Genomic DNA, 72,089 nt, shown 5'->3' with positions numbered 1-72,089 from the left:
TTTGGGACTGTCATGTTTTCATTTTCATTTGTTTCTATGTATTTTTTTATTTATTAATTTCCTGGTTCACCCACTCATTCTTCAGTAGGATGTTCTTGAATCTCCATTTATTTGTGGTATTTCCAAATTTTTTCTTATGGTTGACTTCAAGTTTCATAGCGTTTTGGCCTGAAAATATGCATAGTATGATCTCAATTTTTTTTTAAATTTTCTTTATTCATTTGAAAGAGAGAGAGACAGAAAGAGAGCAAGAAAGAGAGCATGAGCGAGGGGGGGAGGAGAGATAGAGGGAGAAGCAGACTCCCTGCTGAGTGGGGAACCCAACATGAAGCTCGATCGTAAGACCCAGAGACCCCGACCTGAACCAAAGGCAGACCTTAACCACCTGAGCCACCCAGGCACCCCAATCTCAATCTTTTTGTACCATTTGAGGCCTGATTTGTGACACAATATGAGGTCTATTCTGAAGAATGTTCCACGTGCACTCAAAAAGAATGTTTATTCTGCTGACTTAGGATGATATGCTCTGAATATGTCTATTAAGTCCATCTGGTCCAGAGTGTAATTCAAAGCCATTGTTTCCTTGTTGATCTTCTGCTTAGCTGATCTGTCTGTCCATTGCTGGGAGTGGGGTGTTAAAGTTCCCTACTATTATTGTATTACTATCAATGAGTTCCTTTAAGTTTGCTATTAATTGATTTATATATATGGCTGCTCCCTAGTTGGAGGCATAAATATTTATAGTTGTTAGATTTTTCTTGTGGTTAGACCCTTTTATTATAATATAGTGTCCTTCTTCATCTCTTACTACAGTATTTGGCTTAAAATCTCGTCTGTCTGATACAAGTACAGTTACTCAAGCTTTCTTTTAATGTCCATTAACATGATAAATGGTTCTCCACCCCCTCACTTTCAATCTGCAGGTGTCTTTGGATCTAAAACAAGACTCTTGTAAGCACCATATCAATAGATCTTGTTTTTTTTTAATCCATTCTGATACCCTATATCTTTTGATTAGAGCATTTAGTCCATTTACGTTCAGAGTAATTACTGATAGATATGAATTTAGTGCCACTGTATTAACTGTAAAGTCATTGTTCTTGTAGATTGTCTCTTCCTTTCTAGTCTTTGTAGCTTTTGGTCTCTTTTTCCCACTCAGAGGGTCTCCTTTAATATTTCTTGCAGAGCTGGTTTAGTGTTCACAAACTCCTTTAGTTTTTGCTTGTCTTGGAAACTCTTTTATCTCTTCTTATATTCTGAATGATAGCCTTGCTGGATAAAGTATTCTTGGTTGCATATTTTTCCCATTTAGCATATTGAATATATCATGCCACTTTCTTCTGGCCTGCCAAGCTTCTATGGATAGGTATACTGCGAGCCGTATGTGTCTACCCTTGTGGGTTAAAGATCTTTTGTCCCTAGCTGCTTTCAGAATTTTCTCTTTATCTTTGTATTTTGCAAGTTTCATTATGATATGCCTTGGTGTTGACCTGTTTTTGTTGATTTTTCTGGGGAGTTCTCTGTGCCTCTTGGACTTGAATGCCTGTTTCCTTCCCCAGATTAGGAAAGTTCTTAGCTATAATTTGTTCTGCCCCCTTTTCCTCCTCTTCTTCTGAGACTCTTATGATATGGATATTATTGCACTTTATGGAATCACTGAGTTTCCTAAGTCTATATTCATGATCTAATAGTTTTCTTTCCCTTTTTTCCCAGCTTCATTATTTTCCATAATTTTGTCTTCTATATCACCTATTCATTCCTCGCTTCTTCCATCTTTGCTGTGATTACATCCAGTCAGCTTTGCATCTCAGTTATAGCATTTTTTATCTCAGCCTGACTAGTTTTTAGGTCTTTTTTTTTTTTTTTTTTTAATCTATAGCAAGGGTTTCTCTGGTGTCCTTTATGCTTTTTTCAACCCCAGCTAGTATTCTTATGACTGTTCTAAATTCTTGTTCAGAGATATTGCTTACATCTGTTTTTAAGCAAGTCTGTGATTTCTTCTCAATCTTTCTTTTGGGGAGAATTCTTACATCTTGTCATTTTGGCTAAGTTTCTGCCTTTTGCATGTTATGAAAGCTTGTTATATTTCTTGCTCCTGAGAGTAATGCGATATCGAAAAAGGGTCATATACTGTCCAGGGCCTTATGCTTCAAGAAGTGTTTCTGGTGTATGCTGTGTACACTCTACTGTTGTGTTTTGGCTCCTCTTTCCCACAGGTCAGTCCCCGACAGAGTTCCTCCTTGCTTTCAGTGAGGAGTGTTTGGGCCTTTAACAAGTGTGTTTTGATATGTTTGTTAAGATAAGCCTGATTAAAACAAAAAAACAGGGCGCCTGAGTAGCGCAGTCGTTAAAGCGTCTGCCTTCGGCTCAGGGCGTGATCCCGGCGTTCCGGGATCGAGTCCCACATCGGGCTCCTCCGCTGGGAGCCTGCTTCTTCCTCTCTCACTCGCCTGCTGTGTTCCCTCTCTCGCTGGCTGTCTCTCTGTCACATAAATAAATAAAATCTTAAAAAAAAAAAAAAAACAGAAACAGAAAAAACCTGGTCCAAAAAAAGAGAAGAGGACAAGGAAAAACAACAACAACAAAAAACAAACAAACAAGCAGATAAACAAAAAACTATAAGCCTGATTCCAAAGGAAAGGAAAGAAAGAAAGAAAAAAGAAGACTGATTCAAAAAACAAGAAAAGGAAACAAACAAACAAACAAAACTATAAGCCTGATTCCAAAGGAAAGAAAATGTGTCCCAGAACGAAAACTGACATTTTGGAGCACTCTATGATCAGTAGACTTGGTACATGTGGGGGGCTTGTGTTGGTCCTCTGAGAAAGAGACCCACTGCGCAGGCTCAGTCAGACCTGCCCTAGTAAAGATGCCCCTGCAGGGCGCAGGGAGGTGAGGTCTGGTGTAAGCAGCTCCAGATTCCACTGGAGGCACTGTGTTTCTCTCTGAAGCCCAACCACACTGGGCCCGGGGCGGGGGGGGGGGGGGGGGGGCGGGGGGGGGTTAGGTGTTGGAAGATGGCACCATTCCACCCTCTCAGCCCCAGGGATGGGAACTCAAGGCTGCCGCTGTTAGAAGGCACTCACAGAAAAACGAACAATATCCCCTCCTGTGTCCCAGACCTCAGTCAGATCCCTGCCCTCAACGTGTCCATGTCCAGCCAATGGCATGCCGATAGCCCCAGTTCTCCTGTGTTTTATCTCTGGCTGGTGACTGGGATTCAAAACTCCAAATCTTAAAGGACCAAGCAAGGCATGGTCCTGCTCCCTTCCCCTGCAGGAGAGCCTCACAGTGCTGCACCCAGCACTATTCTGTCCCAGAAAAGCAGTCGCATGGTCACGAGGGTACCTGGAGTCTATGGTAAAGCACAACAAAAAGCTGCGACCAGATTATCTGCCTTCTGCACATGACTCTGTCCCCTGCTGTTGAATGGCTACTCAATGGTGCCCCCCAACCCCCAGGTCCCTTGTCCTAGAGAAGCAATATACTGCCTTCCAAATGTACTCCAAGAAGGGGAATGTTCTCTCCCAGTGTGACCCAGGGAGGAGCCACACACCATACTGTCCACCTTCCACTCCTGGGCCTCCGTCTTCCCTCTCCCCAGGAGCACTGCTGCCTGTCTGGTTGGATTCCTCAGATCAATATCCTAGTTGTTCAAAATGTTTTAATGCTGATCTAGCTGTGTTCAAGGGATTGAGGCAAGCCCAAGGCCTCCCAACTACTTTGCTATCTTAATTCCTCCCCTATAGGTTTGTTTTTACTTGAAGTTTCAAGTGCTACCCCAAGGTTACCCATATAACCCCACCATATGTCATGGGATGGTAGTTGGGGACCTGTCTCTGTTCTCCTTCCCACATTAGTAAAATGTGCCCATTACATAGATGATATAATATCAACATGTAAAGATTTGCCTCTACTGCAGGCTTTGCTGGAACATCTGCAAGGGAAAGGATGAGCAATGAACCCACAGAAAATTTGAGGCACAGACACCACAGTAAGGTTTGGGTGCTGTTTGGTCCAGTAAGACTCATGTTGTCCCAAAAGTTATGATTGATAATATGCAAGTTTTTCCAACACTTAAAATGTTAAAGAGGTATGAGTCTTTGTAAAGATTTGGGTTTTAGAAGATTTTTATTTCCCACCTGGAGCAGTGCACCTCTGTCCCTTATAACAGCCCAGTAAATAAAGGGCACATGTGGGACTGGGAATCAAAGCAGCAAGCTGCTTTTAGAAAGCACAATACTGGTGAAACACATTGAAGCTCTGGCCATCTCCTAAGCAGGGCTACCATTTGAGTTAGATGTGAAGGTGACTCTGGAAGGTATGGATCGGACGTTGTGGCAGAGACAACAGAAAGGGAGAATACCCCTGTGACTTTGGCCCCAGCTCTGGAAGGGGGCACGAGCCTGATATACTCCCACAGAACTATAGCTTCTAGCTGTATACACAGGGCTCTTCCATCTAGAGCCTCTCACACAGCAGCAGATGCCGCAGCCGGCCGGCTGAGCTCGGAGCAGTCTGGCAGGTGATTAGTTGTTAACTCTTTGCGCTGACAGTTGGGCTGCTCTCAAGGGATTAGCCCTACGGCTTGGGCAATGGAAAAATCAAAGTGTGGCTGCTCATAAACAAGCCTTTGTGGGAGGAAAAATCTGTGAAAAGACATTTGGGTCTGTCTGCAAGAGCCTGAGGCGGCCCTCAGAGTGTTCCCTTCCCGCTCATAAGGCACGGACAATCGAGAGGCTGACCCCGTAGCTCAGGTGCAAGTATTAGCGGCTGGCTTGTCGGATGTGGCCAGCAAACCCCGAGGCGGTGAATGAAAAGACTACTCCAGACACCTTAGTAGGAGAAAGGAGAGGCCTGGGGGCCAGAAGCCCTAGTGACGAAAGATCCTGAGCGAGATTTGTCTCCACTTTTATTGGGGTCTTAGTAATGCATCCGGCGCAAGCACAAAGCAAGGAGGAGAGTGAAACTTTAATCGTCAGAATAATAATATCTTGGGCAGCGTGTGATAAGGATGAGGAGGCAAGGAGTCCGTGAAGTACGTGACTACCACGGGTGCCTGTTTTCCTTCAGAACTTAAATATTTACTCCCTAGGTGAGAACCTGGAACCTCAGTAAGAATCTGGCCGTTTTTAGCCAAGAAACTTCAAAGGAGGCCCAGTGTTCCGGGCACTCCTCCTTTGCTTTTCAATTAATCTCATCCAGGGAGGCATATCCAAGTCGGATTTGGTCTCTCCAGGCACTGCGAATCCCCACACTGACCCTTCCGTAGGTACAGCAGATTGGGTCATCGGAGTGCCCGAGTAGGGTGGCGCATTGCCAGGGAGGTCAGATTGGTTTTGAGGTACGATGAGAGCGAATGCGGTAGAACACGTCCTGTGGGTTGTGAACAAGAGCCAAGGCAGCTGCCAAAAGAATCTAGGCCAACCATTTTCGTTCCCGGCGGGTGCGGGTTTGGCAAATTCATCATATTGACCCTCTCCCTCGGAGTGCACGCTCTAAGTATGCCTTGGTTTGCATCTGTCCTAACCCAAGATTTTCCCTGCTGCGCAACCAGGCTGCCGCCAGGAGAAACTGACTGCCATGTATGCGTAGTGATCCGTGGTCACATTACAAAGGTGATGATTTGCAAGAGTGGGCAACAGCACATGATATTAAATGGAGGTTCCATCTCCCCCATGACCCACACTTAGCAGGGCTGATAGGAAAGGAAAATGAAATATTAAAGCAGCAAATTAAATCGTTAACAGGTAAAACCACCTCAGCTGGGTGGACTAAAATACTGTTCCAGGCTTTAACACAATTGAATGATCAACCAGTCGGGCCTGTTGCTCCAGATGCCAGACCAGGGACCCCTGCCAAAGTGCCCAATACTGTAAAGTTATGGAAAACAGACGCTGCCCCACATTGATCACTGTGGATCAATGTGGTATGCTACTTGGGAAAGGTGTTATCCACCGGAATTTACAATGGAATATCCCACCAAGATGTATGTGTTACTTTCCACTCCCGGGAGAGGGGGGAGTACTCAATCTCCACTGAGATCCAATTGTCCTGCTGCAAGATGCACCTGCTAAAATGCATGATGCCTGGAATGGAACATACACCATCAATAGAGAGAAGATGCGGGCCCTGATGGGGCATACCCACCCCAGTCCATTTTCTCACACCTGACAGTGTTGTATCCTCTGGCCAACATGTATTGTATGTATAACCAGTTCAAGTTTCTAAAGCTGCCAACTTCCCTGTCCTCAGGACCAGTAGGAAATTCTGTGTTTTCACTGCTGTGATAATTTGGCTGCTTTCTTCCCTCCATTGGTCTGGAGGACATTTCTTTTAAAGATTTTATTTATTTATTTGTCAGAGAGAGAGAGCACACAAGCAGGAGAGCAGCAAGCAGAGGGAGAAGCAGGCTCCCCGATGAACAAGGAGTCAGATGGGCTCATGACCTGAGCTGAAGGCAGACGCTTAACCGACTAAGCCACCCAGGCACCCCCGCATTTTAACACGCAGAAGCCCTTACTAAATTCATCCAGTCAGCCTTAAATGACAGCCAACAAAGCCTGTCCTTACTGAACACCAAAATGTCTCTGATGAGAAAAAGTGTCCTCCAAAATAAAACGATCTTAGACATTATCACTGTCTTACAAGGAGTCACCTGTGCCATTATCCAAAGAATGTTGTTTGCTCACCTGATGAATGAGCCTACTAATCTATCAGATTTGTTAAATCACATCAGGACACAAGTGAATGCCCTGAGTAATCTGACCTGCAGCTTAGGGGAACTGATAAATCAATGGTTCAGATCATGGACTTTTGTAGAAAAAGTTGTCACTGATTTTGGAAATTATTGTCTTAATCTGTGTCTTCTCATACATGTGCCTATATTGTTGCTGTGGCATTTGCTTCCACTGCAGCCAAACAGCTGCCAAACAAGCCACCCCCATGCTAGTGAAATCCCTGGGTGCCTCTTCAGGGCCCATTGCGGAAAAGGGGCATGTGAGATTGTAAGATCCGGTCATGAGGGGTGGAATGTTTGGAGAAGGTCATAGAAAAGACATGACCGGGACCTGGGTGGCTCGGTCAGTTAAGTGTCTGCCTTTGGCTCAGGTCATGATCCCAGGGTCCTAGGGTTGAGCCCAGCATCATGATCCCAGCCCAGCAGGGAGTCTGCTTCTCTCTCTCCCTCTGCCTCTCCCCCCTGCTCATTCTCTCTTTTTCTCTCAAATAAATAAATAAAATCTTAAAAAAAAAAAAAGAAAGAAAAGAAAAGACATGACCACCAGTTGACCTGTGAGCTGGACCCCAACACTCAGAGGCTCCTTACCCTCTCCCCTGTCCTTGGAATACGGGTTCTACTTGCTGCTCCAAAGACATTGTCTTGAGATAATTATGTTGTGTTGGGAAAACCTACAGAGTATATGTGATTGAACTCAGTTAAGACCTCTTTATAAACTTCTAGGATTTTGCAGGTGGGTGCAAGGATCCATTCATCTTGCTGCCACCCAAGAGAAGCTTCATGTATAAATTCCTTTTGCTTATTAAAACTGCCACTTGCTAACCTGGAGTGAACTGCCTTTTTCTTTGCTCTGTCCCTGCCCTCCAAATACAGGGGCCAATTTCAGATTACATCAGGGAAGCTCCTGAGAGGATTATGAACCAACATAAAGTAGTACCTTTTAAAAAAAATAAATACAAAGAGCAATAAGAACACCGGAATTTTTCTGAGATGTTTCTTCCTTATACAGAACAATTCAGTTCTGCTGTAGCTCTTACTGTGTGAATTAACATAATCTCCACTGATCATTACACAAGTCAGGAAAAAAAGAAATCAATTAAAAAATTCTTTTCATAATTAGTAGTGATAATAATAATTTTATGTTGCATGGGTGTGGGAGATATTTACTATACTTCTTAATAATAATCAATGATTATTAATTATTACCAGTCATTATTTCAGGTATAACCAGACATGATTGGCTTGGGGGGGGGGAGGTGAAGGTTTGTAGAAACCATAATAGGAAAGGCAATATTTAATGCAAGTAGTTGCCAGAAAATCAATAGAAGGGAACACCTTTAACACAAGGGTAATCTTCTTAATAATGGAAGTGGAATGCCTTAGGAGTAAACAAATCTGTACAATCTCCTCTTTATTTAAGATCATATTTCTCGCCATATTATGTTTACTCAACTAGCATCTATTTAAATTCAACTTTCAAATAGCAAATGAGTGCTTTTGAAGTTCTGGCTGAAAACTTCAGGTAAGAAATTTAAAAATCTTGTGATAAGCAACATATAAGCAATGTATGATGTATATTTGGATTTATATTTTCTTCTAAAAGAAATATCAATCGACAAGATTGTGGGTTAACTTTGAGCAGGTTTCGTTACTTTAAAAAAGTTTCCAGTTCTTTTTTTAAATAATTTGGGTTTTTTCCCCCTAGGTGTTATTCTTCAGAATAATTTGATAGGTATTGAGGGAACTGTTTTATAAAGTAGTAACGTGGAAGTTTTATCCCAGTGTGAGCTCATTGGTCTCTTTATTTTTTATTTTTTAAAGATTTTATTTATTTATGTGAAAGAGACAGAGGGAGTGCACAAGCAGGGGGAGGGACAGAGGGAAAGAGAGAAGCAGACTCCTCACTGAGCAAGGACCCTGATGCTGGGCTCAACCCCAGGACCCTGGGATCACGACCCAAGCCAAAAGTAGACACTTAACTGACTGAGCCACCCAGGCTAGCACTCATTGTCCTCTTTAAAGGTTTATCTCTTACCTCTAGTTCCTACAGTGGACAGTTCATTTGTTCCTTCACTAGGTAACACATAAAGTGAATACATAAAGGCAAAAATGATTCTCACAAGTGACTGCTACAGTCTTTAAGATAGCATGTGTATAAGAATCAAGATGTCATCCTTTGGTGGGTATTTTATTTTCTTAATGTTGTATAATAGATTTTTTATATTTATATATACATTTTTATATTAATATATTTTAAATTTATATATACCAAATAAATTTATGAAAACTCAAATTTATTTATTAAAAAAGGGATACTTAGAGTCCATAGTCTCTCATGCTTCATTCCCCCTTCTTATTACCCACCTTTCTTTATCCCTTTCTCCTCCTACCAATCATCCTAGTTCTTATGTTTCATAGATGAGAGAAACCATATGATAATTGTCTTTCTCTGCTTGATTTATTTCACTTAGCATTATCTCCTCCAGTCCCGTCCATGTTGCAGCAAATGTTGAGAAATCATTCTTTTTGATAGCTGAGTAATATTCCATTGTATATATGGACCACATCTTCTTAATCCATTCATCTGTTGAAGGGCATCTCGGCTCCTTCCACGATTTAGCTATTGTGGACAATGCTGCTATGAACATTGGGGTGCATATGGCCCTTCTCTCAACTACTTCTGTATCTTTGGGGTAAATACCCAGTAGTGCAATGGCTGGGTCATAGGGTAGCTCAATTTTTAACTTTTTAAGGGACCTCTACACTGTTTTCCAGAGTGGCTGTACCAACTTTCATTCCCACCAACAATGTAGGAGGGATCCCCTTTCTCCACATCCTCTCCAACAATTGTTTCTTGCCTTGTCAATTTTTGCCATTCTAACTGGCGCAAGGTGGTATCTTAGTGTGGTTTTGATTTGAATTTCCCTGATGGCTAATGATTTTGAACATTTTTTCATGTGTCTGTTAGCCATTTGTATGTTTTCATTGGAAAAGTGTCTGTTCATATCTTCTGCCCATTTTATGATTTGTTTATTTGTTTCTTGTGTATTGAGTTTGAGAAGTTCTTTGTAGATCTTGGATACCAGAGGGCTTCAGAGGGGAGGGGGGTGGGGGAATGGGATAGGCTGGTGATGGGTAGTAAGGAGGGCACGTATTGCATGGTGCACTGGATGTTATACTCAACTAATGAATCATCGAACTTTACATAAAAAACCAGGGATGTACTGTATGGTGACTAACATAATATAATAAAAAAATATTATTGTAAAAAAAGTAAAGTTATTTTTGTTGGTTAAAAAAAAGGGATACTTAAAGTTTCTGTAAAAAAAATCCTGTTGTAAAAGCAGTAACCAATTTCGGTAATGTAAATACTATGTGTGCTCCCTTTTTGTGCAATTAATTGAAGCACATCTTTAATTATCATGGAACATGATAAAAATATTTGTATATAGTAACTTCTTTTTAATTACATTAGCTTTTCCTTTGAACTCATACGATTTCATAAATACATTAGTCATAGTTTTAGCTATAGTTTCCAAAGATTTTTCTCGAGAGAGATTAGCTTTTCAGTGATCTTAAGGTCAGAATAAATAAAATCACATTTTTAGCTTTCAAAAAAAAACTTATTTTACAACCTCTTTAAGTCTTCATGGCCAATATAATTTCTTCATTTAGTTTTCTATTAAATTTAAGAACACAAATCTAAAATTAAACTTCAATAGTTTGAGAAGTTTCTTAATACTGTTCCATTATTGAGATGCTTTTTCAAAAATCAAAGCTTAGTTATGACATAACACTGGTTTCCTTTATGCACTTTGCTCATCACCATGTGCAGTCACTTCAAACTTCAAGACGAGCATCAAATACCACATCTCTAATGAAAACTTCCCTATCTTTACCCCCCACCTCCAAGTCCCAAACAACAGAAAGCAATCTCTATACAGAGCTCTGATGCATTTTACCTGTGTCGTTTCATCTGAAGGCACTTGTCACTTTCTCTAGTTAGGAGAAAGAGTTAAATGAGAAAGATAATAGATTTTAAATATGTCTTTTACTCCAGGCACTATGGTTGTAGCTTCATCAATGTTATTTTATTTATTTAAATACAACTTTTATCTTATATACTGTTCATATTATTACATAATTTATAAGAGTTATTGAACAGTTATGCATTTATTATATATTAATAGGCATTTTATTATTCATCTTGTATTATTTAATACTCATAAAAGCCTCTTAAATTGTTTCTAATTTCTATTTTATAGATGAGAAAAGTGGGTCTCATAAATATTAAGCAGCATAATGTTAAACCAGAATTCTTTGTTTTTGATTCTAAAATCTAAATTCTTGTTACCATGCTGACTATAATATACTATGCTGATTTTCTTTTAAAGATTTTATTTATTTATTTGACAGAGAGAGAGACAGCCAGCGAGAGAGGAACACTAGCAGGGGGAGTGGGAGAGGAAGAAGGTGGCTCCCAGGGGAGCAGGGAGCCCTATGCGGGCTCGATCCCAGGACCCTGGGATCATGACCTGAGCCAAAGGCAGACGCTTAACAACTGAGCCACCCAGGCGCCCCTATGCTGATTTTTATTATAGTTATATAAGCAACTGTGTCCACTGAGAACATAAAATGGATATGAGAATTATCTCTTTGATTCATCTTTCACTTAGCAGGGAGTTCTCTGTCTAGAAGGCATGCAATAAACACAAATAAAATGAATAAAGACCATACTTTAATTGTTTAAAACTGAATCTAATTCCCTGATAGTGAGTAAAATGAGTATAATAACAGTGAATTGTTACCAATTGTTCCTTCTAGTGAATCATGACAACTGTTTTAAATTATCCTGGCAAGTAATTATGGATCAGGTTGATACCAGCAGGCAGAAATTTTGTGCATACCATAAAATTTTAGTATTTTATGGGTCCTTGAATTGAAATCCACACCATGAACTGTATGATTAGTCTGCCAAACTCTGAACAGTACTTTGTAAAAGTTAGTAACTGTTTTAAAGAAGCAATCAGTGTTTTACTACAGATTACCTTTGGTGACAGGGGAGCTCAGAAAAGACATCACTAAAAAACATAAGATTTTTAATTTCAATAGATTTATGAAAACAAAAACTCATTTCTGCTTATTCATGGGCATATGCATATACATTTCATAGAGATTATTTTACTCCGATGATTTGTCCTACATTACCCAGTGTGGGTTACACAAATTAATATCGAGCATTTTATATTGTGTGAGCAATCTATATGGTTTATATGGATCTATATGGTTTATATGGATAGGTTCCTTACAGCTGATAAGGGGACATGATACATCTGATAGGACAATGTATCTCAGTGGTTATACAGTAGGCTCTGGGAGCCAAAGAGCCTGAATGCTACTGCCACCAGTTTTTTTCCTATTCTCCTATGTGAACTTGGCAAATTATAAAACTTCTCTGAGCAATGGTTCCTTCTTTGATGTGAGAATATAAGATTTACTTCATTTCATCTTTTTTTAGTGAGAAATAAATGAGATTAACATATGTAAAACACTTTGCACAATGTCTGACACACAGTAAGTGCTTAATTAATAGTAGCAATTATGAAAGGTTTGGTCTAAATGTATAGTAGCTGTTCCTTACACAGGCCAGCTAGCTTTTGAGCAGCACTTTCCACAGAAGCAAGGTTGAATTAGCAATTCTCTTCAAAGAACTCTTATTTACTAATAACATTACCCATCATTTTTTCCGTGTATACTTATACACAATTTAGTCATTTACTTATATTTTTTCTCAGTGATTATTAACACAACATATTTTCCTAAACATGGGGCACCTGGGTGGCTCAGTCAGTTAAGCATCACCTTCTGCTTAGTTCATGATCTCAGGGTCCTAGGATTGAGCATTGAGTGGGATTCCCTGCTCAGCAGGGAGTCTGCTTCTCCCTCTCCTTCTACCCTCCCCCAAGCTCATTCTCTTTCTCTCCCCCCCTTTTCACCCTCTCTCTCAAGTAAATAAATGAAATTTTTAAAAAATTTAAAAATATTTTCCTAAACATATTATTAAAGTAGTAATAAATGCTACATTTACTCTATTTGCTTGTACTTCACATTCTTATAAGCATTCTCTTTGTAATAGTCTTATCTATTAAGAACCAGTAACTACAGGGGTGTCTGGGTGGCTCAGTTGGTTCAACATCTGCCTTCGGCTCAGGTGATGATCCCAGGGTCCTGGGATCGAGCCCCGAATTGGAATTCCTGATCAGTGGGGAGCCTGCTACTCCCTCTCCTCCCAGCTTCCTCTCCTTCCCGCTCCTGCTTTCTCTATCTCTGTCTCTCTCTCTCTCAGATAAATAAACAAAATCTTAAAACAAAGGACCAGTTAACTACTATAATAATATTTAATTGTTGCTAATGACATTATACTAAATGTATTAAATACTGGAAAATCTATAGCCTTGGCGTCGCTACATTTCTGAATAAGTTCTGAACCAGTCTGATATTTCAGTACCTGGGCCTGAATGTAGAGTTGAGATATATAGTGGCTTAAAGGAATTTAGTAGTAAGAATTTCACAATTATGAGATGCAATGAAAGGTTTGAAGGATCAAGTTTAAGATAATGATCAGAGAGTAAAAATCATAACCCAAGCTAAAGCAAGAAGTTGAGAAGTCAGACACATGTTACCCCAAGCCTGTAATTATCATAAAATATGGTGCTACCATGAGTAATATCATTTGGTTGAGGGAAGGCTCTTAAGGGTATCAACTGTTTTGAATCAAAACTGAAAAATAATTTGCCTTTCTTTTTTGCTTGAAAAGCAGAGAAATTCGTTTATGTCACATCTCATCAAGTCTCTACATCAAGCTACATGATGTTAAACAAGAACGTTCTGCTGTGGTCTCTTACGATCAGTCTCTTAGGAATCACTCTCGGTGGTAATGTTCTGATTTGGCCAATGGAAGGGAGTCATTGGCTGAACATTAAGATAATTATAGATGAGCTGATTAAAAAAGAGCATAATGTGACTGTCTTAGTTGCCTCTGGTGCACTTTTCATCACGCCGACCTCTAACTCGTCTCTGATGTTTGAAATATATAAGGTGCCCTTTGGCAAAGAAAGAATAGAAGGAATTATCAAGAACTTTGTTTTGACATGGATGGAAAATAGGCCATCTCCTTCAACCATTTGGAGATTCTATCAGGAGATAGCCAAAGTCATCAAGGACTTTCATATGCTGTCTAGAGAAATCTGTGATGGTGTTCTCAAAAACCCAAAACTAATGGACAAGCTGAAGAAAAGCAAATTTGAGGTCCTGATATCAGATCCAGTGTTTCCTTGTGGGGACATAGTAGCTTTAAAACTGGGAATTCCATTTATGTACTCCTTGAGGTTTTCTCCAGCTTCAACAGTGGAAAAGCACTGTGGGAAGGTACCATTCCCTCCTTCCTATGTTCCTGCTATATTATCAGAACTCACCGACCAGATGTCTTTCACTGACAGAGTAAGAAATTTCATGTCCTACCATCTGCAGGACTACATGTTTGACACTCTTTGGAAATCATGGGATTCCTACTATAGTGAAGCTTTGGGTATGTAATTTTTTTATTGATATCTGAATTTGAACAGAGTTTTGTATCAGCTCTTTATTTCTCTGTAGCTGTTATTTTTCAATCTTACATATTGATAACTATCTACTAGTATCACTTGAGAACAGGAAAGAAGATAAAAAACGATATGCTTTGTAACTATAGGGTGTTGTTTTCTAATTTTATGGACTCAAAGATACCAGCTAAATTCTTTTATGGATAACATATAGCAATAGTTTAAAAACAGGACTGATTTCTCATTTAGATATTGCAATGATAATAGAAATTGCCTAGGAATTTCAGTAATGAGCAGAGAAAACTGGAAGAGATTAAGCTTCCTGTAAGTCCATTACTAATATAGGCATCTGTGGGGGGGGGGGTGCGCATGCATGTGTTTAAAAACACACATATTTATGGATAATCTCTGATCATTGTTCATATATTTCCTACTGTTTACTAGCCCCCCCCCCCCCCCCCCCGCCCAGGTAGGGAGTTTACAACAAAGACTAAGATGAAGTTCCTGGATGCAAGAATTTCAGTCAAGCAGAGAAGTCATGCAACGAAGGGAATACTTACAGTATGAACAATGTGGGTAATGAAAATATGTATGAAGAACAGAGATAGTATAAAGGAGGTGGGCAATATGTAACAGGAGAGAGTGACATTCTGAGAAACTAGATTTGAGGTGATACACAAGAAAATATTTAAACAATTAATATGAATTTTCCTGCAAAACAAGTGTGGGCAAAGAAACTGTGCCCAATGTTGTGGAATCTGAAAGTAGCATATGTGTTCTGGGTATTACTGATAATTCTTTATTTATGAAGGTCAAAGTGCAAGGTGGGGAGCCATGAGAAAGAACCACGGAGATGTCAGGATTGCAAAAATGAATTAATTCAAATAAATATTTTCAAAGTCTCTTGTAAGTCATACTAAGCATTTTGGTTTTTGTCTATAAACAACTGAGAACAGTTTAAAGGGATGTATTATGACTAGATTGCATCTTACATAAAATATCTGGACGGATGTGGACCTAGAGTGAAAAGATGTTAGCCTATAGGCTTCTGCATAACTCCAGGAAAGATGCAGTAAGAGCGTGTACTAGTGAAGTAGCTTATAAATGGAGAAAAAATAATGCAGATGAGATTACGTAGTAAGACAATTAGGAGCCCGGGCTATTGATAAACAATTTCCACTTACAAATGTGTGACGATAGAAAAGTAATTAATTCTCTTTACACCTGCACTTATTCACCCCATCTCTAACAGGGCTACTGTAAGGACTAAATTAGTTAACATATAAAAGGATTTTACAATAGTGTCTAGGAGCTAGAAACCATTCAATTTGTGTTAGCTGTTTATCATGCAAAATTAATAAAAACTAATGCCTAATTGGTAAAGGCATGTTAAGAGGCATGAGGAAGAGATTAAGATGGTTTCTTTTTTGGGGGTATAATTGATATATAACATATTAGTTTCAGGTGTAAAACATAATGATTTTGTGTGTATATATATATATATATATATATATATATATATATATATAAAAATGATCACCACAGTAAGTCTAGTTAACACTTGTGGCCATACATAGTTAAATTATTTTTTCTTGTGGTGAGAAGTTTTAGGAGCTACTCTTTCAGCAACTTTCAAACATACAATATGGTATTAACTATAGTCACCAAGCTATATATTACATCTCTAGGATTTATTTATTTTGTAAGTGGAAGTTTGTGCCTTTTGACCCTCTTCACCCATTTCGCCCACCCTGCTCCCCACCTCTAGCAACCACCAATCTGTTGTCTGTATCTATGAGTTGGGGTGGGTTTTTGTTTTTGTTTTTGTTTTTTTGCATATCCCACATATAAATGAGATTATATGGTGTTTGTCTTTCTCTGACTTATTTCACTTAGCATAATGCCCTCAGGGTCCATCCATGTTATCATAAATGGCAGGATTCTCTTTTTGTATGGCTGAATAATATTTCATTGTAGATATATATGCCACAGTTTCCTTATTCATTTATCCATCAGTGGATACCTACATGGTTTCCATGTGTCGGCTATTGTAAATACGCTGTAATGAACATGGGATGTAGCTATCTCTTAGAAATAGTGATTTTTGCTTCAGGTGTAATCTAGAAGTAGAATTACTGGATCATATGGTAGTTCTATTTGTAATTTTTTTAGGAGTCTCTATACTGTTTTCCATAGTGACTGTACCAATTTCTACTGCCATCAACAGTGCACAAGGGTTCCCTTTTCTTCACATCCTTGCCAGCACTTGCTATACCTTGTCTTTTTGATAATAACCATTCTAACAGGTATGAGGTGATTAATAACACAGGAAACAACAGGTGTTGGCAAGGATGCAGAGAAAGGGGAACTTTCTTACACTGTTGGTTGGAATGGAAACTGGTGCAGCCACTCTGGAAAATAGTATGGAGGTTCCTCAAAATGTTAAAAATAGAGCTACCCTATTACCCAGCAAATGCACTACTGGGTATTTACCCAATGGATACTAAAATACTGATTCAAAGGGTCACATGCACCCTGATGTTTTTAACAGCATTATCAACAATAGCCAAATTATGGAAAAAGCCCAAATGTCCACCGACACTATATATATATCGTGTCAGCCATCAGAAGAATGAAATCTTGCCATTTGCAGCAATGTGGATGGAACTAGAGTGTATTATGGTAAGCAAAATAAATCAGTCAGAGAAAAACAAATACCATATGATTCCACTCACGTGGAATTTAACAAACAAAACAGATGAACATAGGGGAAGGAAAAAAAGAGAGAAAGAAGCAGCCCATAAGAAACTCTTAACTACAGTGAACAAACTGAGGGTTGCTGGAGAGGAGGCAGGCAGGGGATGGGCTAAATGGGTGATAAGTATTAAAGAGGGCACTTGGGACGAGCACTGAGTGCTGTGTGTAAGTGATGAATCACTGAATTCTCCTCCTGAAACCAATATTAAACTATATGTTAACTAAATATAATTTAAATAAAAACTTAAAAACATCAGTCAATAAATAATAGGTGTGAGATGACATCTCATGGTGGTTTTGATTTGCCTTTCCCCGATGATGAGTGATGTTGAGCCCCTATTCATACACCCGTTGGCTGTTTGTATGTTTTCTTTGGGAAAATATCTATTCATGTCCTCTAGCTATTTTTAAATTTTTTTTATTTTGCTATTGAGTTACATGAGTCTTTATATATTTTGGATATTAATCTCTTATCAGATGTATGATTTGCAAATATTTTCTCCCATTAAGCACGTTGCCTTTTCACGTGTTGGTGGTTTCCTTTGCTGTGTAGAAGCTTTTTAGTTTCACGTAATTGCACTTGTTTATTTCTCTTTTGTTACCTTTGCTTTTCATGCCAAATCCAAACAATCGTCACCAAGACTGATGTCAAGGACTGACCACCTATATTTTATTCTAGAAGTCTTATGGTTTCAGGTCTTATTGATCAAATCTTCAAACTATTTTCAGTTAGTTTTTGTGCACGGTGTAAGAAAGCGATCCGGTTTCATTCTTCTGCATGCAGCTGTCCAGTTTTCCACTTTTTGAAGAGGCTGTCCTTTCCCCAATGTGTGTTCTTAGCTTCTTTGTCATGAATTAATTGACAATATAAGTGTAGGTCCTTTGGCAAGGACTGTTGAAAGAAGGGTTAATTACAAGTGGCTCACCATCTCCTCTGGGTATGTTAAATAGATGTCCCCAATTCAAAAATAGATGTTTATCTCCTGGGAGATAAATGAAGGCTGAGCTGTTTTGCTATTCAGAGAGAATAAGCATAGCTACTATGTTGATTATCAACTATCCTACAAAGATAGAAATGAATGGTCAATATTGTAGGGCTGAAACTGGATCTTTAAAAAATGAAGGAAGAGGATGAAGAAATGGCAATTTCATGAGGCAATCAAACTGTCAGGATCTGCAAAACCTCTTTAATCTGTTCACGCATGTAGTAAACAGAGACATCTGAATATGTGCAGAGTCTTAGTCAATGAAATAGAAGCCGGTGTACATAGCGCCTTAGTCACGATATAGGTTTACAGTTTTTATCTCATTACTTATGATTTTATCAACGACTTGTTTTCAATCTTGGAATAATAATTATCATGACCACAGTGCTTCTTATTCATATTGGTGAGATTACTCCCCAGATAAACCTCCCTCATGCTGGCAGTCTCGGAATCACATGTTCCGTTGTATTGTGCTTGTAAGCGAATACTGGTGATAAAACCACACAATTTTCCCAGTCATGAAACGTGAGACTAATCTTTCTTAACAATTTGTTCATGGGAATGTAATGAAGATTTCTAAAAATGTTCTTATCCTCTGAGTTTGATAATATCATGTTTCTAATCAAATTACACGCTTTTGACTTAAAATGACTATTTAAGTTTGTCTTTACGAACGATATTCTTATTGATGTTCAGGGACATGAACACTCACATTGAAAAGACCAGGTAAGAAATGGAAGTACTGAAATGACAGAGTAATTCATTCTTGTGCAAGCCTTTGTACACATCCCTGAGTAAATAAATAGGACAACTTTCTGTAAGATTACTTTTCTGCAGTGGTATGCAATAATCTCGGAGTGAGTCATTAATCTCTGCTAATTGCTAGAATCAGGTATTATAATGTCTAAATTACTTCTTTTATTTCAGCATATGGGTATTTGGTTCAAACTCATGGTTCAAAATGTTGATTTCTTCCTGTGCACTAGACACTGTAATAAGTCCTTCACATGTTATATCTCTTAATCTTTGAAGAAAAAACTACTACCACAGATGAGATTATTGAGGCTGGGAAATATCAATTGCTAAACTAAAATTATGTAGTGACTAGTAGGAGAAAACAGTTTTCAAATGCAAGCCTGACACCAAAAGTGCTAGAAAAGTTTTTCTCTCTTTTTAAAATTTCGGGTGCACATCCATCAGTTACTCAGAATATTTTAGGTTTAAACACTCTCCAGTACTTTTCCTCTTCCTTTCAGTGGATTTAGCTTTTGAAGTCTGTTGTTCTATTTCTTATTTATATTAAATTTGCTAACTGGAGTTCAATTGGCTTGTGTTATCACTAGGTAACTGTTTCTTCAGGCAAAGGTTTCCATGTGACTGTTGCCTGGGGCGAGTTGCCTGAGGATAGGTATCTGGTCCTAAGAGAACTTAAAACGCCATGTTTAACTGAAAGTAAGAAAAGCCTTCTGCAGATTTCAAATGTATTTATTTAAAGTTGAACCAGGTAAATTTTGTTTTTATCTACATATTAACAACAAAAAAACCTCACTCAAATTGGGGTAATGTTTAAGAAAAAAATAATGTAGCATTTTAATGCCAGTAAAAATGTTTATAATCCATAAACATTACCTATTGCTACCAACAGTTTTACCCTTCAGCCAGTATAGAAATAAGTAGCTTTTTTGTGTGAATAATCTTTATATGTTAGATTTATATGACTACATAATGTATTATTATACATGAATAATTAGGTGACTAATCATTAAGAACTAACGCCATCTATAGTAACAGCAGACTTTCCTGTAAATATATTAAATAGCAAAAACAACAGATTTTCAAAAAAGCTATGACTATAATATTCAGATCTTTATGTGAACTAAACACTGAGCACAGGTAATTAATGTAAAAAAAGTGCTAGAAATGAAACAAATGTGAAGGTGTATATCTCCAAAGTGCTTGATTTCCAATAGTCATTTTAAAGGAGAGAAAAATGTATTGGGGTTCTTTCCCTGAAGAGTACTACTACATGTTGGTTTGGACCTTTTTTTTTCTCTTTCTTCCCAATCTTTTTCTTGCTTCCCTCTATCCTCTGTTCCTTCCTTTCTTCCTCTGTATTTTTATGTAAATTAATTTTGGTTGGTTAGAATCTTTCAAATGACCTCTGGAAGCATCCCCTTTTTCATAATGACCCATGAGTGGGGTGACAGCCATAAGCAGGGCATACAGATGGAATTTGCTATGGGACATGCACAATTTCAAGGGCAATGTCACTCTTTGCTCCCACTCCCCATGAAAGGGAATGGAAATGATCATTTTTATGGATATAATCTTGAATTTTCTATGTGTGTATTTCTTAAAATAAGTCACTTGTGAAATTTGGTACTGACTACATTTTTAGTAACATATCATTTGGGATGTGCCTCAAGATGGAGCATGACTGACATGTGTAGAGGAACTTGTGGTGTTTGGGAATACCTGCACCAAAGCTCAGGCACCCCCGAGGACCATTATCCGAGAAGTGGAAGAAAGGAGGTGGGTCTAGGTGAAGAGATCTGGTTGAACTGGTAGTTTTTAAAGTAAGATTTCTCCCAACATTATCATATATAGCTAACATTTATTGAGCATAGATGCTGTTCTGAATAATATACATGCAGTCCTCACAACTATAATAGGCACCAGCATTCTCCACCATTTTGTAATGAGGAGGCTGACTGAGGTTACAATGAAGAAAGTGGTGAAGCATTTGATGTGAGACCCTGAGCTAAAAGAAAAGTTCTAGAAAGATACTCAGTTTATATACAATAAAACAAAGGGGAAGAGAAAGTACATCGAATTTTAAGCTTTCAAGAATGCATTAACTAAATGCATTCAAGGAACTAAAAAAAAAAAGTTGAAGCTCTAATGTGAAGCTAAAACTCTAAGGTTACTAAGGAGTTGATTACTCAGTGTTTAAAAATAGTATGAAAGATGTTTTTCAAGCTTTTATGGGCTTTGGGCCCACCTCCCAATCCAAGAGACAATGAGAAATGAATTAGCACAATTAAATTCCAGCCATTCATTGAAATGCTCACAGGAAGAGGTCAAGACCTTTACATCATGGTATGTCATTGGAGGAAAAATTGTAAGAAAGAACTTGCATGCAAAAATGTTGTTTTAAGGATTCTCAACTCAAACTAATAGCATTATGCATATTTTAAAGAACTTTAATCTTAATTTAATTTTATATAGACGAACTACACATTCTCGAACAAGTGTCATATACAGTGTTAACACAAACTCAACTGAGTAAATTTGAATATCTAATTAGCTTTATTAAATGCTTCAGAGATAGGATGCATCTCATCTAGCAAGTAGAGGGGAACTCTGTAGAGCTGTAGAAAAGGAAAGGTTTAAAGGGTGGGTTGGAGGGATTTACTAACAAAGAACGCAATGTTTTAGGCAAAGTTCCCTTCCTAAGGGGAAAAGTCCGCAGATCACCTCTGAGTGTTGACCAGGAAATTCCAGTTGGCAGGTTAAAGGTTACATGCCTCAGGGAGGATGGGTGGGGGGGGGGGGTTTGAACCTACAGTTAGATTAGGTATTAAGTCTTGGTTTACTGACTAGGACATTAACATGACTTCATTTTGGGCCTGTGCCTCTCTTTTTAACAACACAAATCTTATTAAATAGGATTCTGAGAACTTTATATTTTTTTATTACCATTTGGAGTACTTCCTTTCCAAGGAAGCAGAGTTAAGTATGAGAACTTGATTCAAAGTACAAGGACAATATTCTAATTGGTGCAAACTTTCTCTGGCTGACTTATTTTTCACTCATGCTACTCATATATTGATGTTTCGTAGACATATTTAAAAATATTATTTTTCTGGGCTCTTTAATTATGTTTAAGATGTGATATTATCAAATAGTCACAATTACAAAATGTAATGGTTTTCTGATTTTTGCTGTTATAAATCATATCTCACATTTTAAAAAGTAGAAGGAAGAATATTCGGCTGGGAACTAGAATACTTAGGCATTCATGTCACCTGCCACTTACCTGCAATACAAATTTGAGATTATTTAACACTTTCTCGAGCTGTGTTCTTGCATATAAAATGATGGAGTTGGGCAAACTGAACTCATGCTCTCTCCAGAATGCCAAACCCATTATGTTCTTACTTCTTATTCAGAACAGCTACTAGTGAATTCACGAAGCAGACAAACGTGATCGTTTTAAATCACTGAACTTCATTTTTGTCACAAAATCAGGCATATTTGGCAGGAGTTATTATTTTTCCCATTGATGAAAATTTAATTCCAAGATTAAACCTACATATGTTCCCAAACATAATTTATTTTTTAATCTTCTTAAAATGTTTGAATTTGCAATGATATGTTGCAGGCATACAGGGAACTGGAGAATAAATATAACAGACATCTACATTGACACTTGTGAAATTAAACACCGTAACATCGAACTTTGAAAACAAAAAACATATATGTTAGCTTTTAATAAATTCTATTATCTGCAATTGCTCTTCAGTAAATTAGATAATTATGTTACCGTCCTGAAAAGGCCACTTAACAGTGGCAAATGGACTCCTTGAACTCTTCTTTTTTCTTTCATTCAGGGTAAGTCATGTAATTAATTAGGGGATATATTTTGATAAGCTTTTAAATGCTAATATAACTGTTGCTAGTGAACAATCCCTAATTATTATATCCTACCTACCTCAACAATTGGACAAATGAAGTATTTTACAGATGAACTTTCAGTTATGCCTTGTATGTTGTTGTGTTTTGTCCCCTTTTTATTAGAAGGTTATGACAGCAACAGAATTATAAAGATATATCAAATTCTTTTCACCAGGCCTATTTTACTGGTCATCGGGATCACTCTTACTCTTGCTGTTGTGCTTCAAAACCTAATTAATTTTAAAAGTATAGACATTATATTCAAATTGAGGCTGATTCTTGAAAGGACACCAATACAATAATTCTAAAAGCATCACTTCTCTCTCTCTTCTTCCCTTCTTTGTCTTTCTGGTCTTTTTGTTCCTCAAAGGCCTGTAATTAGTCAGTTTAAAGGCAACAGAGCATGAAAAGAAAACAAACCACTTAATTTCCATTCTCAATTTCTGTTCTTATTTTCTCTTTTTAATGGCAACTTCTGGTGATTTTAACTTTTAAAATAGCATCAATATATGGTTGCCCTTCTGCAGTTTGGCATTTACTAAGAATCTCAATGGATAGGTATCATTATATCTATGTCTAGCTGTTCATTCTGTAGCTAGCCCATTGGTTTACTGATCAATCTTCAGGCAACTTTATTAAACTACAAACATTACCAAATTTTTGCTTTGAACCAAGAAGTTTACAGAGCAACTTTGCAAATATTATTGCTAATCCACAAAGTAATATAACAAATTAACATCACTATCTCTTATTTATGCAGGAGCACACCAAGGCTGAAAGGGTCTAGGTAATTTTCCTGGGTCACAAAGCTTGTAAAAGAACAGTTTTTGAATCTGGGGTATTGAACTCCAGTGTCCACCCGACTTAAGCTACTACACAGCACTGAGTGAAAAAGCGTGTGGCTTCTTGTGGTGCTAGGCCCTATCTTCTTGATTTGTACATGAAGATGTCACATGAAAAAAGTGAAGAACTCCCTGCAACGAGGAGATGATTATCAATATAGTTTATCAGAGAAGAAAACTCTCCTCTGACAAATGTGTAATAATTGGCTCTATAACCCAATTAATCTAAAATATCTTGAAATCTTTGAGAAAAATCTCTTCCAAGTGAAGGTTGTTTTTAGTTTTTCTTCCTAATATGAGCCATGGGGAATTAATAATAATGCCGGTCATTGTGAATTGCCAAGGTTTCTAAAACTTACAAAGATGAGGCGTAGCACTGTAGAAATCCAGCAATTTCTCAAATGATGTTATGATAATAGTCCCAGTTGCCCTACTTTGTCATAAGTTTTTGGGTATGCAACTCACCATTAATTTAATTAACTATGAAATGTAGCAAGTAATTTATCCCACACAAGACTCTGGAAAGGACTGAATTAGACAATATGTGTAAAAATGTCTTGTAATAAGATATCTAACTTGAAGTTACTATAAGTTTTGAGAAAGTGGCTTTAGCAGTAAGAACTATTATTCTTTGTTTAACCTAATTTTAGGAAAGATAAATTAAAGACACATTTTATAATTATTATCACATAGTACACAGACACCAGGCTTATAACTTGACTTCTTCTTTTACTTTCAAATAGGATTTGATTTATTTCTGTTGTTAGAATAATAATATTGCATATAATGGTTTGAATTATATCATTTTGCTTTTAATCTATAGATCAATTGACCTATGGATGAGTATACCCATCACATTAAACATTGTTTATTTGACAAAAAAATCTACCTAAGCATACTTTGAAAATTTCTTTTTATCCTAAAAGATCTACAGTAGATGGTTTTCATAATGGATATCACCATGCCTAAGAAGTTTGTGCAGCTGCTGGTTTTTAATTTGATTTTGACTGAAATTGTTCTAAGTGGAAATGTGCTAATTTGGCCAACGGATGGTAGCCATTGGTTAAATATTAAGGTCATTCTAGAAGAGCTGATTCAAAGAAATCACAATGTGACTGTACTGGCTTCATCAACAACTCTATTCATCAACTCTAACCCTGATTCTCCTGTGAATTTTGAGGTGATACCTGTCTCCTACACGAACAGCAATATAGACTCCTTCATTGAACACATGATAATGCTGTGGATAGACCACAGACCAACTCTTCTCACACTCTGGACTTTCTATAAAGAACTAGGAAAACTTCTAGATACTTTTTTTCGAATCAATGTACAAATCTGTGATGGAGTATTAAACAACCCCAAGTTAATGGCAAGACTTCAGAAAGGTGGTTTTGATGTGTTAGTAGCAGACCCAGTAACTATCTGTGGGGACCTGGTTGCTCTGAAATTAGGAATTCCATTTGTGTACACATTGAGGTTCTCTCCAGCCTCCACAGTTGAGAGACATTGTGGGAAAATCCCAGCACCTGCCTCCTATGTACCTGCGGCTTTGTCAGAGTTCACTGACCAGATGACATTTGGTGAGAGGGTTAAAAATACTATCTCTTATCCTCTGCAAGACTACATATTTCAGTCCTACTGGGGAGAATGGAATTCATACTACAGCAAAGTTCTAGGTAAGTCTCTGAAATATTCTTTTAATGTCTCCAGATACCCCATTTATTCTTGTTGGTAAAACAGCAAAAGGATTCTGTCCCACTGCACATGCCAGGCTGAAGTAAATCTACTCGTTATATAATATCCTCATACAAGATCATTCTTCTTGGATAAATTTCTTAAAAATAATGGTGGTATTAATTGTATGCTAGTGCTTCTATGCAAATAATCTTGTGCCTATTTAGGCAATGGCTTTTCAATGAGTAAATCAATTTCAAATATAAATGAAAGTGCCTTTACTAGGATGAATTGCAGCACTGCTAAAAAATATCTGGCAAATATTTTGAAGTAATACATGATTTCCTTTCCCCCTTCATTCCTCATTCTTTTCTTTGTCTGCAGAAAACTTTAAAAAGCCTAGGATTGGGCATTGGAAACCTGAGTTTATAGCCTCCCCCATCTCTCACTATCTCTTCATCCTTAGGCTCCTCTGGGTGCTTAGACTAGCACGCCTCGTCTCCAGCTTAATTTCTCCGTATCCTTCAGCAATCCTCAAGTTTCCTTGCCTCACACATTCCTATGAGGATCAAATAAAATAATGCCAACAGCTCTGGATGGTTGTTTATCTTTCTGATCCTCGTGAACCTTCCTTCATTTTTCTGTTTTCTTCTCTCCTGAAGGTTTTTTTCCCTCTAAATTTATCAGTAGCAAGTACGAGGGATATTAATTAACAGCAGAAATTAACTGTTGATACTACCAATGGTACTTTCTCACAAAGTTAATATATAAAATATTGTCTTTTTACATACCTTTCAGCCTTCCTCCCTCCCATTCTTTATTTTCCTTTCTCCTTCCCCTCCCCTCTCCCTCCTTCCCTCCCTCCCTTCCATCCTCTCTCCTCTCTTTCCTTTCTTCTACCATGCTCTCATTGTGTAAAAAAAAAAGTATTTACTGAACACCAACCCAATACCTGCCACTTTTCTAGGCACAGTTGGCAAAACAGATCAAAATCTCTACTCCCCGTGGAGCCTACATTTTAATAAGAGGATACAGACAGTAAATAAATAAAATACAGGATGTTAGACTGTGATGTATGCTATGTAGTAAAATAAGAATAGATAGTTCTGGGAAGAGGGTTACACTTTTAAATACAGTGGCCAGGGAAGGTTTCAAAGCGTGACATTCAAATGAAGACCTGAGGGCAGTGAGGGTGAGAGCCATTGGGATTCCTGGGGGAAAAGCTTTTTAGACATCCATAGGAACAAGCGGAAAGATCTTTGGCAAGCCATAGAAGCAGAAATATCCTCATTGTAACGTGACCTTAATCTTACCTTTCACAAACAGAATTTGTATATATATTTTTTTCTTTCCTGGATTTTGGAATATTCTTCACCCAATTTTCCATCACTTAAAAACTTTTAAATTTCTTCACAGAGTTGTCTAGAACATACCACACACATATGCAAGATAATAAAAATTTGTATATACATTTAAAGATACGGTAATTAGATTTTGAAAGTAAAATGTTGTGTTTTTATATTCATTATAATGTCATTTAACTATATTTTATTTTTCTGTGGATTCCCAAGTTCATATGCCTCAGTGACATATTTTGATTTAAATTTAGATGTTATTTTCCAAGACCTTTGAAATGTGTCCTATAGTAGGTACTTCTGCCCGCAGATACATCCCATAGCAACTATTGCAGGTACTGAGTGCGATAAAAGTCTCTATTCCTTAAATAAGGGGCTTACGAAAAGTAAGATGGTGAAAGTTCTTGGAAAGCACGTGAGGTTCCGGGTTCAACTTCCACTTGCTGTGTAATTTTAGGCAAGCGATTGAAACTCTGAGTCACAACATTACTACCTTTTTAAAAGGGGGTAATTATTTCACTGTACTCTTTAGGGCGATCATATGATATATGGATACGCTATGTCAATTATAAAGCATTGTTCTTGTGTTAAACGTTGTTTGCAGCAAACTGCTAAGAACCCTGCAACGACAAAAGCCCAGGGTTCTATGCTTACTAAGTAGTCAATATAGATAAGCAAAGAATAAACGGCCTCTGGGGTATATTAACTCTTCCTTCTCAGAGGGAACCATGACAGATTATATAATGTATGGAAAAACCTTTGTAAAGCAGAATGTTTTTGTCTTCTCATTGTCACAGGATCATAATCTAGTTTGAGAAATCCCCGTCCTGAGAAATTAGATATCATATTTACTTCAATTCTTTGTACTCCTCATGTTACTAAACATACTTGAACAATAAATAATGGCCTTGGATATTTTATTTCAAACTGAAGTATTGGGAGTAGTATAATCCAATTTGTCTTTTGACTGCAATTGCGGTCTTCAAGTATTAGGGACACCTGGTGGCTGTAAACTGATAGCGAAGTAGATTAGGTACCTTACATTTGGTATTATTATCAAACATAGGAGAACACAGGACATTTAACAACATCACCTTTCAGGAGAGTTTCCATCTCCGTGTTTATTCGTTAGTTCTCTGGGAAAAATCAACTAGAAGCACAGCATGTTGAAGTGTGATAAAGAAAAATCCCAAATATCTAAATGGAAGGAAACAAGTTAGAAGGAAATGTCTAACTGTACTGGTTAAAAATCCTGTTTTAGGGGCGCCTGGGTGGCACAGCGGTTAAGCGTCTGCCTTCGGCTCAGGGCATGATCCCGGCGTTATGGGATCGAGCCCCACATCAGGCTCTTCCGCTGTGAGCCTGCTTCTTCCTCTCCCACTCCCCCTGCTTGTGTTCCCTCTCTCGCTGGCTGTCTCTCTGTCACATAAATAAATAAAATCTTTAAAAAAAAAAAAATCCTGTTTTACTTATCAGTGAGATCTTAAATTTTACGGGTGAAGCAAATAAACTTTATCAATTCAATTCTAAATATGCTTCTAAATATGAATAGACCTATCTGGAAAAATGACAATCATTGCTATTCATATATGGGAGTGAATCTCCAATTAATCTTCCTCAAGCCCAGAGCTCTGCAGTCACCGTCAAGCCGCCCTGAGCTTGATCTCTCCCCGGCCTCTGAGAGATCTGCCGACTGGCGCGTGGAGAGCTCTAATGTGGATAGGATCTGGGGACTCGCCTTTGCTACAGCTAGAGGAAGCATGAGGGCCCGAATGCTGTATAAAGTAAACAGGTAAAGCAGCTGCATGTCCTTGTTTGTCTGTGTCTTTCGGCTTACCGGTCTGTTTCCAGCTTTGCAAGCACACTGCAGATCAAGAAAGCAGAAAGCCCAGTACTAATCTAGGCACCATTTGGCCAGTGGAGCCCACTTTTACACGTCAGTACCACACTGGTTCCATGTTGGTCCCTTTCTCTCCTATGGCGGAAATTTTAAATGGATTCCCTAGAGCTGGTGCTACCTTTTCCCAGCCCATGAAGAAAAAAACAAAAAACAAAACACAAAACAAAACAAAACAATTGTTTAAAGCTTCTTAACATTTCTTCCCTACCTCACTTGCCTGGAACTGGGCTGGAATAATCACATTTTTTTAAATATGTATTTGATTTTTGGTTCCTTTTCTGGACCCAGTGTTTTATTTGTCATCCATTCTAATCCCCATTGTCAACCTCCCATCCTTTTTCTGGAAAACTTGGATCTATCTCTTTGTTAATCTTCCCTTACATGAGGCTTCTAATTCCTTCTCACATGCAGTTTCCCTGGGGTCAGTGCTGTAAGGTTTTTAAAATTCTGTGTAACCTATCTTTTGAAGTAAGACATAAATCCTAATTTTACAGTTTACTGAAGTTTCACAGTGTGAACCTATCCATACAACCAGCACCCAAATCAAGAAACAAAACATTATACCCGTAACTCCCCTTTCTCCTCGTACCGGTCCCTACAACTCCTAAGGGTAACCACTTGACTTCTAACTCTACAGATTAATTTTGCCAGACTTTTAACTTTGTATAAACGAACTACACATTGTGTACTCTTTTGTATTTTGCTTCTTTTGCTAATGTTTTTTTATATTCACCCAAGTTGTTGCATAGTGGTATAATTCGTTCTTTCTCAAAGTTATATAGATTCTATTGAATTAACATACCACACTTTATTTATCCATTTTGCTGTTTATAAACATGTAGACTATCCTGGTTTTGGTTATTTATGATAAACATTGCTCTGAACATTCTTGTACGTGTCTTTTGGTAAATATGTGTGTGTCATACCTGAGTGGAAATGCTGGGTCATAGGGCATGCATTTTTTAGCTTTAGTATATACTGCTAAAATCTATTTTCTCAAGTGCTCATGCCAATCAATAATCCCACCAGCCATTTACAAGGATTCCAATTGGTCTTCATTCTAACACTCAGTATTTTCTCTTTGCCTTTTGAATAAATTATAACCATGCTGTTGATGTGTAGGATTATCTCATTTTTTAAAAAGATTAGGAGCTAATTTGTACGTGGTAAAAGGAAGTGCATAAAGTATACAGTGTGATTTGTCCTGTCAAATGGATATATCTCTGTAACCAGCACCTCAATCAATTTCTGGGATCCCTTTTCTAAAAAAGCTGCTGTCTAGACTTTTTCAGAGTAACTCCTACCACTCAGTTTTCATTCTTCATTCTGATTAATTTCCATTTTCCTTTTGTGGGCTTTTAAATGCATTCTCTAATAATTTTAACTCTAAAAGTAACACGATTACATTGTCAGTCATGTTCAGTTTGTGTTCCATCAAGCAGCTCTGGTCTAGCTCTATTCAGTGATTCTGCAGCTAACGCCCTAGCTAATTATACCATCTTTGCTGATAGCTTATTAAATAGCTACTCTGACTAAACACCAACGAAGAGCTTTGATAGGTGCAATGTAGACATTATTACTAATCCAACGCGCAAGCCAAGAATGATCATTATCTTTTACATGGGAGCCATCAAATTTCAGAAAGATTAAGCGACTTTGCTGAAATCACCAAATATGTAACTGAACCAGAGAAGACCCTATGTATATTGAATCCACTACATAAAGAAATTCACATTCCCAGGAGTAATGACCACCCTATAATCCCCAGGATTTTAATTTGAGAAGTCATAGGGAAAAGAGATAAACAAGTCTGCCCAACTCCCACTGTTTGCTTGGTGACCTGGTGTTTCCTGTGAGCCTTCACTCATCCAAGTTTCTTGAGGGCACTGCTATGACATTATTTCAACTTGATGGACTTTTGTTTGTTTCGCAAGTTAAAAATCTTTGAATATTTTTGGGCAGATTGTCTCTGTTGTCACAGAGAAGTGCGTGCTCCTGAGTCTGTAGAACTTTGCTTTGTCTTCAGGGAATGGCATGCAAGTCCTGGGTACCCTTGGCCTCTCCTGCTTCCTTATGGTGTTATAAGAATTTTGAAATAATCTTAAATAGCTTTTGAGGAGGAAAAGAACTAGTGTTATTTGCACTGGCATACAGTTAAGTGCAAATGTTTGGTTTAAACTGACATTTTAATTATAACCGTTTCAAGAATATATTATTACTTTACTTTTAAAAATCATCTTTGTGTTTTTTGGAGTGTTTTCCAATGTTTCTTATATAGGTTTCACATATTTGTTGTTAAATTTCAACCAATTGATTTGTTTCGTTGTTGGCCTTAAAAATGGGTTCCCTCTTCCTTTTCTCTTCTATTGGTCATTGTTTATATACATAAACTTAATTATCATTCATTTCAATTTCATATCCTGGTATTTGTCCATATTATCCTATGCTTTACAGTAGTTATCCAGACACATGTTCATTAAACTGATACTAGAAATAAATTACATCTCCTTTTCTAATTCTTATGTCACTAGTCACCTTTTCTTGTCTAATTTAACTTCCGATAAATTCAGACTTATTTAATAATGGTGAAGATAGTTGCCTTCATCTTTGATTTTTAAATTTAGTTGAAATGACTAAAGTTTATTCATTAATTAACTGGCTTATTTATGAGCCATGTGAAGAAAATATCAATTACTTACTTTTACATTTAGTGTTTTCTTTTGTAAGTCAGAACTGTGTCAAGTTTTGTCAACTTTTTTTCCACCTATGGCAAGAATTATTTGATTTCTAGGCAAGTTAATGGATGAATTATATGATAGATTTCCTACTATTGAATTATTTCTGAAATGATTTTACAATCATTTTTGTATAAATCATTAATATTTTGCTGGATATATTTTTATTGATAGATGAAGAGCTGGATAGAAATAGAATACAAAATAATCCACTTTTGTGTAATTTCTTTAAGATTTTAGAACATATCATAGATATTTCACAAAAATAACCTTTGTTTTCCTGCTTTTTCCATGCTTGTAACACTTTAAAAGCTTTTTTATTTTTTATATTTTAAGGTTTACTATAATTTTCTATTCTTTTTTCTCCAGATTTATTGAGATATAATTGACATATAATATTGTGCAAATTTAAGGTATAGAAAGTAATGATTTGATAGATGAATATATTGTAAAATAACTACAACAATAAAGTTAGTTAACAAGTCTTTCATCTCATATAGCTACAGTTGTGTGTGTGAGTGTGTGTGTATGGTAGAACATACTATTTTAGCAATTTTCAAATGTTTTATAGAGTATTGTTCACTATAGTCACCATGTTGTACATTACATCTCCAGAACTTATTTCTCTTGTAACTGGAAGTTTGTACCCTTTGATCACCTTCACCCATTTCCTGCACCTTTCAACTTCCACCCCTGGCAACCACCATTCTACTCTCTGATGAGTTCGGCTTTTTTTAGTTTCTATATACAGGTGAGATCAGACAGAATTTGTTTTTCTCTGTTTGACTTGTTTCACTTAGCATAACACTCTCAAGGTTCAACCATGTTGTTGAAAATGGCAGGTTTCCCTTATTTCTCATGGCTAATTTCTGTCCCATTGTGTGATATATGTATATCACAACTTCTTCATTCATCTATCAATGGACACTTTTGTTGTTTCCATATTTTGTCTGTTAGCTGCAATAAACATGGGAGTGCAAATATCTTATAGTACTTCTATGTTTAATTTTCTGAGGAATCTCCATACTGTTTTCATAGTAGCTACACCAGTTTACATTCCCACCAACAGTGCATGAGGGTTCCTTTCCTCCACAGCTTTGCCAACACTTATAGCTTGTCTTTTTGATAATAACCATTTATCAAGTGTGATATGATAACTCCTTGTGGTTTTGATTTGCATTTCCTGGTGATTAGTGATGTTGAGCACCTTTTTGTAGATCTCTTGGCCATTTTTATGTTTTCTTTGGAAAAATATCTTTTTGGGTCCTCTCCCCATTTTTAATTGGATTATTTGGGGTCTTCTGCTGTGAGTCTCTTACATATTTTGAATATTACCCCTTTATCAGATATGTGGTTTGCAGATGTTTTCTCTCAATCTGTAGGTTAACTTTTCACTTCATTTCTTTTGCTGTGCAGAAGCTCTTGAGTTTGATGTGGTACCACTTGTTTATTTTTGCCCTTGTGTTTCGTGGTTGGGGTGTCATAGCCATAAAATCATTGCCAAGACCAGTATCAAGCTACTTTGATTCTTTGTTTTCTTCTAGGAGTTTTATGGGTTCAGGTGTTATATTTGTCTTTATCATTTTGAGTTCATTTTTGTGAGTGGTGTAAGATACGGATCCAATTTCATTCCTTGGCATAAGAATATCCATTTTTCCTAGTTCATTTATTGAAGAGACTATCTTTTCTCTATTGAGTATTCTTGGTTTCCTGGTCAAATATTAGTTAACCATATATGCATGGGTTTGTTTCTGAATTCTCAATTCTGATCTATTGATCTATGTGTCTGTTTTTATGTAAGTATCATATTATTTTAATTACTGTACCTTGTAAAGATAGCTTAAAATCAGGAAGTGTGAGGCCTCCAGCTTTGATCTTTTTTCTTGGGATTGCTTTGGCTATTCATGAGCTTTTGTGGTTCCCTACAAATTTTAGGATCGTTTTTTCTATTTCTGTAAAAAAATGCCATTGGAATCTTAATAGGGATTACACTGAATCTATAGATTGCTTTGGGTAGTGTGGACATTTTAACAATATTAATTTGCATGGTCCAGAACACAAGATCTTTTTCCCTTTATTTGTGTCTACTTCAATTCCGTTCATCAATGTTTTAAAGTTTTCCATGTATGATTAAAGGTCCAAATATGAGACCTGAAACCATAAAAATCCTAGAAGAGAGCACAGGTAGTAATTTCTCTGACATTGATCATAGCAACATTTTTTCTAGATATGTCTCCTAAGGCAAGGGAAACAAAAGCAAAAATAAACTATTGGGACTACATCAAAATAAAAAGCTTCTGCACAGCGAAGGAAGCAATCGACAAAACTAAAAGACAACCTACTCAATGGGAGAAGTTATTTGCAAAGGATATATCCAATAAAGGGTTAATATCCAAAATATAGGAAGAACTTATACAACTCAACACTCCAAAAACAAATAATCCAATTAAAAAATGGGCAGAAGACATGAATAGACATTTAGAAAAAAGAGACAAAGGAAAAAAGAGAATTTTAACTATAGAGAACAAACTGATGGTTATCAGTTTGACAAATACAATTTGTCAAATGTATTTTCTTAGAGTTCTGGTAACTAACTTTTTAAGTGTCTTTCTTTAATTTTAGATTTATTTATTTATTTGAGAGAAAAAGAGAGAGAGAACACACGTGAGGGGAGGTGCTGGGGGGGATGGGTATAACAGGTAAAGGGAATTAAAAGTACACTTATAGTGATGAGCACTGAGTAATGTATAGAATTGTTCAATCACTTTATTGTACACCTGAAACTCATATAACACTATATGTTAACTATACTGGAAGTAAAATTAAAAAATAATAAAGTTTTCCATGTACAGATCTTTCACTTTATTGGCTAAATTTATTCCTAAGTATTTTATTATTTTTGGTGCAGTTTTATAAATAGGATAAAAATAATTTTAAAATTAATTTTACCACTATTTTTTTGTTAGTGTATAAAAACAACTCATTTCTGCATGTTGATTTTGTATCCTGCGTCTTTACTAAATTCATTTATTAGTTCTAACAGATTTTTGTTGGAGTCTTTAAAATTTTCTACACATAAAATGATGTCATCTTCAAGCAGAGAAAATTTTACTACTTCTCTAATTCAGATGTCTTTTATTACTTTTCTCTGTCTGCTTTTACTAGGACTGCTAATACCATGTTGGATAGGAATGCTGAGAGAGTTGGCATCCTTGTGGTTTCTGATCTTAGAGGAAAAGCTTTCAATCTTTCACCATTGTGGATGATGTTAACTATGGACTTGTTATAATTTTCGGTAAAATATCTTAAGCTGGGAATTTATGGCAGGAGAGTGTTTGGCAATATATATATACTTTCTAAAATTTAGAAGCTTTCTTTTTTGACTTCTGTCAATTTTTGGTTAATGTTAAATAGGTGATAGATGATAGATAGATAGATAGATAGATAGATAGATAGATGATAGATAGATAATATAATTTTATCCATCTTTAATTTGTCAAATATATTTTCTTAGAGTTCTGGTAACTAACTTTTTAAGTGTCTTTCTTCAATTTTAGATTTATTTATTTATTTGAGAGAAAAAGAGAGAGAGAACACACGTGAGCCAGGGGAGGGGCAGAAGGAGAGGAGGAAGGAGAGGGAAAGAATCTCAAGCAGACTCCCTTCAGAGACCTATGCGGGGTTCCATCTCATGACCCTGAGACCATGTCCTGAGCTGAAATCAAGAGTCGGTGCTCAACTGACTGAGCCACCAGGCGCTCCTTAAATGTCTTCTTTATATCTACCCTCTTTACATGTTTAAAGTTCCTTTTTATTATGATTTTTCTGCTTTCCCTGTAATGCATTGCCATATTTAGTCATCTCCCATGCTGACTCTGTTCTTGGCTATTTATTTATCTTCCTTTGGCCAATGTGACTTTGGTGAATGCAATACAAGTGGCCTTTTGCAAGGAGCTTACTCTCACTGCTCTGTGACACTTAAAAAAATATATATTAATGGAAATTTTCATTTAGAGTAAGAAACCTTTACAAAATATTGATTTTGTAAAAACTGACAAATACCATAAGTATCACAAAATCCAGAAAAATCATATTTTAAAATTTACATCCTGGCATTTCTTTATAACCTTTTTTTCATAACTTCTTTGGCTGAATATTCTTTGATTTCCTGATTCACATGACATTTTATAATTCTATTTTCTATAGAGAATAGGGATAATTCAACCTTCACTCTAGCATGGTTGATCAAAATTAATTTTTTATTATTGATAATTAAAGAAAACAATTTTTCTGCTTCACAACTTGCTTTTGGGTCATAGCAGGTAAACTTTCAGGATTATTGCCAAATTTGAGAAAACCTTTGTCAAGTTTCCTTTAAAAGAATTGTAAGGCTTGAAAGAACATTCCATAGACCAAATTCTGGCTCTGTATAATTTTTTTAAATTTTTAAAAATGTTTATGTTTATTTGTTTATTTGAGGTATAATTAATATAGAACATTATGTTAGTTTCAGGTGTATAGCATAATGATCGAATATTTGTATATGTTGCCAACTCATCACCACAATAAGTCTAGTCAACATCTATCACTATACATACTTACAGAATGTTTTTGTGTGATGAAAACTTTTAAAATTTACTTTCCTAGCAAGATTCAAGTACGCAATACAGTATTATTAACTACAGTCACCGTGCTGTACATTAGGGCATGCATGGGGCATACAGCCCCTTGACTAATTAGAACCGGAAGTTTGCAGCTTTTGACTCCCTTTACCCATTTCACCCACCCCATGCCTCCAGCAACCAGCAGTTGTTCTCTGTATCCATAAGCTTGCCTTTTTCTTTGTTGTTGTTATTAGATACTACATATAGGTGAGGTCATATGGTATTTGTCCTTCTCTAACATGTTCACTGAGCATGATGTCCTCAAGGTCCATGCATGCTGCTGTGAACTTTTTCTTTTGTGATTTAACCTTCCAGCATGCTGAATGGCAAGGGACACACAACTCAGGATATTTACCCACAAAGATATGAGCCAAACAACTGCGAAACATCCATGTGACGACCTCTAGGGTCAGCTAGCCCTTGATGACTCAGATTCACATGAGCATAAAAAAGGTCAGCCCAGAATAGCTCTGCTTACACTAGATCAGAATTGTGAGCACAGTCAGAGGTAAATAGCAAGTTGTTGTTTTAAGACTATAAGGCTTTGGATAGTTTGTCATTCGATAATAGAAAACTAACAAAAAGACTTCTAGTTTTGAGGCACTCCATTTGTTAAATCCTGGACCTCTACTTAGTTTCTACCTTACATATGTACTCTCTTTTATGCACTTCGGTTTCCAGGATTGTGTTATAAATGTTTAACAATTGGCTTTCTGTGGTGTGAAAAGAAAAAAAGAAACCCTTTTGTACAGCATTTATTAATATCTGTGGTGTAACTCCTCCCACCTTGACTAATTTCAAGCTATTGGTGATAAAACAACCAGTTTGGAAAACACATACAAATTAACAATTAACTTTCATGAGCCTCTAATAGTTGGGTCCAGATAACCTCGGGCAGATCCCTTTATGACACCAGCGTTGATTCATTAATATGCCCAAAGTCCATGGACACAACTTCCATAATGCTGAAAAACATTGTATTCTCCAATACGTGTGGCAGACTAGTATCTGGGCCTATAAATATTATACCCAGATACAAATATAAGCATATACAAATTCTTTGCTTAATAAAGCAGAAGCTTCTCTCTTTTGGGGAAATCTATTCCCCAACTAATTCTGGGCAATAAATAAATGCCCTCCTCTGTAGTTCATTTTGGCAGCTACAACACTCCCATCTCCACTTATGTATATTATCCATATATGCATTTCCAACATACATCATTTTTTACTCTTCAGGAAAATTGTTACTTTTTAAATATCTTTGAAAAGTCAAAAGGATAGAAAAGCTGTCCTTTCCCAACATCTTCCAAGATACTGCTAAAAAGTTTACCTTCTAGGAAGGATCATTTTCTAGGAAAATAATATGCCATCTAACAATCTTAAACACTGCAACAGGGTGCTTGAAATTTCAATACAGTATCTCTTATGCACTGGATACCTATATAAAAGAGAAGGAAAAGAAAATGAAAAGTAACAACCAAGTATCTCATATTATATTCATAAGTTTCTTTTATTTAAAAATTAGTAATTGCTTTTAGAATTTAGTATTTTTAGCTCTGCATGGCTCAGGCCTTTTACTGCTTATATATTTCACTGATAATGTAAATGTGCACTAGTTCTGAAATTTCAGACCATTTGGACACAATTAAAAATGGAAAACACAAAGGCCATCATGTTTTTGTTTTTGTTTTATTTTTAGAGGGAGTGGGAATTGGGGTTAGGGGCAGAGGGAGAAGGACAGAATCTTAAGCGGCTCCATGCCTAGCCCGGAGCCCGATCTCACATCCTTGAGATCGTGACCTAAACTGAAAAGAGTCAGACGCTTAACCTACTGAGCCACCCAGGTGCCCCGTTGGCAAGCTTTTTATTAACTTTTGACAATGGGGCATTGAAGGAAATACTGGATCCCTGATGTATCACAGTTTTCTGGCCGTTAGTAAAGATAACAGAGATTAGATACCTGAGTATGCTGTATATTTCATGAAGGTAATATTTCAAACAGAAATTTGAAAAGAAATTTTGATCCACATGTCAATTTAGTGGTGCAATATTAGAATGATGCTGCTTCTAGATTAGGAAGGAATTCCCTCTAGATAGGGCAAAAATTACTACATTTTAAATACAGGTGTCTCAGTAACCTGAAAAACTTAGTTCTTTTGACTTTGTAATATTATGTTATGTCTTCCCTTCTGAACAGAATTCATGAAAGAAATAAGTTTTAAACTGGACATTATTAAAATTAAAAACATCTGCTCTGTGAAAGACAATGTTGAGAGAATAAGAAAACAATCTGTAGACTGGGAGAAAATATTTGCAAAGGACAAGTTTGATAAAGAACAGTCACAAGAGTAAAAAGAACTCTTAAAACTCCACAGTAAAAAATCATATAACCCAATTAAAATATGGGTCAAAGACATTAACAGACACCTCACCAAAGAGGATAGACAGATGGCAAATAGCATATAAAATGACGCTCCACATCGTTTGTCATTAGAGAACTGTAAAGTAAAACAATAATGATATACCACTACACACTTACGAGAATGGCCAAAATCTGGAACACTGACTCCAGCAAATGCTGGTGAGAATGTGAAGTTACAGGAACTCTCGTTCACTGTTAGTGGGAGTGCAATATGGTACAGCCACTTTGGAAGCCATTTGGCATTTTCTTACAAAACTAAACCTATTCTTACTATATGATCCAGGAATTATGCTCCTTGGTATTTCCCTAGAGGAGTTTAAAACTTATGTTCACAGGAAACCCTGTACATTGGTGTGTTAACAGATTTATGCGTAATTGCCCAAATTGGAAGCACCCAACATGCCCTTCAGTAGGTGGATTGATATGCTGTGCTACATCCAGACAATGCAATATTATTCAGTACTAAAAAGAAATGAGCTATCAAGCTGTGAAAAGATATGGAGAAGCTGTAAATGTATATTAGTAAGTGAAAGAAGCCAACCTGGAAAGGCTACATACGGTATGATTCCAACTATATGATATTCAGAAGAAGGCAAAGAATGGAGACAGTAAAAAGTTTAGAGTCTGTCAACAGTTGAGGGAGGAAAGAATGAATAGAGCACAAGGGGATTTTTAAAGCAGTGAAACTATTCTGTAGGATACAATGGGAAATGAAAACAGAATGGTCCTGGCACCAAAACTGACACATAGATCGATGGAACAAAACAGAAAACCCATAAATGAACCCACAACTATATGGTCAATTAATCTTTGACAAAGCAGGAAAGAATATCCAATGGGGGGGGGGAATCCACTCTTCAACAAGTAGTGCTGGGAAAACTGGACAGGAACATGCAAAAGAATGAAACTGGACACTTTCTTACACCAAACACAAAAGTAAGTTCAGAGTGGATTAAAGACCTAAATGTGAGACAGGAAACCATAAAAATCCCAGAGGAGAACACAGGCAGTAACCTCTTTCACATTGGCCATAGCGACTTCTTACTAGATAGGTCTCTTGAGGCAAGGGAAACAAAAGCAAAAATAAACCATTAGCATTCATCAAAATAAAAAGCTTCTGCACAGTGAAGGAAATGACAAATAAAACTCAAAGACAACCTATTGGAATGAGAGAAGATATTTGCAAATGATGTATCTGACAAAAGGTTAGTATCCAAAGTACATGAAGAACTTTAAAACTCAACACCCAAAAAATAAATAATCCCATTTAAAAATGGGCACAAGACATGAATAGACATTTTCCCAAAGACATCCAGATGGCCAACAGGCGCATGAAAAGATGCTCAACATCCGGGATCATCCGGGAAATACAAATCAAAACTACAATGAGGTACCACTTCACACCTGCCAGAAAGCTTACATCAACAACGCAAGAAACAACAGGAGTTGGCAAGGATATGGACAAGGGAACGCTCTGGCACTGTTGGTGGGAATGCACACTGGTCCAGCTACTCTGGAAAATAGTATGGATGTTTGTTCCTCAAAAAGTTAAAAATAGAACTACCCTACAATCCAGCAATTACACTACTCGGTGTTTACCCAAAGTATTAAAAAAAAAAAATCCTAATTCAAAGGGATGCATGCACCCTGATGTTTATAGCAACATTATGTATAATGGCCAAATTATGGAAAGTGCCCAAGTGTCCATCAACTGATGACTAGATAAAGAAGATATGGTGAATCTATTCAATGGAATATGACTCAGCCATAAAAAGGAATGAAATCTTGCAGTGTGCAAAGACATGGATAGAGCTAGAGAGTATAATGCTAAGTGAAATAAGTTAGTCAGAGAAAGACAAATGCCATATGATTTCACTCATGTGTTGAATTTAAGAAACAAAACAAATGAGCAAAGAGGAAAAAAAAAGAGATAGAGAGGCAAGCCAAGAAACAGACTCTTGGCTATAGAGACCAAACTGAGGGTTACTGGAGGGGAGGTTGGCAGGGGAATGGGTGAAATAGGTGATGGGGGATTAAGGAGGGTACTTGTTGCATTTAACAGCGTGTGTGGAAGTGTTGAATCACTATATTGCACACGTGATACTAATATTACACTGTATGGTGACTAACTAGAATTGATAAAAACTTCAAAATTTTAAAAATTTAAAAATCATCTTTTATTTACTGTACCTGTAAAAAATTTGCAACCAGACCGCTTAACTGACTGAGCCACCCAGATGCTCAAAAACGTATGACATCCATGGGTTAACCACTTAGACATTGATACTGAGAAATAAGTTAGTGACATTTGCACATTTCAAAGTATAACGGAATTTATAATATTATTTTGAACAATAGTATTATTAACATAATCATAAAATCAACAAAAATTGACAAACAAAAAAATATGCTTAGTATGCAAAATAGAAATTAATAATGAAAGGTACACGTTGATTTTTATTTAGCTGGCTGACTTTGGGAAGATGTAGAGAAAATTTCTTTATTTGAGAGAGGGAGAGAGAGTGTGGAGAGGAGCAGAGGGAGAGGGACAAGCATCAGGCTCCGCTCTCAGTGTGGAGTCTGCTTGTCCCTCTCCCTCTGCTCCTCTCCACACTCTCTCTCCCTCTCTCAAATAAAGAAATAAACAAAATCGAAAAAAAAAAGAAATTCATAAGGCAAATATTGTCTGGTTGCAAATTTTTTACAGGTCTATGGGCTATCAATTCTGAAACTATTTTATGTGTTTACTAAAACTGACCAAATAAGTAAGCACACAGCTGTGCTGGGAGACAGCTTTCTCACTGCTGAAAGGACTGGGACTAAACAGAGGAGGCTCGATCTAGAAGTAACTGTAGATCGGCATTTACGACAGTATTAGGATGTGCAACTATACTTACTGGTTTCACCTGCTGAACAACACGAACACGTCAGTAGCAATGAACACACTTAGCATATTCATCTTGGTTTTTTAAAAACTTTTCTCACTTTCATTTATTTTTCTTTTTAACATTTTATTTGAATTCAGTTAGTTAACATATGTGATAAAATTGGTTTGGGGTGTAGAATTTAGTGAGTCATCACTTACCTGTAACACCCAGTGCTCATCACAAGTGCCCTCCTTAAACCCATCACCCATTTAGACCATCCCCCACCCACTTCCTGCCATCAACCCTCAGTTTGCTCTCTATAGTTCAGAGTCCCTTTGATGCCTGGGTGGCTAAGCCAGTTAAGCATCCAACTCCTGGTTTTGGCTCAGGCTGTGATCTCTGGGTTGTGAGATGGAGGCCTGAGTTGGTCTCCTCGCTCAGCAGGGAGTCTGCTTGAGGATTTTCTCCTTCTCTCTCTGCCCCTCCCCCTGCTCACAGGTGCTCTCTAAATTAATTAATTAATTAATTAATCTTAAAAACAAAACAAAAACAAGGAGCAGGGGTTTGCTTCCCTTTCTCTTTTATTTTCTTTCCCCTACGTTCATCTGTTTTGTTCTTAAATTCCGCATACAAGTGAAATCATAAATGCCATTCTCTAATAAAATGAAATAGTGCCCTTTGGAGACATGGTTAGTTTTAAGGCTGAGGCAGTGAAAAAAGTAGAATCCGAAGGAGTTGCGGCAACAGAAAGTAAAAAAATGCTTTAAAAGAATGGAGTCATAGGGGCGCCTGGGTGGCTCAGTCATTAAGTGTCTGCCTTTGGCTCAGGGCCTAATCCCAGGGTCCTGGAATACAGCCCCTTATCGGGCTCCTTGCTCTGTTGGGAGCCTGCTTCTTCCTTTCCCACTCCCCCTGCTTGTGTTCCCTCTCTCACTTGCTGTCTCTCTCTGTCAAATAAATAATTAAAATATTTAAAAAAAAAAAAAAAGAATGGAGTCAGGAGCGCCCGAGTGGCTCAGTCAGTTAAGCGCCAGACTTCTGCTTAAGTCATGATCTCAGGGTCCTGGTTCTGCTTAAGTCATGATCTCAGGGTCCTGGGATGGAGGCCCAGTCAGGCTCCCCTCTCAGGAGGGAGTATGCTTATTCCTCTGCCCCTCCCCCTACTGGTAGTTGCTCTCTCTCTCTCAAATAAATAAATAAAATCTTTAAAAAAATAAAAATAATAGGGTCATATCAAAAGGACTTAGGAATCAATATATAAAAAAGTTTCCAAAATCTGGGACACTTCGAATAATAAAATAAATCATGATAATTACTGAATACATATATAAAATAAAATAAATTTATATGAGTTATATTGATAAATAAATGTAAATAAATAATTGTAATAAACAGGCAGTCTCTTAAATTCCAATTAATAAAAATAGAAAGAACAAAAGATTTTAAATTGACTAGGTTTTCAATATTAACCTTGTACAGTACCATAATAAAATGATCAAAACGAGGAATTCCTATGGAACAGTGTCAATTATCTTGCTAATGTTCTTTTTTCCTTCTGATATATAATCCAGACTCCCCTCTTGAATTTACTTGTCCAGTGTCCTTACTTTTTCCAATTTCTGACAGTTGCCACAGTATTTCTTTGCCCCTTGTTTATGAAGAGTATTTGCTAGTTATTTTTTTTAGAATATCCTTAAACTTGGGTTTTTCTGATATTTTCTCATGGTTAGAGTGAGGTTATGCATTTTTGGTAAGAATGTCACAGAAGCAATCTTGTGGCCTTTGCAGTGTGACATATCAGGAGGACATAGTATAGACAGATGAGTCCTAGTGACAATAATTCTGATCACATAGTTAAGATGGTGTCTGTCAGGATCCTCCCTATGTAATTCATAAATATCTTGCAGGGAGTTACCGTGAGACTATTCAAATCATACTAAACATATATGTGCACACATTTCTGCAATCGTTTACAATAAAATTCCAAATAACAACTACAGAGGGAATAATGAAAATAGTAAATCACCATCAGGCAAACACCACAGTAATATCACTGCGGGGTACATGGAAGTCTCTGTACTTCATTTGTAACTTTCTTATGCTTAAAATGATTATAAAAAAATTAAAAGAAAATGGGAGATTTGGTTGAAAGAACTTAAATATAGGCTCAGTTTGCAGGCTGGTTGCATGAAACGGGCCAGCTTTACTACTCTGTAGAGGAGAAAGGGAGTTGAGGGAGGAGACACCAAGTAGGTCAAGCCAACAACTAGATTGGGACATCTTAGTCTATCCTCCATGTCTCTTAACTGTTCTATCATATTTCCTCCTCCATATTTTTTATTCAGAACTTAATTCTAACTAATATCTTGAGATTTCTCTTCTGGGTCACTGTTCATTTCTACGGTTGTGTCTAATTTACTCTTTAAATTTCATTTGTTGAATCTGTAAGTTCTAGAAATTTTCTTTGGCTCTTTAGCAAATTTTCACAATTATTCTTTTTAATCTCTTGTTCCTTGCTTACGTGTTTAGGTCTTGCTTTCATACTCAAACATATTGAACAAAATAATTTTCTATTTCATTTCAAATAATAATAATAGTTCAAATCACTGTGTTAATATTTGTGGTTTCTGTTGTTTTTACTGGTTCGCAGTCATGAAGCCTTGTTTCCATACAAACAAGTTCTAATTGTGCGGGGTTGACTGGAGATTTGACCCTAGATTTGTCTTTGCATCTTCTAAGCAATTCGACTTTGGATCTTCTCTTTAGCACAACAGAAAAACTCTCAAGGGATTTAAAATTTCAATATGTCCCTGTGAAATATTTTGATATAATTTTGTAATTGAATATAACATTGATATAACTGGGTTGTACTTCTTAGAACACAGATTCATTAGCATTCTCTTTTACTGCCAGGTGATACTTTTCAACTTGCTAAATATCACTCTTAAAGACTGAGCTAAAGCATTATTTCATCATGTCCTTCCTCCACTAAGCAACCTCCTTCATGGGCTTGCCCTCCTCGATTCGTCCTGACCATCTAAGATCCATCTCCCTCATGTTTGTAGAATGAGTATTGGTTTAACTGATGTTTTCTGCAGTAATCTGTGAAGTCATTTTGAACTGGAAGTGATCTTTCTTGTTTATGCCCTGTGCATGGTACAGAATCTGGCATATGCTAAAAATTGCTTTTTTGTTTGTTTTTCTTTTTTGGTTTTTTAATTAACATATAGTGTATTATTTGTCTCAGGGGTACAGGGCTGTGGTTCGTCAGTCTTACACGACACACAGTGCTCTCCACGATATATACCCTTCCTAATGTCCATCACCCAGCCACGCCATCTCCACAGCGTCCTGCCCTCCAGCAACCCTCAGTTTGTTTCCTAAGATTAAGAGTCTCTTACGGTTTGTCTCCCTCTCTGGTTTTGTCTCGTTTCATTTTTTCCTCTCTTCCCCTATGACCCTCTGCCTTGTTTCTTAAATTCCACATATGAAGGAGATCGTTTCATAAAAATTGCTCTTTGAAAGTATGAAATAATAAAGGATTTGTAGAGAAATTAAAATTTGGTTAAAATATAGGCAGATGATTGGACACAAAATCTGTATTTCTAAATTTTACCTCTTCCTTGAGAGACAAATCAATATTTCCACAGACATGTCCAATTATTAACTTACACACTGCAGGTCAAAAAATCATTCCACAGCTACTACTCTTGTAGTATATCGTGGTTTTGCTTAGTCAGTATCATACTCCAGGTGCTTAAACTATAAACTGAGCACTTCCTTGTTTTTTAATTACCAGTCTTCTCTCACTTCTCATAATCGTAAGGCCATCATCCTATGCTTTCCATGCACAAACCCATACTATATTCTCCCTGATACTCTCATCAAATCTTGCTTTCCCAATATTTACTTTTAGCCCCTTACGCATTGTTTTTTTTCCACCACTCAAATCCTATTTAGAGGCTAGAATAGTTTCAGTATAGGACACATATGATCATTTTCTGAACCTGATTTGAAAAGCTCAGTAGGCCTCTTTGTGCAGATTAAAATTGAACCCAGAGTATAGCATTCAAGACTCTCCAAAGTGTCCTGTTTTAATTAGTATATTCCTCGTCTGCACTGTTCGGTGTTAGCCTTCACTCTAAACATACCGAACTGATAACTGTAATTATAAACGGCCATGATTTCCATATCAGCATTTTCTCCTTTTCTTCTATTCTCTTTCAGAGCCCTCCTTCTGTCACCGTTGCTTCTGGGCTCTGGTGAAATGCACCCTACATTCTGAAGTTTTCTGTGATTTTTCTTTCACATGGGAGTGACAGCGTCTTCTGGGGCCATGAAATGCTGTGCCTTAATATTTAGCATATTGCCCTTGTTATGATGTGATGTATGCATCTTACCCATATACTAGCATGTAACCAACTTTATGTCAAGACCTACATTTTTGTTTTCCCAAATTATCAATCATCATGTTCCATAAAATATACCATGTTATCTGCTAGACTTAATTAAATGGCTTCTTCTATTATATTTTAAAATTATCAATTAAAATATAGTACTTTTTTTTAATATATTTAAAACTAACTCCTAAACTGTGGCAGCCATTTCCTCCGAAATATTTAAATATTTCGTATCTCCTCCTGAACAAATATTCTATAGTACTGTGCCCTTTTAACAACATTGACAAAGGTCTCTACACATAGTCATTTCCTAACTCTAGAAATTAATTTTTAACTTGATCTGTATCTAAACTGCCTCTTCACATCTCTGCCCAGAAGACATTCAACCTCTGTCGAGCAGTGTGTGAGGGAATGCTGTCATGGTGGCTAAGGAATGGATTTCAGCAATTGTGCTGCTGCAGCTCTGCTACACTGGCTGTGGACTCTGTGGGAAGGTCCTGGTCTGGCCTTGTGACATGAGCCATTGGCTCAATTTAAAGATTGTTCTAGAGGAACTCACAGAAAGGGGCCATGAGGTGACTGTGCTGGTTTCTCCAGAGAGTTTCATCATTGACTACAGCAAGGCTTCCACACTGAAATTTGAGGTGGTCCCTATGCCACCTAACAGAGAGAAGGCTGAAAAAACACTCAATGATTTTTTAGACGTGGCTACTAATGTTATGCCAACATTGTCGGTATGGCAGTCAGCCATGAAACTGCAAGAATTCTTTCTTCAAGTAACTGAAAACTTGAAACTCCTGTGTGAGAGTGTAATCTACAACCAGTCACTCATGAAGAAACTCCAGGAAACCAAGTACGACGTAATGGTCATAGACCCTGTGGTACCCTGTGGAGAACTGATTGCTGAGTTACTGACAGTCCCTTTTGTGTACACGCTAAGGGTTTCTATAGGTAACACTGTGGAGAAATACTGTGGGAAACTTCCAGTTCCACTTTCCTATGTGCCCGTTGCCTTGGCGGGACTAACAGACAGAATGACCTTTCTGCAAAGGGTAAAAAATGTAATGTTTTTCATTCTCTCTAACTTCTGGATACCACAAATGGACACTCAGGTTTGGAACCAGTTTTACAGTGAAGCATTAGGTAAGAGATTGCTTTTCATTCTAATGTAGTTATGTAAAAAAACTTCGGGGTTTAAGAGAAGTCTAGGAAAATGAAAATATCTAAAATTTCACTTTCACATAAAACTTTATAGGTGATAGCAATGAACTGTTATCAGTAACTAATCGGAAGCGAAAGGCAAGAAATATATTTCATGGTTACCTTTTTTTTTACAGTCATCTACCCATTTTGTAAGATAATTGGATACTTAGTAGATTTTTATCAAAACAAAACAAAATATAAAAAACATTAATAAATGTCAGCCTAATGGAAGATGTATTTTTTTTATCAGATATAAGATATCACAGATAAGTCTTGTATACTGAGTTTTCATATTGGAGGAGATTTGACTTTTTATTGATCAAAATACTGTAATGTTGGTTGTAAGAGTAAGATAATCTCCTTGCCTGATTCCAGTAACAAACTAAACCTGAACTATATTAACGATGGGATTAACTTTGGCATACGATTTATTTCGCCTGAATTTTGACCCAGAAATTTTGAGACTCATAGATTATTATATTCAAAACGTATATTATTCTCCTATTGGACCAGAGTGCCTGCCATTCTTATCTCTTTCATAAGTGTGGGATGAAACTTCACTAAGTCTTAGGTGAACTGTTTCCTCAGAGCTAGTCATACTGAAAAGCTTTCTAGATGATTTATCCTTCTTCAGGGAGTACTACAAAGAAACCTGAAAAATTAAATAGAAAACTAAAAACGATTATAGCTAAAGTTGTTGAAAGATAGCATTTTTTTTCTTCACTAATTATATATATTCCCTTTTTTAATTGATTGCGTTTTCTAATAAGGAATGGTTTTGCTTTACAAGTTTATATATATCTAGTTCTCATTGATTTCATCAAGTGAAGCTGGCTTCTACTCCAACCGTTTTTGAGAATCATGAAGAAACATGAACTGACAAGCCAAAGATCATTCTGGGTATTAGAAATATTGAGTAATTTAACTCCCTGATTGTATTAGTTTGCTAGGTCTGCCACAACTAAATACCACAGACTAAGTAGGTGAACAACAGAAATTTGTTTTCCCGCAGTTCTGGATGCTAGAAGTCCAAGGTCAAGGAAGGTGTTGCCAGAGCTGGTTTCTCTGGAGGCCCATCCTCCTAGCTTGTATGTGACTTTTTTTTTTTTTTTTTTTGGCTATATCCTCTCATGGTCTTCCCTCTGTGCATGCATAAACCCAGTGTCTCTTCCTCTTCCTATAAGAAGACCAGTGATATTGGATTAGGGCCCACACTTAGGACCTCATTGAATTTAAGAATTTATTCTCACCTTTAAAGACCTATCTCAAAATTTAATCAGATTTCAACATATGAATATTAGAGGAACACCAGTCAGTCCCTAACACTGAAACTTTGTTTCACAAACTAATATTCAAAGGAATCCACTTGAAAAATCCTTTGTTTTATACACGATTTAAATTTATACTATGCGGATTTCACCATAAATGATGTAAGACCCCGGATGCACTACCTGAGTGCAGGCAGTGTGTAGGGCTCTATGGACCTGAAGTAAAGAAGAAGGGATTTGGGCCTCAATTCTATTCTCAGAAATCAATGCAAGACATAGAAAAATAAATATAATATGATGATCAGAGATGCTTTTCCAGTTCTACTCAATAAGTATTTAGGCCATTGGCATGGTATGCATAGATAGGGGAAAGTTACAGGATTCTGTGTGTATAAATACTATGGAATAAATGTAGTCCTTAGGATCTCTGGCAAATTTTAACTCTATCATCTTTAACAGGTTTGTTTGTTTGTTTGCTATCTGTACTTTTGTTGATTTTCATTCCTACATTCTCTCATGTTCTTTATCAGGAATTTCTGAATGCACCATGGGCATGACTTCATTCTCAATCTCATAATAAAAATAACTAATACAGGGACGCCTGGGTGGCACAGCGGTCAAGCGTCTGCCTTCAACACAGGGCGTGATCCTGGCATTATGGGATCGAGCCCCGCATCAGGCTCCTCTGCTATGAGCCTGCTTCTTCCTCTCCCACTCCCCCTGCTTGTGTTCCCTCTCTCGCTGGCTGTCTCTGTCTCTGTCAAATAAATAAATAAATAAAATCTTTAAAAAAAAAACTAATACAAATGGCTAAAAATTTTAAACAAAACAAAAATATATATAATGAATGATAATTGGCTTCATATTTCCATATCTAGTATTATTAACTATTCTTGTCTTTACATCAAGACACCATCCGTGCATCACAAAACGTAAGGATTTATGTACATCTTTTTTTTCTTTGTCATTAGGAGGAATTACTAACTATTCATTTTTGCCTTTCTTTTCACCAAATCTAGACTTGACATCTTTCTACAGAATATTTTGAAACTTACATCATTCTTTACATTCACATAATAGTATTCATGCAACAAATCATTGAACTAGTCTAGTCGTGAGAGCTACGTGGGTTGTTCCAACTCTGATATGACAAGAAATGTCCGAAATTTATTGCACTTATATCCTTGCCATAATGTTCTCTAAAATTGCTGAATCATTTAGCCTTTATCCTCAGACCATTTCTGAGGTGGATAGCAATTCCATTTTCTTCGGGTCTGCTTATCTTACTGACCTATAACTAACATTTTAGGGAATTTAAGCCTTTTTGCTATAATATGTATTACAAATATATTTTAAGCCCATCAATTGACTTGGGAATTTTCAACTACTTTACACAGACATAAAAACATTTTATATCTATTTAAAATATTATGCATCTACTTTCAGATTTTAGAAAATATCATACCAACAAAAAAGTATAAAAAATGTAAATGTACAGTTGAAAGACATAATAAAATAGACGTCTGTATACTCTATAACCAAGTTCAGAAATAGGTCATTGCCACTCCCTTAGAAACACCCTTGTTCCAATGGAAATTATAAGCCTGACTTTGTTGAACATTTTGAAAATTTTACATCTGCCATGTATATGTGATTCTCTCAAAACTACTGTTGTTTTTTGAATAGTATACAATTACAAATATAGATTCACTACCTATGTTCAATATTGTTTTCGTGATGGAATCATGTATTTTCTTTGTTTTAAGCTCTATAGATAGAGCTTTATCTATAGATAATGTTTTATTGTGTATCTAGGCCATGCCATTCTGTAGATGGAGATCTGGCTGAATGGTTTTTCATGTAATGCTGCTGTTATGAACATTTGCATATGTTTCCTGTTGTATAAAAGCAATAGTATAAATAAGGTATAATATAAATTATATCTTTTCCCCTACCAGGTAATCTCAGACTTTGCTCAAAAATTTATACTTCAGCAAAGAAAATAAAAATTTTCACTTCACCTGTTACCAGGGCATTGTAGTCCCCATTGCTCCACGTCCTTAGTCAGCGTATCATTGAATGACATTTATTAACAGTTATATTGAGATATAATTGACATTCCATAAATGTGACACATTTTAAATGTACAATGATATGTATCATATTTACAAAGTTCTGCAACTGTCACCATGTTCTGACTTTTCATCTCAAAGAGAATTAAATTATTTTTTCAGGTTGGTTGATCCAATTCATCTGAAATTATGTCATACTTTTTTTTGGGTTTCCTTGATTATACCGAGATTGAGTAACTTTTCATATTTTATGAGCCATTTCCACTTCTTCTTCTATTCGATGAATACCCTGCTTATCTTCTTTTGTCCATTTTTTTCTAATGGATATGCTTGTGTTTTCATTATTGATTGAATAAATCCCTTATAAATCCTAGATAAGCCTTTGTCAGTTTTATGTATTGTAGATACCTTCTTGCAGTTTAAGATGTCTTTCTCATTCTCTTAAATCTCCTGTGATGACTTTCAGGTTTTATTAATGTAGTCAAATTAATTACCTATTTCCTTTATTTTGTTTTAATTCACTTCGGGAAATTTTTTCTTACTATGAAAGCATAAATTCCTTTTATACTATCTTCAAACAAGCTGTGTTTTTTTTTTCCTTTGAAGGATTTAATACTTAGCATTTTATTTTTCTGTGTTTTATAAATTGGGGTCAATGTCTTTTCTTTTTGCTTTTCTTCCTTTACTCTTCTTCCTTCTTTGATCTTCCCAGCTTCCTTCCCCCATCTCTCTCCTCTCCCTTCTTTTTTTTTTTTTTTTAAAGATTTTATTTATTTATTCGACAGAGACAGAGACAGCCAGCGAGAGAGGGAACACAAGCAGGGGGAGTGGGAGAGGAAGAAGCAGGCTCATAGCTGAGGAGCCTGATGTGGGGCTCGATCCCATAACGCCGGGATCACGCCCTGAGCCGAAGGCAGACGCTTAACCGCTGTGCCACCCAGGCGCCCCTCTCCTCTCCCTTCTTTATCCCTACCCTTGCATAAGGATAAAGACTTTTATTATCACTATTTATTCAAGGCTCCTTCTTTTCCCTAATTATCTGCAATGCTTATTTTGTCATTCAGAAATTTCATTATATAATTGGTTTTGCTTCTATTTGTTATCTTACTTCCTTTCTTCCATATTAGCTCTTTTTGCAGCTTTATTGAACAAAAAATATTCTGTAAGTGTAAAATGTACATGATGATTTGATACACATATATACCACAAAAAGAGTACCACAGTAATGCTAGTTAGTACACTGCCATTTCTGTATGTGTGTTTGTGTGTGTGTGTGTGTGTGTGGTGAGAACATTTAATATTTTCTTTCTCTCATAGCAGTTTTTGAGTATATAACACAATGTTGTTAACTATAGTGACCATGGTGAATATTAGATCCCCAGATCTTATTCATCTTTTAACTGAAATTTTGTACCCTTTGGCCAACGCCTCCCTATTAGCCCCAGCCCCCATCATTGGCAACCACCATTCGACTCCCTGTTCCTGAGTTTGGCTTATGCTAAGTGAAATAAGTCAGACAGAGAAAGACAAATGCAGTATGATTTCACGTATATGTGAAAAAAGAAACAAACAAACAAGCTCATAGATACAGAGAACAGATTGGTGGTTGTCAGAGGCAGGGGTGGGGCTGGGTGAAATGGGTGAGGGGAGTCAAAAGGTACAAACTTAGAGCTACAAAATACATAAGTCATAAAAATGTAATATACATTCTGTAGTTATGGCGACTGTAGTTAATACTTTATTGCATACTTGAAAGTGGTTGACAAAGTACATCTTAAAAGTTCTCATCAAAAAAAATTCTGCTACTATGTATGGTGGTGGGTGTAAACTAGATTTATCGTGGTGACCACTTAGCAATATATGCAAATATCAATTCATTATGTTGTACATCTGAAATTAATATAATGTTGTATGTCAATTATACCTTGATTTAAAAAAAGAAAATAAAAATCTGAAACACATAATCTAATTTTCCACCTGAGAAAACTAGCAAAAGAAGAGTAAATTAAATCCAGAGTAAGCAGAAGAAGAGAAGTAATAAGAATTTAAGTGGATATCAATGAAACAGAAAATAGGAAATCAATAGAGAAAATCGATGAAACCCAAAAGTGATTTGTTGAAAAGATCAATAAAATTGATCAGACTCCAGCCAACCGAAACAAAATAAAGAATAAAAAATAATTTAAAAATCTGAAGATACAAATAACTATCAGGAATAAAAGAAGATGCCTCACTGCAGATGCTATGGACATTAAAAAGGATAACAAACAAATGCCACAAATTCCTTGAACAATGCAATTCCTTGAAAGACATAATCTGCCGAATCTCATACAAGAAGAAGTAGACAATCTAGATAGGTCTAGATCTATTAAATTGAATTAATAATTACCCCCAAAACAGAAAGCACTGGTCCCACATATGTTTGTTGGCAAATTCTACCAAATATTTAATAATGAAATTATACTGATTTTCTACAATCACATTTAGAAGACAGAAGAAGAGGAAATACTTCTTAACTCATTCTATGGGGCCAGTATTACCCAAATATCAAAACCAGACAAAGACATTACAATAAAGGAAATTATAGACCTACATTTCTCATAATCATAAATCCAAAAATCCTTAACAAAATGTTAGCAAATTGAATCCAACAATGTATTTAAAAATAATTATATACTACCATCAAGTAGGATTTATCCTAGATATGCAAGACTGCTTCAACATTCAAAAATGTTGATTTTTAATTGATCTTACTACTTAGATTTCCCTCAGATGGGTTATTTTTATGAAAATATCTTGCTGCTGGTGGAAGGAGGCCAATAGCCCATAATCGACCTAAAACTGCAAGAAGACCTCTGTTTGCCACTGCCAGCAGTAATTCTACACACAGAACTGAGAGGTCATGGCTGTTTTGAGTTTTAACTACTGTTTCAGAATGTTGCTGATGCATAAATTTGTCATTATGTCAGCCAGGCAGCTCCGAGCATATGTCACTTATTTAGGGGAAAAAAAAATGTGTGTGTATATACATATATATATATATGTATATACACATATATACAATTGTATATGAAATGTATAAATATTTTTGACTTGAACATTTGGATGGCACTGGGTGCAAACAGACCATTCATCCTTTGGACGGAATGTTTGGGAAAAAGAACCTCTTTTACAAAGAGATGATCGATGTCCAGTCTTGTGAGAGGCTAAGTCCTACTATAACTTACAACTCTTAAACAGTAAATAAATGAAATTACTGTTCCTATAAAATAAAATCAATTAATGTCATCCATCACATCAAGAGGCTAAAAAAAAAAGTCACAGGAGCATATTAATAGATGCAAAGTATTTGACAAAATCCAAAACCCATTCATGTTTAAAACTCTCAGTAAATTAGGAATAGAAAGGACCTTCTTTAACTTGATAAATATCCACAGTTAGAAAAACAAAACAAAACAAAACAAAACAAATACAGCTAGAAAAACAGAACAAAACAAAACAAAAAACCTATAGGTAAAATCATCTTTAATAATGGGGCACTGAAAGTTTTTTTCCAAGATTAGATATAAGGCAAGATGTCATCTCTCTCCAGACCTTCTCAACATAATACTGAAATTTCTAGCTAAGGAAATGAGACAAGAAAAGGAAATAAATGATAACAGAGGCCAGAAATAGACCCCCACAAGGTAGTCAATGGGTCTTTGATAAGGAAACAAAAGTAGTACAATGGATAGTCTTTTCAAGAAACTGGACATCCCTATGCAAAAAAGAATCTAGGTACAGACTTTACACCCTTGACAAAATTTAACTAAAAATGAATCATAGATCTAAAGGTAAAAGGCAAAACTATAAAACTCCTAGAATATAACCTAGGAAAAAAACTGGATGATCTTGGGTATAGCAATGACTTTTTATATACAGCACCAAAGGTACAAAATAGAAATTATGAATATGCTGGACTTCACTAAAATTAAAACTTCTGCTTAGTAAAAGGCAATGTTAAGAGAATTAAAAGATAAGACACTGTTTGACAGGACATATTGGCAATAGGTGCACCTGATAAAAGGCTGTTACCTAAAAATATTTTTAGGCGTGCCTGAGTGGCTCAGTTGGTTAAGCATCCAACTCTTGATTTCAGCTCAAGTCATGATATCAGAGTTGTGAGATTGAGCCCCGTGTCGGGCTCCATAATGGGCATGGAACCTGCCGAAGATTCTCTCTCTCTCTCTCTCTCTCTCTCTCCCTCTGACCCCCACTATATATATGATCTTAAAACTCAATAAGAAAACATATAACACAATTAAGAATGGGGCAAAGACAGACACCTCATCAGCTGAAGATAGACAGCTGTCAAACAAGTGTGTAAAACAACGCTCCATCTCATGTGCCATGAGGGAAATGCAAATTGAAATAATGAGATAGCACTACACATTTGTTAGAATGCACAAAAAGCAGAATAGTGACAAATACTAAATGCTGGCTAGTTGTGGAACAAGAACTCTCATTTATTGCTAATGAGAATACAAAATGGTACAGACACTTTGGAAGGCATATTGATGGTTTCTAAAAACTAAGCATACTCTTACCATACTATCATAGTCCTTGGTCTTTACCCAAATGAGCTGAAAACTTATGTCGACACAAAAATGAGCCCACGGATATTTAGGGCAGCTTTATTCATGTTTGCCCAAACTTGGAAGCAACCAAGATGTCTGTTGGGAGGTGAATGGACAAACTGGTAGATCTAGACAATGAAACATTATTCAGTGCTAAAAATAAATGAGCTCTCACACCATAAAAAGACTTTGAGAAACCTTAAATGCATATTACTAAGGGAAAGAATGCCATCTGAAAAGGCTACAGACTGTATAAATCCAACTGTATGACATTGTGAAAAAGGGAAAACTGTGAAGACAACAAAATAGCAGCGTTTTCCAGGAGTACGGAGGGAAGAGAGATGAATGGGCAAAACAGAGAGGAATTCTAGGGCAGTGAAAATACTCTGTATGATACCAGAACGATGCCTAGATATCATGCTACATTTGTCCGAACTCACAGAATTTAACTATAATGTTAACTATAATGTAAACTATGGACTTCAGATGATATAATGTGCCAATATAAGTTCATTAATTCTAACAAACGTACCACTATGTTTGGGGATTTTAATAATGGAGAGTCTATGCATGTGTGAAGGCAAGGGTATATGAAAAATCTCACCTTTCCCTCAATTTTACTGTGATCATAAAACTGCTCTGAAAAAGTAAAGTGTTAATTTTTTAACAGTGACCCATAACTTATACATGTTAGTTTCCTCACATGTCTTCAAAAAGAATCTAATAACCTTAGCCTTGAAGAGTTTCTCTAGATACCAACCTAGCTAACACGACTTTCCTCTGAGAGACTGGTAACTGTCCTCCACTGAAATGCCCTCCTATCTATCTTGCCTACTGTAAGGCATTTTGCTATCAATGCAGGCTAACTCTAAGAGCTCTTTGAAATTAAGTCACCTCGGTAGACTCATCATGTAGGTTTATAACAATATACTAAAACATTAACAGTATTTACATGGTAACTCAAATTTAATAGTTCATTTATATAATTCTCCACAGTGTTCATAATATGGTTTGTGTGAATTATATAATTACAGGAAAAGGATTGGTGGTAAATTTTAATTCTGTATTTTTTATTTATAATTCCCAATATAACATTTAAAATGTCTTATGAAATTATTTGCCAACATTTGCATACTTTTGTTCAATTCTATTTTCTTTACTTTTCATTGACTTCGTATTTGTAACTACATCACTGCTTCAAATATAGAATTTTAGTAAATTCTGTAAGTTAGGTATTTCTCGAAATGTGTTCTATGAGCTATACACTATAATTTCACCTAAGGAGTTGGAATCAAGACAGGACATGACACGCATGGAACAAGACCTCTAAAGTACATAAATATTTGACATGGAAGCTGTGAAGTGGTGTTTTTATCCAATCTCTGGCAATTTCAAGGTGAGCATCCTTGAGAAATTCTTCTTCATTATCAGATTAAGGCGTTTGACTATACAACCTCAGACGTAAATTCAAACACTACAAAGCAATGACTCTAAAAAGAGGCTGTTGAGTCTGTGTTGTATATGACCACCAATTTTGATTGTAATCGCTAAGAAAGGAGAATTGTCATATGAGCTTTTATTTATTTACATGCAAAACATGTTTTCTTTTTTTTTAAATAATATGTTTTGTTATATTAGTCACCATACAGTACATCCCCAGTTCTTGATGCAATGTTCCATGTTTTCTGTGTCTAACTATGTTTGACTTGGTCACTTGCAAATACTCATTCTTCCCCTCTACAAATCTTCCAAAATTAATACTTAGACTCTTCCTTTCAAAAAAACATCATTTAAAGGTAACACTAAAATAACTGTGATATTAGTGGTATGTACATGTATATTCCACACTGCAAAGGGGGTTGTATTGGGTATGAATTATTCAGGGCATCTCAACTAAGAAACTAGTGGCAAATCAATTGTGGTGGAAAGTGATGGGATTTGATTCAGAAAGATAAAGTAAATAAATGCTGGTGAGATTCCTTAACATTATGAGTGAACCGGAGACTGTAACAAGCTGGAAGGTAGACATACATTCCTAATTAGAAGTTAGAAAACCATTGAGAAGGAATTTGGTGTTGATACAATGGGGCTAATCTATCATCTGTCATTTAATTGGAGAGAAACAATGAGTACTAAATTCATCAGTAAATGGAGTTGTGGCAACAATTTTTATTAAAATTTTTTTTTGTGAAACTACAGTTACAAATTACTTTCTCTACCCAAATATCTTCTCATCCTCCCTCTTTCTCACCTCTCATCCTTCTTCTCTTTCTTACTTCCATTTTCTTCCCTCCCTCCCTCTCTCTCTCCCTCCTTGGCCTCTATTCTTCCCTCTCTCTCTTCTTTCCTTCCTCCCTTCCTCCCTCTCTCCTTTCTTCCTTCCTTATCTGTCTCTTCCCTCCTTATCATTTTAATTTCCCCTTCCTTTTAACATCTAGATGTGATAAAGAATCTAGGAGACATAGATTTATTTTTTCCTTAATAGCTTGTTGGTAAATTAGTGTAAATTGTATCCCAACAAACATATATACTAATAAGCTTCACACAACTTTTTTCATTTTCTCCAGGAAGACCCACTACATTGTGTGAGATTATGGGAAAAGCAGAAATTTGGCTAATCCGGACGTATTGGGATTTTGAATTTCCTCGTCCATACTTACCTAATTTTGAGTTTGTAGGAGGCTTGCATTGTAAACCTGCCAAACCATTACCTAAGGTAGGTCTATTACAGTGGAGGGTTTCTTTTGTACCTTATGATACAATGCTGATTTTTCTTTACAGTGTACTGCCTCAATAACAAAGATATGTTGTTTGCTACTCCAAATCTATTTTACAAATCATAGGGGTCTCTTATGACTGATATTACCTTTTCTGGACTTCACTGTGATATTTTGGCTAAGGAAAGAAGTGATTCAAATGGCATGTTAAAATATCAGTGTGTCTACAGTTTGGGTACTGATTGAAGCCACAGGAAGCTAGGGCCTAGGAAATTACTCAGGAGATTACTATAGTCTTCCTAACAAACCTGGTGGAGCTATGAATTGGGACAGTTACTATGATTGCTTGAGTGATAAAGATGCTTTCATGAGAACTCTCAGCTAGATTCCAGAGTTTTGTCAGTAAGAAGAAGTAGGTGTTTACAGAAGACATGGAATCAGGTAGCACTTCTTGGAAAATAGTGATCTTTACCGAGAAAAAAAATAATTCATGGAAGAACTTTTTTGAGATGACAATGATGAATTCAGTTTTGGACCTATTCACTTTAAGGAGCCAAAGAAATTTTCAGGTGAATGTTTCTAGTAATCCTATGGGTAATACAAGGTCTAGGTTTTAACAAAGAGCATTAGAAACAGATTAGGAGTCATCAAAATAAATAAGTCATAGAACTAAGAGACCCAAACCCTGAATTCTTTCTTTAAGATCACAGTGTCTGGGTTTTCTAAAATTTCTGAAAAGGATACCACATTCCAAAGTCACCAACAAATAAATGTGGACAGCCAAAAATGTTGAAAGAAGACAACATTGAGAAATAAAAGAGAATAATAGATAAAAAGGATAAAAAAATATTGTATTTAACCTTCTTTATCAATAACTACCATTATCAAGGGATTGAGGAGACACACACCCATTGCTTGGGTTGAGGTAAGTGAGCATAATCTCCGTAGAAGATTGCAGGTTAAATAGTGTTCTCAGGAGAGTTCTTGATTTCTATTTAGGGTAAGATACACATTTAAGTTTCAATTTTATTTTAGGATTCTGAATATGCTTTTCTTACCAGTCAAGTTATAGCTACAGGTAAGCTCTATTGAGTGTTATTATAGCAAATAATGAACCAATCTCTAAACGAAGGTACAGAAAGAGACAGGACATATTCCTTGGCTCAGTAGATAATACCGTGTGCCACACTATTATATTCATCCTCCCGTCCTCCCTTTTCACATACACAATTTCGCAAAACAACTCGGACTTTTTTACAAGAGGAGGGAAATTATTCCATTCCAAACCCAATTATTAATACACACATTTGGGCCATATGAACACCTATCACAGCTTATATCTCTGATGAAAAAATGATGCCAGTCACTGTATACACAGAAAAAAAGCAATGAAAGACAGCCAAATCAAGAATCCAAATCCAACTGCTAGATCAGTAAGTGTTCATATACGTGTGTGTGTTTGTGTGTGTGTGTGTGTGTGTTTATTCCATCACTGTCTCTAGGGAGATGAATCAAAATGGCAAAATACCAATTTCTGGGACTTCAGAGATATTCTCTTAACATTATCTTAGCCAGAAGAGTAGTCCACTTCATCTACGGCATGATCATTTCCCTAGTAATTTTCCTAGCCTGAAATTGAGAAATATATTGATAAATAAATAAATAAATAAATAAATACAATTGAGAAATGTAATAAATACAGTGAGAGATATTGCAGGGAAGCCACAAATAATTGCACAGGGAATGTATGACACATCTCTAGAAGCTGACATTCACATAGATTAGAATGCAAAAGACCCCGGTCCCAGACTTAGCAGTGCCCGACTTGCACAACTGTAAGTGGTGACCCACAGCATTTTATTCGTAGAGAAGTTTATATTTATCACTGTCCTAAGGTTCAAATCAAGGCATGCCAGCTACTTGTGGGAAGGTAGGGAAGCAATGTCTCATAAATGTTATTGTGATTAAAAAAAATAGCAGTAGTTTAGTTTTAAAATGTATTACTATAGATCTCAATTCTAAAAAGAAATTCATTTTTAGCCCCATTAATCAGGAAAAGTATTAACATGAGAAAAATATCCTGAATGCCTAACAGAGAGTTAGACTGATTTATTAATAATTAATTGGATGAAAACTGACATGTTTTGGGCTTCCTTACAAGGAATATTTTTGAGTTTGCAAACATCTCTGTTGGTTCATAAAATGAAGCCTTGAGGGTAAGTGTTCCATGAACCATGGGAAGAGCTGTCTCTGGCCTATTCACTTTCTATAATGGTCTGGCTCTATGCCTTTATTTGTAATCACTCATTATATATTTGAGCCATAGTTTTCAGGAACATATTTCCTCTTAAAGAACTAGATGGTTCTCTGTGGCAGAAGATAGAACCAGTCTAACGTCTCTGACACTTCTCCTGACGCGGCCTATTTAGAAGAACAGGTAAACTTTTTACCCCCTGCTATCCCGCGTGTTTGTAATAGAATTTTATTGCTGTAGGAAATGGAAGAATTTGTCCAAAGTTCAGGTGAAGATGGTGTTGTGGTGTTTTCTCTGGGATCAATGGTCAAAAACCTCACAGATGAAAAAGCCAATCTCATTGCCTCAGCCCTAGCCCAGATTCCACAGAAGGTCAGTACAACCTTGCGTCCTGGTGAATAGCTACTTGGTCAATTGGAGAGAAAGTGTGACTAACAGCACTTTTCCCAGATCAAAGCCAAAACACTGAGCGTAATTAGTACCACCTTCAAGTAAAAACTTCTTAAAACATTAAAATGCTATATTGAGGCACATTTAATCATTTGCTTAGTAAGCCTTTGCATTATTATGGAACTCCATCTTTTTATACAATCATTTATCTTCAGTGAAATAGAGATGGAAATGTTAAGATCCCAATACCTTTTTACTCTTTGAAATCTTATGACCTGCATTGACTACTCCCCAAATTCTCAAGTGTGTTAGCTCCAAGGTCCAGGAAAAGAGAGATGCTATACTAGAGTAGATAGGAATTATGTTCAGGGATATACTTTATATTTCTAGGTCTTATTGACACTGTATCAAGATCTAGTTGGTTTAGAAGTAGAAGCCTATCTTTCTATACTGAAATTTCTTCAGTAAAAAGAGTTAAAAATCCTATTATTATCAAACAATATATATTTTCTGATTTATGATATTCAGTTAACTTAAATTTTGTTGTCATTATAGTTCTAGATTTCTAGTCTTTCTATAGTCCTATTTATGAAATACCCTAGAACTCTTCATATTGGCATATTAGTTAAAAATATACAACTCCATAAAGGTGAGCATACTTATTAGGCCTGTCAAATCTCTGAATTTTTATTTCTAAACTTTTTTGTTAAAAAGCTTGCCACCCGAGGATGTGGAGAAAAGGGAACTCTCTTGCACTGTTGGGAACCCAAACTCATGCAGCCACTGTGGAAAACAGTATAGAGGTTCCTCAAAAAGTTAAAAATAGAACTTCCCTATGATCCAGTAATCATACTACTGGGTATTTACCCAAGAATGCAAAACCACTAATGCAAAGGGATACATGCACCCTGATGTTTATAGCAGCTTTACAATAGCCAAAGTATGGAAGCAACTCAAGTGTCCATGGACAGATGAATGGATAAAGAAGATAAGGTATTATGTAAGTGATGAATCACTAAATTCTACCCTGAAACCAATGTTGCACTATATGCTAATTAACTAAAATGTAAATAAAAATTTGAAAAAAAAAAGATGTGGTATACATACACAATAGAATATTTTTTCAGCCATAAAAAAGAATGTAATCTAGCCATTTGGAAAGACATGAGTGGAGCTAGAGAGTATAATGCTAAGCAAAATAAGTCAAAGAAACACAAATATCGTATAATTTCATTCATATGTGGAATTTAAGAAACAAAACAAATGAATATGGGGAAAAAGAGAGAGAGAGAGAAACCAAGAAATAGACTCGTAATTATAGAGAACAAACTGTTGGTTATCAGAGGGGAGGTGGGTGGAGGCATGGGTTAAACAGGTGATGGGGATTAAGGAGTGCACTTGTCATGATGATCAGTGGGTGAGATATGGAATTGTTGAATAAATAAACACTTTAAAAAATAAGGTTGCCACCTACTAATATTTAATCTGAACTTACAGAGCTCCTCCCACCTGCATAAAGTATGTAACAAAAGGTTAGCATCCAAACAAGATACTTCATTAAAAAATGAAGTAAAGCAGACCTCCAGCTCTTCCTCCCTCAAAAACTACAGAAAAAGAGAGAAAGAAAGAAGAAAGAAAGAAAGAAAGAAAGAAAGAAAGAAAGAAAGAAAGAAGAAAGAAAGAAAGAAAGAAAGCAGAGGAAGGAAGGAAGGAAGGATGGAAGGAAGGAAGGAAGGAAGGAAGGAAGGGAGGGAGGGAGGAAGGAAGGGAGAAAAGAGAGAGGGGTGGAGGGAAGGAGAGAGGGAGGAAGGAAAGACAATCATTCAACAACCAGACAACAAAAATTTAAACCTAGTTATATTTTTGGAAAAATTGCATTTGAAACATGAGAGTTAGGATGGCCTTAAGACAGTAAATTTACACAGTATTTGTGTTTATTTTAATGCTTTTTAAACCCACATGCTCTGGTTGCTTCAACTAGTCTTTTATATATATCTTTACTTATAATCTCATACCTCAAAACTTTTAAGTGATAAATATAAACACGATAAAACTATATTGAATAGACTATTAGTTCAAGCCCTTTTTGACAGTGTTGATGTAAACAGTCTTACTATATCTCCGTGTTTGCAAACTACCCCTTATGTCTACTTCTCTCACTATCACATAAAGTAGTGGTGGGCCACATGATTTATAAGTAATTCCACAGCATTAAGATGCCTTCACTGTGTGTTTTTACTTGCAAAATTAAAGCACTGTCTTCGACAGGTTTTATGGAGATACAAAGGAAAGAAACCAGCTACATTAGGAGCCAATACTCAGCTCTATGATTGGATACCCCAGAATGATCTTCTTGGTAAGACTGAGGGAAAGAAAAACTGTACAGCTGAATAATGGACAAGTAAAGTAACTGTTTAGCAGTAAATAATTCAATAAATATGTAATAGTTAAAAATGTCACATTTTAGGCTAAAATCAAAAACACAAAAACCAACAAATGTTGGAGAGGACGTGGAGAAAAAGGAACTCTCTTGCATTGTTGGTAGGAGTGAAAACTGGTGCAGCCACTCTGAAAACAGTATGGAGGTTCCTCAAAAAGTAAAAACTAAAACTACCCCACAATCCAGTAATCACACCACTGGGTATTTACCCAAAGAATACAAAAACACTAATTCAAAGGTATCCATGCACCCCTATACTTATAGCAGTATTATTTATAATAGCCAAGATATGGAAGCAGCTCAAGTGTCCATTGATTGATGAATGGATAAAGAAGAAGTGGTATATATAAAAAGTGGAATATTATTCAACCATCAAAGGGATTAAAATCATGCCATATGCAAGAACATGAAAAGAGCTGGAAAGTATAATACTAAGAGAAAAAATCAGAGAAAGAAAAATACCCTATGTTTCAGTAATATGAGGAATTTACAGAACAACAACAAAAGAAGAAAAGAGCCAAGGAAAAATAAAAGAGAGAGGGAGACAAATTAAGAAACAGACTCTTAACTGATGGTCACCAGAGGGGAGATGCATGGGGGGATGGATAAAATAGGCAATGGGGATTAGGGAGTGCCCTTGTGAGGAGCACTAGGTGATGTCTGGAAGTGCTGAATCACTGTAGTGCACACCTGAAACTAATATAACACCGTATGGTAACTATACTGGAATTTAAAATAAAATTTAAAAAATAAAGCAAAAAAACCCCTCACATTTTACTTGCAGTTTTAAGCAGAAATAGAGTATTTGTAGTTAATTTTATAAAGTCAATGCTTTCTTTGATTCACAAAAGAGCATTTAATCACTCTTTAAGTTTCAGTCTCAGTTCTGGTCTTTCCTTCTCAGTAAAGTCCTTCCAGACGATGCAGAGGGATTGCATTCCTCCTCCTTTCCTGGGATCATAGTTTTCTGAGATAGCAATAGCCCATGTGCTCTCAGCTTTTGTACAAAATGCTTTCTTCATTGAGTTACTCTGTAATTTTTTCCCTCTCTCTCTCTAAAATTCTGTTACATTATAATGAAATCCTCACCCAATTCCCAAACTAGGTCATCCCAAAACAAAAGCTTTTATCACTCATGGTGGAACCAATGGAATCTATGAAGCTATTTATCATGGGGTTCCTATGGTGGGAGTTCCTATGTTTGCTGACCAACCTGATAACATCGCTCACATGAAGGCCAAAGGGGCGGCTGTGGAGGTGAACATAAACACAATGACCAGTGAAGATCTGCTCACTGCCTTGAGAACAGTCATTAATGAACCTTCGTAAGTACTACTGTTTTTAAAGGTTTACGGTTGATTATGTTACCCAGCATACTTGGAAATGTTCAATGTCTCATGACTTTGTTAACGGATTGGTTTTCAAATAACAACTATAACGACCAATAGGAAAACCACTTTATTATTTCATTTCCCAGTCATTGAACTCATTTGCTGAAATGGGGAAATAAATACTATTACTTCAAATATTTTATCAATCCTTTTTTTCAAAATCAATCATTTTAACGATTGCATAAGTTCTCAGACATTTTTTGAACAATCTGCTTGTTCGTATAGACCCACTTATATATGCCTATTTAAATATTATAGCCATTCAGTAAGTACAAAATTGGAAGTGATAATTCACTGCATCATTCAAAAATAGCCATCATTAACACAGACTATATACCACAGTATATGCATATACACAGAGAGGAGAGATACTCAGGAGGTACTAATTTTATAAATACTGGCTATTACTATGTGTGAATTTTTAAACAAAATTTTGAATTTCATCTGACTTAGCTAAAGATTAATTGCAACGAATCTATAGACTATATTTAACTTTAGGTATATATCATTATATCTTTCTTTTTCTCTGAAAAATCTCATCAAGTTTAAGAATTAATATATGGATACAGCTTTAAGCGTCCATTTTTATGTATTTTTGATTTTAGCAACAGCTGAACTCTCAAAAAAATAGAAATAATCTCCTCTCTAATAGGCATTACTTAAGATTTTAATTTGTCAATAGTTATGCCTCTTATTTTCCTCAAATTAAGCCTTTTCCTGTATCTTAAACCAATCCATATTTGCCATTAATTCTGAGAGTCTTTATTCCAAAAGATTTTAGATTCATTCTTACCAGAATATATTAGGTGAAATTTTCTTTCAATAAGACTCATGGATATTAAATTCCTGAGATCATGTTTAGCAATATTTGCTGATTGCCTTGATAGAAGAATGATATCTCACCTCTCTGAATATAAGCTTTTTAGCTCTCTCTTTTCTTCAGAATTGTGGAAATATGACTCATGGTCTTCTGGCTTTAAATCCTTCTACAAGAATTTGAGGCCTGTCTGATCATTTTTGTTTGCTTCTTTTTCAGTCTGGAAAAAATATTTTAAAAAAAAATTCAGAAACCTAATTATCTTGATAAATTATTTTCTACATTTTCCCCTGGGCTATAGTATGTCCTTTCAATACTGTTAATCTAGAATAAAATTTGTTTTGCTTCTCAGAAATTATTTTTTTGTTATTTATTACAATGTTTGTTAGTTCCTTTTTTATCTCTATTTCAGGGACATCAAATTTCAGCATTCTCTATGTTAAAATATTTTGGTTTTCCTTCTCTACCATTTTCTTAATGTCTTAATCATTTTCTACTTTTCTTAATTCGCTGGGATTTCCTCAATCCATAAATTAGTAAATTTACTTATTTGTCTTTAGAAAATTACAGTTTCTAATTTCATTATTAATCCTTTAAGAGGTATTTTGTTGCCAATTTATTTCAACAGATTTCCTACATACCCTTTATCACCACTTTTTGTTTGATAACCTATTTTTTATCTTTTATTCATAACCCTTGCATTCTTATTTTACTTCAACTCTCCTCTTTTTTGAACTATGTATTATGCCCAATTACATTCCAAGTCCATCATTTTTATGGTTCCCCCTCTATATTGTAAAAGTTGGTATCAAGGCATAGTTTTCATCTAGCTTTCTCAGTATTTACTCTGAATTTGTATACGTGTCTTATATTTAAATTTGCTTTCCGGTTATCTCAGAATCAATAATTTTGATTCAGAGGCAAAACTCAAAGGATAGCTAAAACATTCCTTTTGTATTACTGAAATCTGAAATTCAGGAGGTAGATGAGAAGGTGAACTCAAAGGCAATTTTGTGCAGTTTTTTTTTGGTGGAACTAGTCTATATAAAACCATCTATTCTAAGCCTTAGTTGCAGGGTTTTTTAGACAAAGGGGGTCAATGTATTGCTCTCCAAAAGGGAATGTTTGCCTTGAATTGAACCTAAGAAGTCAGTGCTACTGGTCCATTTCCCCCCTCACACACATTCCAATCAAATGACTATTATTAAGATGCATGTTTATGTCATAATTTTCAAAATATTATAGATATCATCAATTCAGGAGCTGGAGCTGGTGTTAAGAGCTTCAGCTAGGCTGACGATGATCTTCTGTTTCTCATAAATGATGATCTTGATGTCTGATGCATCGGACTATGACTGGGCTGTTACTGCTGATGATTTGGTTCATTTTCCTAAGCAAGAGTAAATTCCGTAATTTTTTAGAACTCTACCTTATTTCATGGAATGCCATTAAATTTTACTGTTGATTTGAAAACTATTGATGCAAAGGACAGAAACATAAGTACTCAGGAATTTCCAAGAAAATACCTAAAATTATTTATTTTAAAATATCTTAACATTAACTGTAAACTTAATTCTAACTCAGAAATCATCTGGGAACAATAGAGTTTACTATAGAGTGTATATATAGATATATTTCTGTGCCATTTATTACTTCTTAAGGGAATTAAGGAACACAAAAGATTACACTTAAATACATAAACCATAGTAATTTTAATTACTTATAATATTTTAAGAGAACACTCATATAACATTAGACTACAATAAAATGTTAAATAATCATTTTAAATATGAGCATAGGGCTTTCTTGTCTCAGTTATAGGAAAACATACTTTATTTTTATTTGGATTCACTACTACATGATTATCTGTCCAGTATATATGTATTTCAGATTTTAAATCTCTATCTATGAATGGAGAAAATGTTGAACAAAAATATGATTTGGAAAGACAGGCTTTTATTGCCCCTACAGTTTACCTGAAATGTTTTAGGAGGAACCACGTGAAATTACTGCTTTAACCCTACCTATTTGTCAATCCTATTGAAAGAGTACGACTATGCTTTCTCACTGCACACAAGAAAGAACACAAGTAAATTATCCCGTCCTACAGGAGCTAGCATACCATGTTCACTGGTGAATGATGATCACGTTGCTTCTTCTCCAATTCCAGCAATGTCTAACTCACACCAGGAAATCTCTTCACAAATCACTTACCTTCCAGCATCTTCATGTCTCCAAGTTGGAACTCATTTATAACACAAAACCAAAAGGAAATATCCTAATTCTGGCTCCTCTACTAAGAAATGTCAACTGAAGATAAAACCTGCCTTTCAAATACATACCTATACCCATTACTGTCTGAGAGATTAGAGTTAACTCCATATATGCCTCGTGGATTGGGGGCTCTAATTCTAGCAAGATATTTCTATTTATCTTAAAAATGCAAACTCCATATCCTTGCCATTTCCAAAATTACCCTAGTGTCTTTGCCAATCTTGATATTGCCAATATAGGCACTGTCCTTTGCATCACAAAGACACAGTGTGTGCAACGGAGGAATTATCACAGTGCCAAGATCTTAGACACTGCAGAAATGGTTTACTAATGTCAATTATCAGCTTCTTGTCTGTGAGCATAAAGTAGCCGGAGATTAAAGACCATGCTTATGGACCTTCTTATGAATATTTCTGCATAATATTAGGTTATTCACAGTCTTGATTTTGGAACAATCCTGGAAACTATGCACGATATCAAAATTCCTCCTTGTTAAAATGAGACCATAGAGTTGCAGCAAACTTATTCCATTTTTTATGTCTGCATTTCACCACATTCTATTAAGAATATATTTCTTCTACATCCTCCCTTCACAATTCTTAAGATGCTGTGCAACCAGCAAAGTTCATGTCTCAGCAAGAATGAACTTTTTCTCAATGTATCTATAGCCTTTGGCTTACATAACATATAACATGTATCACATATTACCTGTAACGAAAACAAAAACTCTCTAATTTCTCTATTTTTGTCTACCAGTTATAAAGAGAATGCTACAAGGTTATCGAGGATTCACCATGACCAGCCTGTAAAGCCCCTGGATCGGGCAGTCTTCTGGATTGAGTTTGTCATGCGCCACAAAGGAGCCAAGCATCTGCGGCCAGCTGCTCACAACCTCACCTGGTTCCAGTACCACTCTCTGGATGTGATTGGGTTCCTGCTGGCCTGTGTGGCAACTGCTATATTCTTGGTCACAAAATGTTGTTTGTTTTCTTGTCGAAAATTTGGTAAAACAGGAAAGAAGAAAAAGAGGGAATAGATCTTTCCAAGTTTGGCAAAGGCCTTAATGGGCAATCCTGTTCATTCTAGCCCCGGTGACCTTAATGAAAACAGATTATCGCCATCCTGTTTTCAAAATTCCCATTCCTCTACCTTAGCCTAGAGATAAAGCCTAGTATTGAATATGATCATTTACTAGTGAACATGTCCCAGTCTTCTTTTGTGTTTTCCCAGGTGCCTTTACCCTCTTCTTCTCATTTTCCTGACACAGGGACACTAATAATTTCATGTATCTTCTATTCAAAATATCATTATTTTTCATTATGCTTAACCTTAAGAATATGCTGACTAACAACGTGCTGAATCCTGAGGAGCACACAAAATGTGAGTTGAATGTGATGGATGTAGGGAATATAGAAGAATAAAATTCACAAGTTCCCCTAGAATATACAAATCAAGGAACCACCATAAATTAGTATGCTGTAAGAAGAGTAATGATTTCTTTTTTCATAAAACATAAGCCCTTCTGCTTGTTCAAAGTCACTGGGGTCAGAGCCTAAATTGATAGTAGCTATTACAGTGCACCCTACTAGGAAGGTCTACAAATTCCCATTCAATACGTAGATAAGTATAGTTTGTGTTCCTGTCTGCAAACAACTAGCACTCTTGTGTGCGTTTTAATGCAAGGGTCTGGGGACTGCACTCAAACAAAAGAAATTGAGTTGTTTTTTCTTTTTTTTCTCAAGGACAGATAATGTCAGCAGTATGTCAAAGGTGACCAGATCATTTATAGATGAAATAATTAAGAAAATATAAAAATTTTATGAAATTTTTAATTAACAGTACATTGACAACATTAAAGTTGAATGTCATGATATTGAAAAATCACTAATGCCTATAATCTATAGTGAGAGTTTATAATGAAAGGTGTAGTTTTTTAGCAAAAACAAATATTTACTTGGAATGTAACATCATTCCATTATTTTTCAGTCTGTATCTTTTACGAATTTAAACTTATCAGTTAAGTATTATGCCAAGGATTTAAGATTTTAGCAGATCTGCTTGACTAAGGGTAAGTTTTAGTAAATATTTATCATGGAAAGCACCAATTAAAATTCATATTAGAGTCAGCTCTGCATTAATTTAACAAAGACTGCATTTTCTTTACCCCAATAAACTTAATAATATATTTTAATTCAAGTTTTAATTTCAGTATTTCATGGATAATTAAGATTATAAATGACATGTTGGCTTACTGAAAATTTTGAAATCCATATTCATTTTAACGTGGCGTATTGAAAATTATTTCCAATTTAGAAATAACTGCATGATATATGATATGGGAATATGTATTTCTTTTTGAATATGTACCTTACCAAAAATGCAAATAAATTCTTAAATATTTTGTGAAGACTAAAAATGTAAATGTTAGCATTTTTAAAAGGTGATTCATGTTGATGTGTTTTGACTATTACAATTTGTTTATGTCCTGAGAAGAGCTGTTTGTGTTTGCTCCATGCCTCGTTTATTTTCTGCTATTGGAATACAGCAAATGGCTTAAGATCCAGTGAGAGGGGGGCTAGGCATTCATGGTGCTGAGCACCACCCAAGCTCAGGCACCCATTTGGTTTCTGAGACTGGCTACCCACAACACAGAGATTTGTTTCTGCACAGAGATAGTCCCTGCTCACCTCCTTTTCTCCCCTCCTGCTGATTATCTGCAGGTTTCTTCCTTTGCCTGAATAACACCAGAAGGCAGCTGGCAAAAATTCCTGGGTGATGCCAACTGCATTAGTCACTCTAACTGCAGCATATATTTGGATAATAAACAAACAAATAATAAACAAATAAAAATAATACACACATACATATATACACAGTGAGAATGGACTTTCCTTAGGAGTCATTTGCAAAACGGCTCAGATGAAGAAACCCTCATCCTTAATACGCTGACCAAGTCCCATGAGCCAGAGCACTGTTACAGAGCCCCTATCTCCTCAGACCTAGGAGCTATTCCGGAGGCTGCACTTAATACTTTTACTGATTTTGTTCATAAACGTTTCATGTTCACCTTATCTTCTGGCAGCATCTCCTCTGGTTAGGATTATTTACCTGATAGAAAGATCTAAAACTTCATGCACTCCAAATAAATGTCAGCAGCCCAATTTATCTTTGGTGTCTGAACCCATGACCACAGCTGAGAGAGTAATACCTTCTCTGACTGAATTCTGAAGCAGAGGAGCTCATAATTATCAAGCTTAAAATAATTCAGTTACTCTCTAAGTAAGGCATGGCTATATCCCTGGGTGGAATCATTCCTCCCCTGAGAAACTCAACCTCCAAACCACATGACTCCAAGCTGTAATAATGAAAAACAAACTTGTCTAAGGGAAATAGTAGGCATGCTTGTTCGGGGACTCATTCCCACTTTCAACCCCTTGAGATCTGAACCCAAGGATTCAAACTAAAATACAAAAGGCATATACATGAGGTTATGGTCTGAAGCATACACTGCATCCTTTAAGACAGCACCTAAAATAGATAGGTTATTGTCTCCCAGCTAAAACCCTGAAAAGCTCTCATTAGCTAAGGGAGAATTTGCTAAAAATCAGCAAATTCCATCAATATTAGACTGTTGCATTTCCTTCATTGTAAATATGTTTCCTTGTCTTGCACAATCTTGATATCAACACCAACATTTTTACTAAGCTTGCATGTGCACAGTTTGTGATCTGGCAGAAATACTACAGAGAAGGTGAGGGGAAAATCTGTTATTAGGAAATTATAAGTACTTCTATGAAGAAAAAATGGTACATCCTCTAGGATGGAAGGTGACCAATGCAATTTTTCTACTTTTTGGCTAGCTAGAACCCTTGGGAGTTCCCCATATTGGGAAGAGGAGGGGGGGAGATCCCTGCTAGTAACAAATTGAGAATGCAACAGCGCAGTAGCCAAATGAGCCTTGGTGACGTGAAGTCCATGCTCTGCTGCGGGGAATGGCCAGCGCTCCCTGTACCGATGCATGAAAGATGACTCCAAGCTTTGCTGTGAAAGACAGGAGAAAGCAAGGGGGTCAACGCTCAGAGACAAAGATCCTTTGCTCTTCTTTGCTCCCGCTTTTATTGGTCCTTCAGGATAATCACAAATCCTTATTACTCTTTCTCAAGCTCATGATGTGTGACGAGAGGTCTTCCTAAAACTAGGAGGACCTGTTTACAGGAAAGATACGATATGCTAATCTGCATGTTCTAGGAGCTCTGTTAAACATAGTCTCGGGGAAAATGCAGACATCTCTTAGATCACAGGGCAGCTGCTTGGGCTAAGAAAGCTTCAGGGAAGGCAACTCTGGGAGGCATTCCAATGGCAGAGAGGTCACGCAGGCCTCCGCATTCTCCAAAACCTTCCATTGCCCCCAGCAGCCTCCGTGTTACATGCTAGCAAGCCAGGTATTATGGCTGATTTCATGCTCTACATTAACCCCAACTCTGTGCATTGATATATAGTTTCCACCCCAGTCTCCACTGCTCCTTTGTGCATGAGCTTTAAGATCCAGTTCTGGAGGGTATGGAAAAAGACACCAACCTTCACAGGACTGCTCAATCAAACCACCTTATTATCTTTTTTAAAGACTGTATTTATTTTTTGGAGAGCGAGAGCACATGCACAAGCAGTGGGAGCAATAGAGGGAGAGGGAGAAGCACACTCTCCGCTGAGCAGGGAGCCCGACACGCGGCTCCATCCCAGGACCCCGACACCATGACCTGAGCCTAAAGCAGATGCCTAACTGACTGAGCCACCCAAGCTCCCCCAAACCACCTTATCATTGAGACGGTTGTCAGTAGCACATGGATTCCGGAGGGAATTTCCACAGAATATGAGCAGCTTCACCCTCCATGCAAGCTCCAAGAGCTTTATTCACATACTTCTACCTCAACCCTTCTTACCTTTAAACGCCCCTCTAACTGTTCCCAAATCTTTAACAAACCAGTCAATCCATTAGTCTTTGTCTGTGAATCTATAGACCCGTAA

General features: G+C 36.3%; 1 protein-coding gene across 6 annotated transcripts; it reads left to right on the top strand.

Annotated features, from left to right (window-relative positions):
• Positions 1-13,609: 13,609 nt before the first annotated feature.
• LOC113262550 (UDP-glucuronosyltransferase 2A2) lies at positions 13,610-69,553 on the top strand. Of its 6 annotated transcripts, XM_044387782.2 has the most exons (7): positions 13,610-14,325; positions 24,650-25,281; positions 57,349-57,497; positions 59,993-60,124; positions 62,411-62,498; positions 63,688-63,907; positions 67,821-69,553. In XM_044387782.2, the coding sequence occupies exons 1-7, from the start codon at positions 13,610-13,612 to the stop codon at positions 68,098-68,100; spliced, it is 2,217 nt and encodes a 738-aa protein (XP_044243717.1). In that variant the 3' UTR covers positions 68,101-69,553. The 6 variants fall into 6 exon arrangements, with proteins under 6 accessions (XP_044243717.1, XP_026364786.1, XP_026364788.1 ...); XM_026509001.4 differs by lacking the exon at positions 59,993-60,124; XM_026509003.3 differs by lacking the exon at positions 24,650-25,281 and having other exon boundaries at positions 13,610-14,327.
• The last annotated feature ends 2,536 nt before the right edge of the window (positions 69,554-72,089 follow it).

The sequence above is a fragment of the Ursus arctos genome, unplaced genomic scaffold, assembly GCF_023065955.2.
Source record: "Ursus arctos isolate Adak ecotype North America unplaced genomic scaffold, UrsArc2.0 scaffold_9, whole genome shotgun sequence".
Lineage (NCBI taxonomy): Eukaryota > Metazoa > Chordata > Mammalia > Carnivora > Ursidae > Ursus > Ursus arctos.
Note: the sequence above shows the minus strand (reverse complement) of the source record. Positions and strands in the feature narration are given on the sequence as shown.

What these genes read in the sequence shown, in the direction of transcription:
- LOC113262550 (XM_044387782.2), top strand. Translation starts at nt 13,610, where the DNA reads ATGTTAAACAAGAACGTTCTGCTGTGGTCTCTTACGATCAGTCTCTTA. An exon ending in ATACTACAGCAAAGTTCTAG is followed by an intron (nt 25,282 to 57,348) that starts GTAAGTCTCTGA and finishes CATTTTCTCCAG; the next exon opens with GAAGACCCACTACATTGTGT. An exon ending in TAGCCCAGATTCCACAGAAG is followed by an intron (nt 60,125 to 62,410) that starts GTCAGTACAACC and finishes TGTCTTCGACAG; the next exon opens with GTTTTATGGAGATACAAAGG.